At 41.1% G+C, this 72089-nt stretch overlaps 4 protein-coding genes across 4 annotated transcripts in view; 2 read left to right on the top strand and 2 right to left on the bottom strand.

The window, feature by feature from the left end:
* sema5ba (sema domain, seven thrombospondin repeats (type 1 and type 1-like), transmembrane domain (TM) and short cytoplasmic domain, (semaphorin) 5Ba) overlaps window positions 1-2011 on the top strand; it is a 52003-nt gene extending 49992 nt beyond the window's left edge. The window contains exons 20-21 of the mRNA XM_030786285.1: window positions 1-114; window positions 1805-2011. The exon at window positions 1-114 is cut by the window's left edge and continues 92 nt beyond it. Of these exons, the coding sequence (XP_030642145.1) occupies window positions 1-114; window positions 1805-1972 (282 nt within the window). The 3' untranslated portion in view covers window positions 1973-2011. The remainder of the gene's footprint in view (window positions 115-1804) is intronic.
* Window positions 2012-16234: 14223 nt separating this feature from the next.
* On the bottom strand, window positions 16235-45243 carry slc49a4 (solute carrier family 49 member 4). Its single transcript, XM_030786914.1, has 9 exons — window positions 44853-45243; window positions 39491-39584; window positions 33613-33881; window positions 32576-32705; window positions 29380-29488; window positions 25612-25679; window positions 22387-22514; window positions 21485-21667; window positions 16235-16350 (listed from the first exon to the last, which is right to left on the bottom strand). The coding sequence occupies exons 1-9, from the start codon at window positions 45145-45147 to the stop codon at window positions 16235-16237; spliced, it is 1392 nt and encodes a 463-aa protein (XP_030642774.1). The 5' UTR covers window positions 45148-45243.
* Window positions 45244-46260: 1017 nt separating this feature from the next.
* hspbap1 (hspb associated protein 1) lies at window positions 46261-54855 on the top strand. Its single transcript, XM_030787574.1, has 7 exons — window positions 46261-46444; window positions 47219-47403; window positions 49673-49809; window positions 50829-51000; window positions 52979-53062; window positions 53569-53679; window positions 54273-54855. The coding sequence occupies exons 1-7, from the start codon at window positions 46261-46263 to the stop codon at window positions 54822-54824; spliced, it is 1425 nt and encodes a 474-aa protein (XP_030643434.1). The 3' UTR covers window positions 54825-54855.
* Window positions 54856-55696: 841 nt separating this feature from the next.
* slc15a2 (solute carrier family 15 member 2) lies at window positions 55697-69875 on the bottom strand. The gene is made up of 23 exons (XM_030787571.1): window positions 69863-69875; window positions 68806-68852; window positions 68060-68147; window positions 67445-67586; window positions 67217-67309; window positions 66932-67031; window positions 66708-66798; window positions 66434-66511; window positions 65175-65257; window positions 64932-65015; window positions 64420-64509; window positions 63901-63945; window positions 62716-62751; window positions 62304-62392; window positions 60420-60501; window positions 59872-59991; window positions 59325-59493; window positions 59086-59128; window positions 58786-58893; window positions 58178-58274; window positions 56675-56818; window positions 56473-56577; window positions 55697-55906 (listed from the first exon to the last, which is right to left on the bottom strand). Exons 1-23 carry the CDS (start codon window positions 69873-69875, stop codon window positions 55697-55699), a joined length of 2157 nt encoding a protein of 718 aa, XP_030643431.1.
* Between the last annotated feature and the right edge of the window lie 2214 nt (window positions 69876-72089).

Here is a 72089-nt window from a genome sequence, read left to right as displayed (position 1 = left end):
TACCGCAAGCCTTCACCAGAATCAGCAGTTATCCACCCCACCACTCCCAACCACCTCAACTATAAAGGCAACACCACACCAAAGAATGAAAAGTACACGCCCATGGAGTTCAAGGTGAGCGTCTATCTACCAGTGCTTATAAAAAAAAAAAAAAAAACACAACACATCAGCATCAGGGCAAGCTATGACAAAGACATTTTGATTCATCAGCATAGGTGTAATTTGAATTCATTGATAAAAAAAAAAAAAGGAATGTGAAAATGTGGTAGATCGCTTCCATGTGGGAACCAAACACCTAGAGATTGAGTGGAATTACATACAGTGAAGAAAAGCGAAGACTGTGGCAAACTTCATTTAAAAAGAAGGGGTGAGAGAACTCATTATCGGTGATATGGAAAATGAGCAGCTATAGGTAACTGATTGTTTGGAAATGGCTGCTGGTTTCATTTTCCCTCAGGCTTTTTTGTTTAGCTGCTTCTCCTCACTCCATGCGAGTCTTGTCACACATTCTCTCCTTATTAATGGGCTCCATTAGGCTGTTTAAGCAACAGACGGCCTGTGGACTCCCACAGCTGGTTGTGACTGATTGCTAAGCCCATCCAATTAGCTTTGCAGCGCTCGCTTTCTCCCAACTCATGTCCTTGCCTTGACACCTGTGCGAGCCTTTTTCCATGCTCTCCATTGATCTGATCGTGCCCACTGTTCCCTCTAAAACTATTAAGATGCTCAGCCCTTAGATACAGGTAACTAAGGCAATCTGTGTTGGTGTTACAATCGAGTTTTCTGAGCAAGGTGCGTCTTCTGGTATCAGTCAACAGATGGCTGAGTGAATGACATCAGATGAGGTGTCAGACGGAGAGACTCTTAATGACAGACATGATTAGAGGCATCCGGCGAGAACAGAGCTTTAATTAAGATGAAGATTGTGATTTCACAGAGGGCTGAGAGGAGAACCATGCAGAACCTCGGCTTGTCTGGCGGCGGCCTTGCGTTGTTATTGAGGTCAAGGTGGTTAAATGCACCATCTTGACAGTAATCTAACATCCTACCTTCAGTCATGCATGGCATTTCATTTGTTTGTGCTCCTCTTCTCATATTTGGGAGTGTAGCATGCGGAAGGTGAGAGTACGTGTGTTAGGATGCCTCTTTTTTCGTCCTTTAATGCACTAACAGTCCAGCTGAAAAATATCATACACTCATGAAAAGCTACTCTATCTATACACATATGAATATTATATTACGCAGTTGTTTTGCCAAAGCCCTCATACAGAGCAATTCATTATAAGGACTGCTGGGCATTTTGCATGTACTGTAACCCAATTTCAGAGCCGCTGCTGGTACAGAACTGTTCAGATAAATTACATTTCTCAAGAGCTCCAAAAAGTGTTTACACATTACTTTCATCCATGACCTGCAAGTTCATAGCATTTGAATTATTCATTTGCTCTGCTGTTGCTGTTGTTCTGTGGGACTTCAGATATTTATGGAACGTGCTGGATGTCTCACGTGTTTGATTTGGACTCACGACTCTAAAGTGTCTTTCACTCTAAAACGCAGGTGGTCCTTTCAAATCCCAAATGGAGATTATCTCTCCCTCGTTGTTGTAATCCCCATTTGCTTTTCCAAACAATAAGGTTTAGGATTCCTATGTTCATGAAAATTCTGAAAAAAAAAAAACCCACTGTGTTTTTCAGGTCTGGAGAAGGTTTGAAATTTTTATCAGTCCAAATATGAAAATCAATAATCACAGCTGTCGTCCTAGGTGTTGCCCTAACTTTCTCTTCTCTTTCATCATGAACCGCAGACTTTGAACAAGAACAACCTACTCCCCGATGAGAGAACCAACTTTTTCCCCTCGCCGCTCCAACAGACAAATGTCTACACCACCACATATTATCCCACAGCTCTGGGCAAATATGACTACAAGCCTGATTCCTCCCCTTCTCCCTGCAGGACCTATAACCACAGCTGAGACATGATCCCATCCTCTCAGCTCTATCGCCATGGTGACGGGATTGAATCTCAGCTCTTCACCTCTTTTCGCTAGCCCCTTCTACAATATCCTGCTTCATCCCCTCTCATCCCTTTTCCGAGGATAAGAGCGTGTCATCTGAATCGCGGCTGTCGGAAAAACTGGGGAAAAGTCAGACCGTTCCAGACGGCACTTTTTTTTTTGCTGAAGAGCAAATAGCATTGTGTAGCAACACTGGTATCGATGGAGCAGGAGTGCTGTTTATTCCTGTGGAACTCTTGTTACTAAAGCAAGCCTTTTTTTTTTTTTTTTTTTTTTTGGTGATGCTTTCGCTGGGAAACCAAAACTGTAAGCTTCTCCATAAGCTGCACCTCTCTTTGAGACCTCCAACCTATTACAAACTGAAAAATGTAACAGAAGCAGTTGCTGGAGCTTATCGTGGTGTTCTACTGCTGTGTCTGTCTCACTGCATCAAGGGAGGAAAGAAGTGAGTTAAATGAAATCGAGGGATCAATACAAATTCTATTATGTTTACTTTGATTGTGCAGCCTTGGGTTACCATTCAATAGGAATGTAAACAGACATGAATTACGGACTTTAACCCCGCTGCTTTGGGGTGATGCATTCACGCTGCTCACTAAACGGAAGGTACAACCATCACCTGAGTATAGGAGCGTCTTACATTGAAAAAGGCACTTGTTTTTTTTTTTGTTTTTTGTTTTCCAGGATAGAGTCCAACACAAAAAATGAGCATGTGTTGTGCGGTCCCGTGAGTGGTTTCACTTGGCAGTCTAAATGCCCAAAGGACAGACTACACCATCTGAGTTAGCTCAGTTGGTGAAAAACAGACCAATCAGCGGGTTGCACCTATCCCAGTTTGGTGGTTGATGCAGTAGAAACGTGACCACGCAGAGTGCAAGTTTAAAGCAGGAGCAATAGGAATGCTAGAGACGCCTGTGCACAACGCGGAAATCACTGGGACCTTCCAGTTTCCTCTGTAGTCACGTACACAATGGAATTTGCCTGGATCTCATGTGAATGCATTCTACTGAGTACTGTATACCTTGGTGGTCATATCAAATATGGCTTGTATGGACCAAGGAGGACTATATTTTAATTCAAGACATGGTAGATGATAGCTTGGCACTTGTTTTTTTTTTATGTTATTTTATTTTTATCTCAAAGAGGGAATTATCAGTCAGTTATTTTACAGAACTGTAGAATAGATTAATAATAGTTTTTATTTAAAGATATGGACATTTTTTTATTTTAAAATGTGTGTGTTATTTTCCACTATGTAGAGGCAGTATATTACTAACGACCACTTTCTGAAAGTAACAGGAAAGACATACATTAGCATATCATTTAATAATACATCATTTAGTGGTAAATATTCATGATTGTCTTACTGATCTCTCACGTCTAAATGTAGTGAAAATCAATGAATCCCTGTTTAAACTCATGTTTCAAACATTTTTTACAATTTTAAAACTTTTAATTTTGTGTGTATGTCTGTGTGTGTGTGTGTGTGTGTATGCGTGCGTGCGTGCGTGCGTGTGTGTGTGTGTGTGACTGTGTCTGTGTGTGAGTGTGAATGTGAAATGTGTGCACACATGGGAGTTAGTGTGCTAAAATAAAAAGGGACTTGTCAGAATTATAAACAATGTAAAATACTCTCTGGTGTGTAGGGCGTGATTGGATCTTAAAAGGGGAATGTGCATTTTTTTAAAAAATCTCTGATTACCACCTGGCATTGTATCCAAATTGCTGATGGATTGCATCTTTTTTCCATATTCCATGTATAGATATCATTAAAACTGAATACGGTATGGTAATGTTCATTTGGAATATGCTATTTATGTTAAGCTTGGTTTTGAAAAGGGCATTTAAGGACTAAGATATTTTTATTATGCTTGTGAAATGAATGCTAAGCCAACAATGTTTTCAGTTAAGCTAAGCACGAGTGCTTGACATGTACATAGGAGATGACCTACCAAGACCAATTAATGACAGTTAGCGTAATGTAAATGTATATTGTATAGCTAACACTGTTTTTATTAAAATAAGAGCCTTCTAGTTGTAAAAAAAAAAAAAAAGTGCGCGGCTATGTATATACCAACCATAGGGATAATGAGGGGATGAAGCTAATCAATGAGTCTAGTTTGTTTTGAAGTGCAGCATCTAACTGCAAATGAGGGAGCCATTTTATTGACCAACCTTGCTTGTTACACTGTATTTAAAAACTTCAGTCACACAGCCTACCACAAATCCGGCAGAGCTGTCACTGCAGTTTTTCTCAGAAGTAAGACAACACGTCTCACCGATTGGAGAGGTCAGCAAGGAATATTTTTAGCAGAAGTCAGGGTGCCAACAAATTAATGTCACACAATTTAAATTTATTCCTTTGTTCGTAAACTTGATTTCACGAACTGTTATACCACTGTATAACTCCCAGTATTCCACATACTATGTGCTATGGAGTTATGAAGGCCTCTGAAATGGTCTTATTTTGATAAATATTTGGATTGCCAGGAAGCTGTGTAAATTTATTTTGTCATAGTATTCTTAAGAAATAATCGGAACTGTGACTTTGAGGATGACATTCGCAAGGATACGCTATCATTCTTAACAGCCTGGTGCGCAGCTGGCTATAGAACAATCAAAAATCCAGTAGCTTCATGCATATACTCAGCATAAAATGTATGGCTGCAAGAATATCCGTTGGAACCTGAGAATGAAATCATGCATTTGAATTCAAAACAGCTTCCAAATGCCCCTTCGATACACCTCGATACATTTGAAAGAAAACTTCTGATGTATTCATTCTTCATCCAGAGGACCTTAACCGCCGGACAAGTGAAAGACCAGATGACACAGTGAGGTGCTTCATCCCTGCAAGGCTTGGTGTTCTTCTATGCAACTGACCTGGTGGAACTGTTAGATATGTGATGTAGACTGTAATCACTGCCTTTTAGACACTGTGAATTTTTTGGTACTCTATATTTTTGTATATTGTACATTGTAAAAGATAATAAAAAAAAAACAGCCTTGATGCCAACCCATCCTAGCTTTAGCTGACTTGTCTTTTCATATCCACTCCTACGCTGAATCAATCTAGGTCATCCTGTTTTGTCTGGGCTGGTGGAAAATAAGTAAGCACTTTCATTTTGGCAACAGAATCAATGTCATGTCTCTAAATCCAGTGTCAGGTTTGCTATCACACATTCCCATTTTGTTTGTGCTGTGATTTGCCTGGCTAGCTCCACTGCTTTGAAGGATGTCAGGCTCTCACACTAACAAGACCTTAAAGAGCTCCCAAAGATGATCAGTCAGCCAACAGGTTTTAACCACTGAATATTGATACCGCACGGTATGTTGGAAATAATCATTAAAGATTTGTCATACAAGAGGCCTCACCAAGGCATGAAAGCTACACAGAAAGCTGCTGGGATTTACTTCACTGCTTTTATGGCATTCTTTTTCATCTCCTAAAAGAAGAGAGAGAATAAGTGTTTCAACCTAATGTATCCTGAGAACTAGAGTAGATTGATCAAGATGCAGTCATGGTATATTGAATTAATCATTTTAGGGATGGTTGTTGTGCTGTGAAGTCTCCGGACCAACGTGTGAAAAATGTAACTTTTTCTTCTGTCTCGTCGCAATCCTTTTCCGACAAGTTATCTTCCACCTGCTCTGAAAGGTGAGGAGATCTCATATGGTGCTGAATGCCTCATTACCTGAGTTCCCATAAATCTCCCCCTTACATAATGAGCCTTAGTCGACGCGAGTTAGGTTAAGCAAGTGCTTTCCCCAAAACATGAAGCTAATCACCTGTTCTCCCAGAATGTGAGTTAAATGGTTTTGTTGAGTCTCCTAACACACTTGGAAGAAAGCGTAAAGTGTAACTCTACCCACAGGCTCCTGGACGCCGTTAAAGATCACTTTAGTGACTTCATCTGAGCGAGAAGAGGACTTTGCACAAGCTGCAGTCTATTGGCTCCTGAGAAATGCCACACAAAGTTGGGATTAAATCCACAAACCCTGTCCAAGAGTGCCAAGGTGCACCAAACATAAGGTCCCAACATTTGTAAAAAAGTGATTTTACTGTTTTTATTTCAATAATTATTCTTGCTGCGATGACCTGTACGTAGCACTCCAAACACGCTATTCAAAATAACTTTTAACATTGCTCTCTCTCTCTCTCTCTCTCTCTCTCATCAAATCCCCTTGATAAAACTTTACCAACACAGAATGAGGAGTTGGAAAATGCAAGCGATTCCCTGCTGGTTCACCGTACAGCAGTTTTGAGGTGGGGGCGGGGCAAGGGTTTACAGAGCTGGGGTGCTGTGCCAACCACTTTGGCTCAGGTGTTGCGCAGCCTGCCTGCTGCAATCACTCTGAAAAGCTCAAAGTGGGTTTTATTGATGAGCACAGGGCTCCATCCATCACCCGCTATCTGCTGACGGACTGGCACTGAACGATCACTACCCCTGTCCTCCCCCCCTCCGAGCAGCCAGCTGGCATTCAGCCGGTGAATTGGGCTTCAGAGGTGCAGAGAGAGAGAGTGAGAGAGAGAGAGAGAGAGAGAGGGTCAAAGTAGAGGAGTGTGAGGGAAAGGACACTGATAGAGTCTCTCAGAAGAGAGTTAGAATCAATCAGTGCTGCTGTCAGTGTGTACAAGGTTTCATAAATGCAGCAGTGCATCCACATGTCTGGTTCTTCTGGCTCACTGACCTGCTCCTTGGCGTTCAGTTCGTATGTGAGAGTTTATCTTTCAAGCACCAGTGCTGATCAGTGTCAGTGATTCTTGCTAGCAGACATCACTGTAAGTTCCTGAAGTACATTTATCATGTGTGTATATATATATATATATATATATATATATATATATACACACACACACACACACACACACACACACACATATATATACATACACACACACACACACATATATATATATATATATATATATTTGGCTGACTTCAGCCAATGTTTGCCCCTTCCATTGTTGGGTCTGATAGATATTATGTTCACAGGAACACAACTTGCCTGCATCTCTCACATAAACAAAAAGAAGTTTGTTCACATACTTTGAGTTCTGTCACATTCCAACAGTGCTGGAAGTTCAACACAGGCATCACGTAAATGCAGATTTGTGGAGAAATTTCCATAATCCAAGTGTCACCCTGTATGTAACATATATGGATTATTATGTGCCATGTAATCAAAGGTCGGGGCAAGGTGGTTATAATCGTGAATGAGCACGTAGAGGCAGCCTCCCTAAAGTGACCCTAAAGTAATACTATCAAGATATTCAGCCCTGACCTCTGAGCATCTGAATCCCTGATGTCATTGCTGTAATTTATTGTCTTATTTCCTCAAGGCACTCTTCTTTATTGTGAAAACCAGAGAATAAATTATAATAACGAGGATCATTTATTATAATAGAAGCAGGTTATCTCCAATGTGGGTAATCTAAAACATCTGATCAGTGTTATTTTCCTGCTCTTTGGCGATGTTTTCTGAGCAAGCCTCATATTGTTTTGATGGTAAACTTCCAGAGGGAGATGAAGAAAGATGTGCTTGCGTGTTTACAAGACAAGAAGATTAAAGAGCTTTAGATCTCGCAACCATAAATGAGTTCTATTTACAGTGGACTCCCCCTCCTGTCTTTTTCTCTCTAAGAATCACCACAAAGTTCCGTCCCGAGTTCAGACTCTGCTTTGGTCAATCTCGAATGCATATAAAAATCAATGAATGATACTATTTGAAGAGAGACACTTTCTTGGGAGTTTAAACACTCTTAAAACCAGCTCATGTTTTTTCAAGCCGTATCAAAATCTATGTACTGGGTTGGACAAGTATTTATAAGTTTTATATTTTTATCCACTTCTGTCATTTAATATTCCTAAACACAGTTCTCCTTTCAAGGGCAATGGAGTGGGTTTGTTCTGACTGAGGTACGCTGCGACCACCCATCCGTACTCATTAGCATATTCAGTGGCAGGTCAACCACCTTATTGGTTAACATTGCGTGACAGTAAAGAATGGATGGGAGGCAAGTATTGGGCAGTGATGTAGGGTCTTTTCTGAGCAAGCGTTCCCATTAATGAAATCTGGTGGAAGCCTGATGATGCTAAATCACCACGGTGAGCCCATGCACTTTAAACTATTTATGGTCCCTGTGTATGGAACATTAAGAGAAAGAAAAAAAAATAGACGCTCATTTAGCTTCAGCTGATGTTTGTTAGGTGAAGTATTCATTTAAATGGCCTTTACTATTTTATTTAATCCACTTATCATCTTGATGGCAATGGCCAATGCTTGAAGCACACTCAGACCGGCAAAAAATATTGATGATTATAGGCCTGCTCTAAATTAAAATTGCTGATAGCACAGAAAGTCTGCAAACATGTGCATGCCTGCATTTCAGAGATCTTAATGGACTTTACTTGGCATAAACCGAGATGTCACTGCAATATAAAGGATCAACTGAGGAGATGAGGGATTCTGAGACTCCAGATGCTGTTGTCTGGATTCTTTCTTTTTCATTTGCGCTATAAACTAGAGTAGTATTGGCAGTGCCTCAAGTGGAAGCATTAAATTTAAGTTTAAAGGGGAGCACAAGGACAGGAAACTTTTATGTCCTTTTTCTTTGGTAATATAGGATAATACCTAAGTTTTCCAAAGACATGCTGTGTTTCTGTGTAGATGATGATAATTTACTCACCAGACAGGCATTGCAAACACAACTCATGTATTTAAAGGGGATTTCTGAACATCATTTAAGTCTGTTAAGCTCATCCTTGTTGAAAAGTATGACGGCAAATAATGACTTACATTAGGGTGACAATCTCTGTGTCTTTAAGTGTCTGTCTCCGATATCCACGCTATGTAAGGTTTCACGATTTCATCTTCTTCGGAGAAATTTAATGTATCTTAATATTATATGAATAAGTCATATAAAGTCTTATTACCCTTTGCAGTTCTCAGATGGAACAGGTGGTCAAGCTAAATCATACATAAAGGGGTTTAAATCTAAGTTCAGAAATGCACTGCAAGCTTTTTTTCAGTTGGTGTGTAAACCAAATCGCTCAGAACTTTGATGGAGGTAGGTGCTTGGACAACAAAAAAAAGAGGCACTCGACGCATTAAACTTTCAGAGTGCGCAAGGAAAAACAGCTTTCAAAAAGCACAGTACATAAAAGTCAGTCATTTCTCTGCCGTGAGGCTTTTTAAGCATTTTCCCCATTCTCATGCCTCATAAACACAAAGTTGAAAGAAAATTGAACTTGCTATATCCACAAAGAAAAAAAAAATGACATGCTGACACAAATCCAGAGGCAAAAAAATGTTTACGCCATCACAATATTCTACAATAAAAGCCCAGATGTAAGGGCAATTTCGAAAAATCGTAGTGGTCAGCTCTGGATAATGTAAGACCATACACATATTTTACAGACCTGTTCTTATTGTATTACACATGGAAATACCACAAAATCTGAGGACAGCATATGGCACAAATTCCTACTTGTCTTAGCTTGTATTTTAACAAGATCGAAATCCTGCCTCCTGTTTCCATTAATAATGTGTAGCATCTGTCCCTTTGAAGTCTATTGTGTGTGGAAAAGACACTTTAATACAGTAACTTTCAACACCAGAGCAGTACAACGCTATATACATTATTTCAATCTGGGCTTCATTTCCTGTATTTAATTCAAAGCATCTACGGTAATGCAAGCATGACTAGGTTATTGACTAGTTTTTCGACTTTACCAGATTTTAGGAAACAATCCATACACACAGCTGTTGTTTGTTAAATATGAAACAATTTGGCCCCAACCTGCTCCTAGAGAATTCCTTCCACAGATGTATTCAATATTCAAATCTCAAGACTTTTCAGCTTTGTTTTCTCCACTGCAATCTCCTTCTCTTTGTTGCACCAGTCAGCCCTCAAAAACTTGAGTAACCCTTCCCCAAGCTACTCTTGACGGTTGTATGGTTATTGAGCAATTTAAAGCAACTTGTCTGCGTCTTAGTCCTATAAGTCTCTGTTCAGTGCATCGAGGCCCAGGGTGATGAGCATCTAAACTAAATTTCTGAATATAACACTTTCAATTCAATATTCACGTTTTACTGTTGGAAATTTTAGCAGTTTAGCCCCTGAGAGAGGGAAGTCAGAGAAGGAAAGAGGGAGTTGTTGAGTAAGAGGGGCGTCTTTTGGGTTTCACATGTTTCTGTGTTTTAGGTGCTTGAGCAGCATGCCTTCTCTGCTTTACCTTGCTATGGATAAAACTGTTCCATTTGCATAAGACAGCTGACAGATTCTTTGTGAATACCTCCTGTTAAACCGATTTCCTCTCTCCTGTCGTGCTGTGGACCCAGCCGTGTCCTACCAAGCTGATCAAAAACCACTAACAACGTCATGGCTTGCCCAGACAGGGAGTATTATTTTATTCGGTGAAGAAATTGGCGGGATGGGGCAAAGCGCCGGTGTTAGAATGATCATATGTCTTTTGCATTAGCAGAAGTGGTCTCTGAGGAGTCTCGATGCCGTGCAGGGAGCCAATGAGAAAGAATTTAAGAGGCCCCCCCCTGAAAATTTATCTCGATCTTGAAGGGGAGTGGCAAACGGTGGCTGCCTCGCAAGTGACAAATGACCACCCGCTTGGCGAAATTGCTCATCAGACTGGCATTGACCCCCTTGGCCTTACCACGCCCACTGGTGGAGACGTCTGTTCCAGACGCTGAGAAAAGAGAGGGAGAAAAAGAGAGAGAGGGAGACTGGACACTGTGTTTTTCATTCACTTCTTTGTGTACTGTGCCTTCCATTTGATCAAGCTTAGGCCCATATGTCTGATGATGCAGGTGAAACCGAGAGCATTGACTTCTGCCGGCTTGTGGTCCATCTCTATGTCAAATCTACAGCTCTTCATTCGCTAACTCTCTTTCGCACACTGTCATAGAAGATTCTTGGCGATGGACACAGAGTCCTTGACGTCACCGTTGCTCAGGTAATGGCCCACAACAGCTGTTGTGACAGCAGTCCATCACAGCTTGGCTCCTGGTTGCCATAGGGACGGGTTAATGGAGCCGGTGATCCATGACGACCGCCCAGTAACTCTGACTATTTTCTATTGTCGCTAGCGAAATTTTTATGATTGAATACAGAGAGGAATAGAACATCTTGATATATTTACTCTTCCCCTTTTTCTATGTACACAATTCTGTTTTTGTTTTAAAGAACAAATACCATATGAGTAAATTGTGTAGAAAATACAGTTTGTCTTTCATGTTTGCCTTCCTCACTGCATATACACACACACACAGTTAAACTCTGACAAACAAACACGAAAACAGAAGAGTTTGAGCCAAAATTTTGATCAAAGGGAGCATCCTGCTTTGGTCTCACCATCAAAAATACAATCTGATTTTTGACGAGATCGAAAAGGTGGAGGTCGGGAGAGTGTGGAGGTGGAGGGGTGGGCCTGAGATGGTCCCAAATCGTATTCCGAATCTGCCATAGACGTGTAACACTCGCAAAAAAACTTCATAAATGCTAACTGAGGCTGGAACTGTGCTTGTGAGGCTGATTTTAACAAGTTGCTCACATTAATGAAGGAAGAGTGGCGGAGCGGAGGTGTGCTGTGATTTAAAGGAGACGCCTCCTTGATCAAAGCCTCTGTTGTCCTCCGTTTGCCGCAGTGTTTCCGCTTGCCTGGCTTTCATAATTGCTTCAAGTCTTGGGACATGCTGCTTTGGTTAGCCCACGTCTCTTTGCATTAGGGCTGCACATTTGAACTGAAAAGCCTCAGTCTGCTTTCTCTCAGTCCCTCATTGTCTTATCCTGAGTCAAGAGCCACCAGGAGACTCACCTTGACAGGAGGCAGCTGAGTGAGGTCATCAGTACGACACTTACTGAGAATCATCTAGCCTGTTTATACTATGTTACGGAACTTCTGTCTAGTTCTCTAGAAAATTCTTTAAAAAAAAAAAAAAAAAGAGCATTGTACCTATCCAAGGTAATGAACTTCAACAGAGGTGCCTGGGAATGTTTTTGTGTCAATTAGCTTGATGTCTGTCACAAATATATCCCTCTGTCTTGCACCTTGAGCTGTCTCGTAAAAAGTTTCATTAAAAGAGCACACGAGATCCAAGGGGCAACATGCTTGACTCAGTTTACAGCATCAGTGTTTCTCCCGTGAATCTCTCTGCTTTGAGTAATTTGACTAATTTGCAAGACATCAAGGATATCAGGAATATATAATGATCTGTATACATGATTTAAACCAAGATAGGGTAATTAAAAAGACATCTTCACACATCGTAAATGGGGCAGACATGCCCAACTTAACACCTAAGGAGATTTAAGAGTAATGACCAACACAGCACAGCAATGAAATACTTTATTTTACATTCAAACTCACATCCTATTCGAATTACCTTATTTGAAAAAATAAACCCCGTTCACAAGGCATAATACAGACATACCCAACAACTCCTCAAAGTCACTCTTCTGACAGCCTTAAATCAAGGGGCTGTCGTATTCGTATATTGGTCTCCTCAACCTGCTTCCAATCCTTGATACACGGTAGATTAACAGCAGGTGATATGATGCAATTTCTGTTAAATGAGGCATTTCAAATGGAGGCAATTTTTCATTGTACAAGTCTTTATTGCTCAGTTCACTTCTATGCATGCAACAGAATGTGTCCTTAAGGACACATGCTCTCAAGAAAAACTAGTTGTAGTTGTAAATGGCAAAAAGGACCAAAAAAAATAGGACTATAAAACAAGAGTACTGATGACTGGTACGAAAAAATAAAGACCCCAAAAAAGTCACCTAGATTGACATTGAGCTCTGTTAACAGAAGTTACTGTGCATTGTATCGAGTGACAGACTCCATGTCAGAAGAGAGAACAGGTAAATAGAGAACAAAAGCAAAACATTTTACAAAGTTACTAGTCAGTAAATGAATTCTCCAGTATAAAACACACTCATCTCCCAGAAGGCCTGCTGCTGCCGCTGCTGTTGTTGTTTGTTGTTGTCATTCACACAAAAGCTCCGCCGTTAACAGGTTTGAGTGTTTCGTATGGACGTGAGGAGGGTTTTGTTTTTTTTTTTTGGATATTTATAAACAAGTAGAAATGCCCGTTTGTTCTTTCATTCTGAGAAAGGATCAAAGAGGTTTCGTTTCTCCATCAAGAAAATGTCAGTGTTGGTGATGCAGTGACATGGTTAAATGCCCTGAAAACACATTCACTGCTTCACTGAACGAGCGCTCAACTGCCTTACCCATCAAGCTCTGTTCTCTGCGCTGGGTTTCAGAGAATCAGTAATGCCATGACCCGACCCAACCCAACGTAAGACACGGTTCTCATTGACTGCCACAGTAAATCCACCCCGTGTCCTGGTTTTACAGGTCGGCACAGTCTACTCCTGTCTGGGCTCTACCTGGTCGACACACACACTCACAAAAAAGCCTCTAAATCTCATACCGCGTGAGTTTCGAGACATCCTGAACGTATGCTCGTCCGCTGAAATCGTTTTGGGAAAGTGTCCACATCTGCTCTTGGCTTTGTAAAATGTTGTGGCAGAAGATGTGATGAGCATTTCCGTACTGAAGGAGACAAGAATTGCTCATATGCTTGACTAGAGATATGCACAGACAGTGTATTATACAAAGAGCTGACCTAGAGCTTCATCGCATGCATGGTGTCTCAAGAGCCCCTCCACGCTTAAGCTTGATGTCATTTCTGACCTCATCCATGAGCAGCGGGAGGTGGACTGTGCACTGTTTTTGGACCCAAACACGCTGAGTTCATCCTGGATCACCGAGAAGGATACGAGAAGACTCATTTCCTGGCAGCTGGTGAGCATTCTTCCAGTATTATTATGATATTTATGTTTGAGAATGTTATCACGTCGGCCAGACTGCACCGAGCAACTGCTTCTCGTTGGCCTGAAGCAAACAGCTCTGAAACCCTTGTGTTATTAACGGGGGTTACAGCTGAGTGCTGCTTTTGTGAATTATTTTATTAGAAAAGGAAAACAAAAGTTTGCTTTCATATTTTTTTTTTTCAAACCATGTTTTTAATAAGGTGCTGAAAATCTTTGACATACATTTTTCACAAAGACAAAGACATAGATACATTAACCAACCCCCAAGAACCCCCACCCCCCCTGATTAGCAGAGTAAAAGAAGAGAACAGAAGAATCAGGCTTATTTCCTGACTTGAGCACTGCACAGAATGCACAACTTTATCACAGTGAGGAAAGAGAGACAGGGTGAAGAGTACACTGTACACTGTTAATTAAGGCAACAGCTCACAATGGGTTATAATGTAGAGATTCCTTTTGTACAAAGACAAGGAGAGGAAATGTTCATAAAGCAAGTACATCTTCAATTGGAAACTGAGCTGCAGAACGGTTCCTCCACGCAGCCTCCTCGGCAGCTCAGAAAAAAAAAAAAAAAACGAAATCAATTGCGTGGACAATCAAAATGGTCTCTGTAGCATTAGGCCATCATGACATCCTGCACAGCTTTTAACCGTAAGTACGTCCGTGAGGCTAAACCACAGACTGAAATGGATCCATTAGCTCAACGCCAACCCAGAGATCTGCTGAGTACGAGGCTGTTTGACTGGGGGTTTTTTTTTTTTTTACTCTTTGCCAGAGTTTCAGCTCCTTCACGGAGATTCCGTTTAATCTAAAGCCCTGAGAGTGGGTCCAGAGACATTGCCAAATTACATATTCTGTTAAAAGCTTTCCTGCGACAGACTCTGGATTCTTATCTACCTGTGTAATCCTCCGAGGTCACATCCTAAGGATCTACGGTCGAGGGCAAGTACCATTAAAGGGTTAGCCGCAGAATTCATTGAAATCGATACGTCAGCACTGGTCTCCTAATTCAGCTACTGAACCATAAAAGCAGTTGAGATGACAGGTTCGAGAGGAAAACATAACAGTAAACAGAAGAAGCTACACAATGCAGCAACCCCTGTTGCTATCCAGCATGTGTTACGGAGTGACAGCTGTAAACAGTGTTGAGTTTAATAGGGGTGGCTACCCTGTTGTCCTACAGTATTCAGATAATCACATCATTTCTTAATGCTCTTTTAGTTTCTCCGTTAGTGTTTTGACCCCTAAAATAAATAACTGGTAGAACCAATACAATTGGTGTAAAAACTGACTGGCACTTAAAAACTAGTAAAACATGCAAGTGGAGTACGGTTTAAAAAAAAAAAAATGATGCTTTGCAGTAGTTTATCTGAACATCTGTACAACTAACAGCCGATATTTGCATGCTTAACTTACAAAATATCAAGTTAATGGCACAACCTCTAAACTGTAACCTTCATATGAATGCATATGGTCCAGAACAAAGCTACAGCACCCAGACAAGCACATCTTGAGACAAACTGTTATAACATTTTGGCTGTTGACAACAGTGCCCTGAACTGGGGGCCTTACCATATCCCGTCGTTTTTTTTGGACTACCAGTTCAATCCAACTGGGAGGATACCATGTTAGGATGAGTTTTCATGTGTATTTGCATAATTAGCCTAGAATGGGTGAATAAGAGGATATGAGGACAGCCCAATGTCATTTAGTGACAGGCACTATCACAGCCCATTTGAAGCAGGACTTCCCCCGCTGCAATTCATGAAACGTGGTTATGAGTGACATTAAAACGCTAAGAGGTCCCTTGTTAGCATGGCGTCGTCAATCCTGCTGGGCGCCTGATTGAGCGGTTCTGTAATTTACACTTGACGTAGCCATTAGAATGAGGACATGGCTCAAGGACCCGCCACAGGGGGCGCTATTGAGTTTTCCATTAAACAAACATCTGTAAACAACATGAGTCCCTCATGGTATGACTATGAAAACATAATCACAGGCAATCAATTAAAAAAAAAACCAAAAAAAAACCAAGACAACGAAAGATGCATCTGTAGAAGGCAGTATGCCGAGTACAAACGGTAAGTATCCTTAAAGACGACGTCCTAATCAAGGTCCTGCTTTCCCTCGTTGGTTAGGATGATGCTGTAATGCACCGTAATTAGTGATGTCATACATGTTCACTATTACAACATCTTACAAAACAATAAAAAAAAAAAAAAAAAGAAATGAAAAAAAAAGAGCATTACATCATCAGACTCCCTATTTCCAAGTTTCTTCTTTGTGCAAGTTTGTGCCACCAAGGTTAAAAAAAGGGTTTTGAGTCTTCCTTGTTAAAAGGCGGGGAAGTGGCACGTTCAGACTGAGACGAACACGTCCAGGTAGAGGCGGTCGTAGGATTCCCTGAAGAGGAGAACCAGGATGAGGCTAAAGATGCAGGAACCTGTCAGACACCAGTTCAACCAGGACAACTCTGAGAGAACCAGAGAGAGAGAACGAACAATTAATAATGTAGGTTTTTTTTAAATAATGAATTAACAACCTGCAAACACCAAATCTTGGACTACTGGCCTACATGATGTGAAAGACAACCTTAAGTGTCCAGGTGAGACTAGATATCAAAGGATATAGATCTAACTTGAATTTTAAAAGGACTTCTCATATTTTAAGCGTATGTTATTAGAGCATTTGCATCGTCGTGTCTTTACTAGTATTTTGTTTTAAAAGACATATAAAGGCACGTGTGACTGTGGCAAAACATTTGTTTGACCTTGACACGGGAAGGTGAGGGAACAGCCAACTTGGATTTTTGCCATGATATTTTCATTTTACTTTGTCTGATCCATTGTCTTCAGTGACACACCTGCCATATTAGTGTGAGGACAGGCCAATCCATTTTTATTTGTGACCAGAATGCAAACCTATATGAGCCCCATTTTTAATCATATTTATACTGCAATATCTGCACCTAAATGAGCAACAGAAACATCTGAAGGTTAAAACCTTGTGGTGAACCTTTTCTTCATATACACATACAAACACACTCGTGTCTGCCTTCAGCCACCCTGTTCATCCAAGACCCGGCACCTGTGTTCTGACACGGCAGAGGGCTGAGGAAGAATGAATAATACACGCTGAGCCTGGAGACAGGGCCACTCTCTGGACCTTTGGTGTGTGTGTGTGTGTTTGCGCGTGTATGTGTGTATGAGAACTCTTTTCAAAAGAGGGGCACAACACGCGCTTACAATGCATGTAAAGAGGGAGAGAGAGAGAGAGAGAGAGAGAGAGAGAGAGAGAGGGAGAGAGAGAGAGAGAGAGAGAGAGAGAGAGAGAGAGAAATAATAGTCAACACCGCAGAGCATACGTCAGCTTGTTTCATGAGAGGTCACCTAGAGCACTAATACAAAAAGATGACATTGTTGCAGCAGCTGTTCCGCACCTGATAGAACACGAGGCTGAATATAGCCTTAAACAGGTCAAATGTGTTCGTTCCAGGGACACAAGACAAAAAAAAAACATCTTCAATCCAATAAGCAGGAGAGCTTCTCAATTTCAGGGTGTCCTGATCTCTGATAAGAGCGCTGATCAATTGCTCTTAAAGCAAGCTCTTCAATCGATGACAGGAAGGTGAGAAAAACGCTCTGGGTCAGTGGCTGCTTGCGTTTATGCCAAATGACACCACGTGCACCCATCGCACTCGCAAAAACCATCTTGGCTCTACGGGCGAAAAGGGAGGCACACAGACGCACGGACTATAGTATTTGCACAAAGTGGAGAATGAGCGAGGGGTACAAAAGGAGAGAGAGAGAGAAAGCGAGAGAGAGAGAGAGAGAAAGCGAGAGAGAGAGAGAGAGAGAGAGAGAGATCTGAGGAGAGTAAGAAGGGATCCTCTTCAATAGCAGTGTCATTAATCAGGCCTGGGTAGGCACTGGGCAGGATGGTGTAGAGTTCCAGCAGGTTAATGGAGTTGTGTTTATCTGGCCGTTATGTGTGTGCCGCATGCGCGCCCCTTCTTCATCCATTTAAAATGTGAGTGAAAGAATGTGAGCGGGCACAGGGTAATTGCCGTGAACCGAATGCTAATGAGGAACCAGCTCGCCATTTTCACACTCAGGTAATCCAATCAGATGCTTGCTCAAAAGAGAGAAGAAAAAAAAAAAAAAAGTTGAACTTTGAAGGAATTGCCCCAAGCCTGTATTCAAGAGTTGTCTGTTACCAGAAACACATTAAAAAGAGAGAAATGAAAGAAATCTCTCTCCCTCTCTTTCTTTCTTTTCACTTCAAGCAAAAACTGCATATCAATTATGATGTCAGTTTTCAGCGAAGCCAAACTATATTTATGTGTGTTCTTCCTCCTCCTCTTGCCTTTATCCCAGATGTCACAAAACAGAGATGTTTTTTTTTTTATTATTATTATTATTAAGGGCCCGATTTCAACTACAGCTTTACCCGCTGCCTTCGTCTGAAGGATTTTACAGTTTTTTGAGAGCCGGGAGGCTCTGAGTGACAATGTAAAAAGGCCCTCACCGCGTCACTCACTGGCTTCTTCAGTCACTGAAGGTTGCGGGGGGGAGGGGGGGTCGGGAGGGACCGCGGTTGAGACAGGCAGCCACATTAGTGTTGCCGCTTCACGCAGTAGTCAGCCGGTTCACTGTCGCACATCCTGCTCACAGGGTACAGGCTGTCACCGGTGCAGGGACTAAGGCAACCAAAATATGCCTTTGATTGCTGTAATTATTCATAATTGTGGCCCTTTCGGTTTTCCAGCTGACATCTTACTTCAGGCCGGCTAAATGCCCTCGTGGCCTTTCTTTTAGGCAGCGTTCAGGAAAGCTGCCACAGAGTTAACAACCATTTTCTCCACATCAAAAGGTATTGTCATCCAAACAAAAAACCTGAGACCGCTTTTTTTTTTTTTTCTTCCCCTCAGCTTATGCTATCACTTCATTTCAAAGTCATTTCTGGTTTTGAAAATACACAGCCTACATAATCTCATGATATATAAATATAAAAATCTCTTTTCAAACATTTGATGGAGCTAGGAGCTCCATGTTCCAAGGCTTCTAGATCTACATTTCATTTCAGTGTTGTAATTAAGACAGAATTGCCTGCAATCGAAATGAAAGAAAAACAATTCAAGTGAGATCCTGGCTGAATGAACCATTTCACCGTGAGCACACGGGCAGAAATATCGGTCCGACACGTCGGCAAAGTGACCTCCACGCAGGCTGATACACTGAGCTGTGTGAGGTGAAGGTCTGATTTGTATTCAATTCACTCCATCCTGCTAAAACAGGCGCACGCTGACAACAGATGAAATAAAAAGTATGAATGACTTTATATATTCACTTGAGTCTTTTGTTCCCGCTCTCAGACACGGAGTACACGAGTGCCATTCACAGTCAGCCGACAGCGTCTCATACAGAGAAGAACCGCTCTTCCTGCTTCCCGACGTGACCACGCGGTCATGTTCTAAATTCATAAATATGTTTTTTCTTGAAGACCGATTTGATACTTCAGATCACATATTTTAGCTGTGGGCAACTGTAAAATGTATAAGAGATGTTCGTGCAAGCGGAAAATAAATGAAAGCCTCGCTGAACGACATTCAAATCAGCGTGTTGAGCAGTGAAGGATTTTCAAAAAGCCAGACTGACAGTGACTCTTAAGCGTTTAATTCTGGGTCGCATTAGTGACGAGATGGAAATAACTGATTAATTGTAAGTGGGTAAACAGTGGAACTCAGTGTGACTCTTAATCAGGTTTGATGGCCCTTCTGTTTCCCTGTGGAGGCAAACAAAGCTCCAACACATGAAACTACATTCAAACACTTGTAATTGAAAGAGTTCCTGTTTTATCAGTCTCAGAGCACAAACCGAGCCCTCGCTACCAAGCCACACTGCCGTTAAAGGAAATACAATTTGGCACATTTCAAGCACATTTTTTCAGCTCCATATAAGCCTGCAGAGATGATAGTCAGACATGCCTGGTGTGATTCTGATAAAAACCAGCAGAAATCCCTCAGAACCCCCCCCAAAAAAAATTCACCAGCCATCAGCTAGACGCTCCCTCCAGCACAGGTGATGTGTGAGAGAGAAAGGGGCGTCTACCGAGACAATAACACGAAAGGCAATAATTTGGCAGCTTGTGTGGAACCTTATTAGGTCTCGGTTCCATGTGTAGAGAGAACATCAGGCTAGTCTCAATCCCAAACGGAGGGAGGTAGATAAAGAAAGGGAGCCACACGGCTTTATTTGAGACTGATATCAGGATCAGTACTGAAACGCTGAGCCTGCTAAGCTCACTCATCTCCTGTTTAATCTTCTCCCGCTGATCGTCAGTAAAAGCGAGAGTGTTGCCAGAGTTACTGTAGATACCTGGGAAGTGTCCAGCGCCCACTCAAATCCACAGGCTGCCAGTCGGACCCATAGAAACCAACAGGGGATATACAAAGCATTCCTCTCTGGCTTTGTAGTTTATGCTGTCTCTGTTTGATGTAGACCAGGTATACAATATTATTATTCTGTTTAATGTATCATTTATGACTAGTAAGCAAACTCATGTATTAGTAGTAACGCTGCACATATTAAAAAACAGATAAGGGTCCCTTAATACATATATATATATATATACACACACACACACACACACACACACACACACACACACACACATATATATATATATACATATATATATATATCTCAGAGTACACTGTAGATATATTATATACACAGTGCATCATCCAAAGCAGCTTTTTATTGGACAATGGGTCTACGACCATTATATATTTGTCCGTTCTATATTTGGCAACGCATCATCCTCAAGCATCAGTGTGTGACTGCACTGGACCTGAGATAAAGCTATCATATAGAGACCGTCTGTCCACCCACTAACCAGGAGTAACTTGTCATGAAGGTGATGGTGAATATTTAATAGGAATCGTCTATTTCCTGAAGAGGAGAGAGGGAAATCCTGTCAGTTCCACCTTGAAAATTACCCCTCATTCCACTTGACTGGCTTTGTGATATGCCACAGCAGGTTAATCACCATTCAGGGGAGGGACACCTCTGTAAACACAGTGGACCTGTTCTAACAGAAACGCAGAGATGGTGGTTCAGCTCCAGTGTGTCTGCATCTTTGACTTGTGTTCAGGCCGTCCCGGTCTGAGCGCTGACTGAATATAAAAACGCCAGCCTGCAAATATGCCAGGCAAAACGTTCAGCTAACATCTATGCACGGGTAACACACCTTTTCCATGCGAGGAATTTCTCTGAATACATGAAAATGCAAAACTACTTCATAAACATTGCCTTTACCCATGGTAGCGATATTCAAACTTATCATGAAGATAAGGTCAGAACAGTTTAGTTCAGAACAAAGCGGTATTCTGAACAAAGAAAGTCCATTTAACATGCAATTAAGGGTCTAGTCAAGGGCTAGACAAATTGGCAAAATCATCCCTGTCGGTAGGCAAAGATGACACATTTATTACCATAAATCAGCACAACAAATTGACACAGGAAAATACCACTTTAGTTTGACCGGAGAAAAAAAAACAAAACATCTGGGCTGTTCAAGACAGTTCAAAAGGAAGATGACAGTACCTGTAAAGTAGAAGGTGAGGAAGAAGAGTAAGAGTCCCGTGAAGAGGTTGCCGAGAAAGGTGACCACTCCGCAGGTGATGCCCTCCGGCACAGGGTACACCGTTTCGATAAACAACTCGAAGAATATGGGCACACTGCTGTTGATGAAGATGCCAACCAGGATGCAGGAGGTATACAATGTAGCTGGAGGAGAAAAGAAACCATTTCAAACGCACACGTAGTCTACATAACCAAACTGGATTCTGTTTGCTCATGACCACTGCAAATCAGCAACACCAAAGTCAGAAATAGCCCCAAAAAAAAATTATTTATGAAAATGAATGAAAAGCATACTATCCAAATCTGAAATATTGTACCAAAAATAGCGCTGGTGGAGTAATTGCTCATTAGCTCATAGTATGAATCATAACTGGGGTGTATGAGCCATGACCAACCACCGGGCCCATGCTGGCATTCCAGGTAAAGGCACAGACAGCTTTGGAGTCTGCATGGCCCCGGGCGTGTGCCAAAATCTCTGGCTGAGAGCAGATAAAGAAACGAGGCGCCAACCGTGAGAAGGTAATGGATAGAAAATGGTTCAGCTGGCAGATTAGAAGGGCATATGTTTGCTTCAGGCCCTGCTTCTCTGGAGCTTCTCACACCCACCACAGTCCAGACCCTATTTCCCTTCACTGATGTGCAGCTAATTGGTTCCTTTAGATCTGGAACTCTCAGCATGATGCCACTTAAACTTACCTGTGCTACTGTATTGTACAACTGCTGCTCGGTCAAGGTACCAGTCTGGAGACTGTAAACTGGTACTTGTTTCGTACTGCTGTGGATTAGCATACCCTTAGTCGAGGGCAGGTGAGTTTGGAGACTGTAAACTGGTACTCGTTATGTACTGCCGTGGATAAGCATACCTTTAGTGGAGGGCAGGTGAGTCAGTCTGGTCAGACAGGTAAGGGTAAACCAAGTAGCAGCCAGAGACGCTCCAGCCAGCATCAACACCAGTATAAGCTTCAGCATGCCACGAATGGAGTCAGCAAACCTACAGAATAGGATGAGAAAGGGAGAGCGTGGGAGGAAGACAGACAGACAGACAGACAGGCAGAGAGAGAGAGAGAGAGAGAGAGAGAGAGAGACCAACAGACAGAAAATATCTGTCACTGTTCAAGGGGGTGCCAGCGATTAATCATAAACACTGGTGCTATTTCTGCATGTCCTCTTTGCAGCACATGTCAGTCAACATGGCACACGACTGACGAGACGTCTTCCTGACGAACACTCAAGATGTGTGACGGCTGTCACACTGTAACAGTCCAGACATTTTCTTCCTCTACTCTGTTTAGACTCAATCCGTTACAAGTCATGACCCTTATACTACTCTGATATACTGATGTCACTGAGGCGTAATTTTTTAAAATTCTGCAGTGACTGAGATACTTTAACAAGAAAAGGCAATGAATGGAGACACTAATTGGCTGTGTTGTGGTCAGGTCAGTCAGGGAACGAAATAATGATTTGAATTCCCCAGTTTTAATTCGTAAAAAACACCCTGTAGAAATTTAAGAGCAATCTGGCGCAAAGATGCACAGAGCTCACACGCACCAGAGTGTAACAACCGATGGGAATCACTGAGACTGCCTTGAAAACAAGCACAACTGTGAAAAAAATCCCCACAATTTCTAAAGTTTTCAAATCATTTATGTAAAGCAATCGTTTTAACTATTCTATGTCACGTACAGAAGGCTATAGTAAATTTACAAAAAAAAAAAAAAAATGTTTTTTTTCCCCACTAAATATCTATTTATATCACTCTATTTCTGTCCCAAATTTTTTGAACGCCCTTGTAAGTGCCCCCCTCATGTGGCTGTACCTTAGTCAAGGTGACTAAAGCCAGCACACTCCTCTTACAAAATATGTGACTCAGCCACTAAATCCTTAGACACTTCAAATTTTGCAGCATCATAAAGCAATACAAGACACTTGAAGGAGAGAACTATTTTTTCGACGACAGTGGCAGCAATACAGTCCTCTGACTATCTGACTGATGGGCAGTGAGGGGGAATGTGACCACGGCTGACACGACCACCCAAGGGAACTACATTCTTTGGTAAAGCTGGTATTTGAACCGTGAATCTTAGATGAAGTGTGAACCTCTGCCGTGTGAAACGACGCCTTAACCAGGTACGTCGCGACAGTACCAAGAGTTTTCTGCTCTTTCTCATCCCTGGCAACCGACTCAAGGTCATTGAAAATAAATCCATCACTCTTTGTTGTTCTGTACTTACTATACCCTTGGTAAGTTTGACTTTAAACCCAGTGATAGCAGAAGTAATAAGAATCATATTTGAACGAGACAAGGGAAACACTGCCAAAAAAAAAAAAAAACAGCCAGGCGACTGGCCATCTCTCAGGTGAACTCCAGACACGCTTGAGTCTTCATTCTGGTTAATGGAGATTTAAGAGGGTAAATTTTAGCCTGCTGTTCAGTTCCCTCATCACAGCTAGGTAATGGAGCTGGACTGTTTGATGAAGGATAATAGCAAGCAATGAGCACTTCTCTTGTAGTCCAAAAACAGTGCCGCTGCCCCTGTCGCAAGCTGCCGCACAACAATTTAAAAGCCACAGGACCCTTTTTCACACCTCTGAGCACCATGTGCTAATTGACCTGCGGTGACAGCATCTTGTGATTCATCTGTGCGGGCAAAGCCCATTTGGGTGAGGGGTGAAAGTGTGTGTGTGTGTGTGTGTGTGTGTGTGTGTGGTGGGGGGGGGGGGCCCTGTAGAGCCTTTGAGGCCGGCAGCTATTAAATATGTCGCCAGGTATACAATCAATTACAGTGTTCGGCTATTGTCCTTGCAGCTCATTTTTATATAGCCATTTTTTCTGCGGCGGTGACATACCCTACCGCTCGGCGCCCGGTGGCTGGGGACAGTTGCATCCTATAACTCACACTCATGAATTTGCATTATGATTGCTGCCGCAGGGAGAGCACCGGAGCCCCCCCCGGCCCCCCGCACCGTAACTCACACGGGCCCATTAATGCATGATCACTCGGCAAACGATCGTTAATGGTGCCGCAATAGACCGGTTGGCTGCAGAGAGGCAGCGGGGCATCTGTTGCAGGTCTCCGTGCACTCTCTGCTGAAGGCCCTGACTAACCCCCCCCCCCACAGATAAACAATTTACATGGAGGAAGAGAGAGGAACGAGTCAGCGTATTTACATTCTTCCCACGCCCTTACTCAGATTGTTACACAGGATTATTCAAATAACATTCAAAACTGAAATTATTTGAATTTCAATAGGTAGGCTGAGGTCTCCTGGCTCCAGAGCAGCCATAGGTCGATGTGGACCCTGGCCACACGCTACTACAACACACCGCAACTAACACTGCTGGCTGGCCTCTAACCTCCAATACACTGACCATCGATTAAGCAGGAAGAATTACGACCTCATTTTCCTAATTACAATGTTTTGAAAATGTTTCCCCTGGTCCAGAAGTGCTGATTTAGGCCAAACGACAAATGTTTATCCATCAACTGTTGACAAATCTCTTCCTTTTGCCGACTGTACAGTTTAGGCTTTCTGCACCACCTCCTATTCATCAGCCGGCGAGACATAGCCACTCCATTAGTATTTTCCACTGCCGTTTATCACAGATCTGATTTTAATAAATTAGTAGAGAGAGAGAGAGACCTACGCCCAGTCCACCCACACACATACACAAAATGCCCTGTCTTTAGAAAACACTGTCACTGATCCATGATGGAAAGCAAACTATTATATCCCCCAGAGCTGCATGCACTCTTATTATACAACGTGAGCCACACTCAGTGGGGTGATCTTTTATTTCTTTTGTTTACAGAACACAGTAGCTTCATCTGCTCTCAAAAATATTGACTAAATAGATGAATGATAAGTTCTGCTTTTTTTTATCCACTGTCAGTGAGCAATTTATTTAATTTGAATTTGATTTCGTAACTACAAATCACTTAGACAAAAGTGAAAGAATTCATTGTAGCAAGTCTGCTAGGCTCAGACAGCCAACAAAAAGAGAGAGGGGGGGGAGAGAGAGAGAGAGAGAGAGAGAGAGAGAGAGAGAGAGAGAGAGAGAGAGAGAGAGAGAGCATATTACTCACCTGGCCATAGCCACTCCAAAGACGCAGCCTCCAACAATTGACCAGAACCCGATCCATCCAGCATCCACCTGTGAACCAGAGCAGAGATATTATCTGGCGCTAGGCACTACGAGATGTCACTCATTTTACTGTTCAACAACAGTCTGCAGTCTGGGGGAAGAACATCATTCAGGGAGTGAGTTAATTGCCAGGCAGAATTCCAAAGAAAAAGGAAAAAGGCAAGAAACAACAGTGTGGTTCATCACGAGCAGACAATATCAGACAGATGGTCCAGAGACAAGAGTGGCTTGGCTCAGTCATGGATCACTGGGACAGAATGCTCTTCTGGGGGACCTCACACTTCATCGTGTTTCCTGCTATCTCGTTGATAAAGGGTTACAAAACAAAAGGCTCAATTCAATACATAACATCAGAAAACATGCTTTTGAAAGTATAAAGCTAACTCACAGAGCTAACTAACAGAGCATATATACATTTTAACGGCCATTTGGGAATTTAATGGACCATAATATGACTGTCATGTGATAATGATTTTTCCATATGATCAAATTGCTTGATCAGGGGCTATCTTCATTACTTGCTAATGAACAATGTCATTTAATATCATATTAATGTATGTACTCAACATTACTCAAGTCCAAACAAATCACTACTTTGGTCTGGGTCTAATTTTCAAAAAAAACAAAATGAAAGAGTTAATTACAACAATATACTAACATCAGGACAGAATTTGTGCCTAGGCTTTACCAAGCCTTTTAATTGTGTCAGTTAGCAGGAGATGATGATAAATATGAGAAGCAACACCAAAACTCCTTTAGGCCCTTGGCATGTCATCTTGTTTATCTCTCTAAATGCGTACTCATTTGTAGCCTGTGGCAAACAAACATAAGTTTACTCCCTCAGATGAGTGTCACTTCTGGGTCCTGCACCAATCCCCAGCAGATTAACCAGAGAAAATGACTTTCATATGCAATAATGTTCTGAACACAAGGAAGGTCCCTTTCTGTGAAGGTCATAGCTGCTCATCTAAAAGAACTGATGAAATTTTCCACGCATTTCAGATTCTGCAGAGCGTCCTGGATTCTGGACTGACTTTGAAAGGGCAAAAGGTGGTTCCCTAATCCGAGTGAGCCACCATTTTGCACAAGCCTAATACCCCATTTTCCATTAACAGAACAATTAGATGTGACTGATTAACGCTGAGAGGGATCCTGCTCTTAAATGATGCTAATTGCAGCTGTGAAAAGCTGTGTGCTCTACGCCAGTGCTGTGGGTCTTGTCAGCTTCCTTTCCTTTGACGCCGCTAACAGACTCAGGCTGAGACAAGAGACACACAGGGTCCAACTCAATCCCCTGCCTCAGTGGAGTCCACTCTCTGTTGACTGATTACAGTCCAGTTTCTCTGTTTTCTTACTCCCACTCGTTGTGGGATCAATGCTTATCCTCTTTCTGTCTGTGTGGCGCTGACTTGGGACTGTCCAGTGCCATACCCTCTCAGCACAGAGAGGGAACACAGACAGTCAGCATAAGACAATATTTATCACCCACACTGTTTCCCATTAAAAGTGAATTCTAAGCCCGAGGACAAAGCACTCAAAATAGATGACTTGCTCTTGGATAGCCACAGGGCAAAGCAAAGCAAAGGATGCTGGGGGAAAGAAAAACAAACAAACAAAACAACAACAACAACCAAAAAAAAAAGAAAAAAAAAGAAAAGAAAAGACAACAGCATATGGTATAGCAAAAATAAGTTTCCACGTTCAAGGAGATCTGAGATCTCTCTTTTCCCCCACAAGACAGCAATGTGAAGGCAAACTTGATCAGAATCTGGCATTTGTATTACATAGCCTACTAATGAACAACAACAACAACAACAAAAAAACACCATGTTTGCTGTAGCTTATGTCATATGACAGGAAAAACACTAGTAACTGACATTTCCTATGAGCGCACCAGCAAAGATATTGCAGTTTGGTGAAAGTAAGGCCAGAGACCAACACAATCTCTCGGTATTGATCCCCAATAAAAGCGCTTTATCTGTAAAAACAGCAGGGATGAGCACAGAGAGAGAACACCGAGTTCCCCACCTACACAAAAGAATGTTTTCACTGGAAAAAGCAAATGAGGCTCGCAGTTGTTTACACTCAAAGACTCGCAATGTGTAATAACTCAAATAATGATCTGACTCTGAGTGTAATTAAATACCCCAACAAATAATAGGCAATTGTGAATTCTATGTCAGGCATATAATTACCATCAGAGCCAGACTATTACCTCTGTGACCTCTCACGGTCAGTTTACATGTCATGTGGTATACGAACATGTGTCATGCGGTTTCTGATGACTAAGGACACATGAAATTAGGATTTATTGTACTTTTCTTTGCAGAATTTGGTCAGACTGTCTGGAAATAATAATCACACAGATACTCAGAATTAAAATCCAACATTATGAGGTCTTCTGGGTGTCTGGTGAATATGACAACTTAAAAAAGTTTTGATTCATCTCTTCATCTTCATGCAGCATATCCTACGCAATTCTGAAGAGAACTTCATTAAAGCATCAAACATCTATGCCATTTGAAGTTTTCTAATGGATGTAAATTCTGAATGCATTTGAGAGGAACCTCTCTGAGTGCGAGATCTTTCAACTTTCAGCAAAAGGATTTGATGGCTGCATGAGTGAACCACAACATGAATGTGAATTCAGAGAATTCATAATGCTTTGGTAATATTTCTGACAGCAACAAGGAGTAAGAATCTGTAGGAACATGATGAGGGTATGACGTCTCCTGGTTGAACAGTTTGTTCTGGGGTAGCACCTGTCTGATCATAATCTTGACAAGAACTTTGTGCCGCAAGACACCGGGTTTATCATCTTTTAATTCAGATTGGTCTTATTTTGCTACATACGCACTTCAGTCAATGCTTATCTGAGATGGATGACTAATCGCATTAAACTTCAGGAAGATTGTGTAGGACATGTGTGTGTGTGTCTGTCTGTGTGTGTGCGTGCGTGTGTGTGTGTCCAACAAATAAAGTCTCTGCACTGTGGGGACAGTGATAAGTCACGTTTAGAGATGAGATGGCTCAAGAGAGAAAGAGCAAGCCCATCTGCTTGGCTTTGGAATTTCAAGATCATAATTAGGTCTTTCGACAAGTGTTTTTGAAGTTCAAAGCATATTTACTCTGCTCTTGTTGATTTTTAATGAGAAAGTCCAGAAGAAGGAAAGGGTTTTTAAAGATTTCAATGTGGGCTATCGGACAATTTCTGGTTTGTGCGTGTTTGCGTGCGTGCGTGTGTGTGAGCACCCTGGGGTTAATTATGAATCAACATCCATTTTAGCCAGGGAAATTACATTTTGTGTACTAGCCTTGATCCTAATTAAACTGATTGTGGGCACACTGAAATAAAAGAGAGGCTTTCAATAGTGACTGATTCTCAGGTAACTGCAGCTTGCAGCAGCACTGTCCATCAGAAACATGAAATATCGACATATGAGTCAATAACATAAATGAAGGCATTTGAGTCTTGTACAGCCCAAACGTTCAGCTGAATATGAGCAGCTATACCTCTGTAATGAAAGATCAATTAATGTTTTGTTATATTTAAGCCCAGTTTTCTTGTTTCTGGCATAGGACTCATTGCAATCAACGGTGCTTGAAATTATGCTCGATTAAGTTCGCTTCATTGAATGCACACAGTGGGTACGGACATTGTTGAAAATGCCTGTAGGCTTCCAATGGAAAGAATGGTGTAATTTCTTACCTGGCTAACTCTAGCAGGGGTGAGAATCATATCCAACACACCGGACCAGCCAGCCACCACCCCCGTGGGCACCGAGTAGGCCAGAGCTATCATCAAGAACCGCATGTTGCTAGAAGACAAAAAAAAAAAAAGACAGACTCCTAAGGATCTACTTGTCATAGAGTTTCATCCGAGGCTACGGTATATGGAGCCTTTGAGTGGCCACGGTACCCATTTACTTTCTCCAGATGTGTCAGTGGCCGCAGGTCTGTCATTAAGCTGCACACGCTGTCACATAAGACTTAACCAGTCTCTCATCACAGTCAAAATAAGACAAACGCCTCTGAGTACAAAAGACAGGCTGAGTGGACAGAAGACAAGTCAGGTAAGCGTAATTTTAAAATGGAGCACTGAGTTGGCAGCAAAGTTTCGAACAGACACGGAATGTTAATTACAGTTTGCTTTGCTTTCTCTTCTTTTGCAGCACAGCAAGAGGTACACTATAAAAATAAATGCCACCTGTGGAATACCTGATTATATTCATAACCCCTTGTGAGATGAACATTTAAATTTTGGAATAGAAACTATTCAGATTCAGTGCACAGCTGAAAAGATTATGAAACTGAATAAACAAGGATTAACACTTGGCAGACATCATTAGCCACTATTAATCCGTTCACTACACATAAACAAAAAAACACTGGAATAACTGAATCAGCTTGTATAGTCTATAAATGAGCACCGGCCTAAGATAATTCATTTAAGCTCTTTCATTTCCAATATCAGGGAAACAGCCATTTGACACGAACAAATGTCACACTCACAAATACACAGAAAATAAGAGATGAGAGAGAAAACAGGGTAAAGAACATGGTAAAGTACAAAGAGATATGTCTGAAAATCAGACTGTTATTGTAGCCTGAGAGAGTAACATCATGCTCTGTGGTCACTTTAATTTTCAGAATGAACACTCTGGCCTATTAAAATAATTGTTTGGTTTGTCTTTGGGGGATTCAATCCAAGCTGATTCCAAAATCCAAGTGCAATATAGGATGCTATTTTCTTACTATATTAGCATTTATATGAGCATCCCTAAAATCATTGCGTTACTACAGCTGTGTGATATGTCAAGAGACTCCCCTCACAGGATTGGCCTCATTCACCTTTCCCTAGGCCCCTGGCAGCGCTCCAATCACTCCCAGCCCAATTAGGATTGTCTGCCAGCCTCCCTCGTTCTTCTCCGAACATCCCAAAGCAACAGCCACTGATCTCTCTAGTGCGTGAGATTCTCCCTTGAAGCTCCATAAACCAACAAAAGCTCTGACAGCCATCACTGACACCCTCAAAAGACACTCCTTTGTTTATCATTTTGAGCCTTGGAAAGCTCAGAGAAATGTGTTTATTTCCTTTTTTTTCTCTCTCTTGTTCTGCATATCCAAACATGGCTTTCTGAGGTAAGGGGACATCTGGGTCACTAAAGGCTATTGTGTTTAAATCACAATAAGATGAAGGGGAGAAAAAAAAAAATAACATTTGCAAATTCGATTTGCAAAGTCCAGTTTTTCAAGCTTACACGTTAGTGCGGCTGCACATCTTCGTTTTGCATTGAGAGTAGTGGCCAAGAGCACAATGTTTGCAGAGAACTGAGCAGTGTCCTGCAGAAGTCTCAGAGGAGTCATGAAAGAGGATTCGTAAAAGTGTGCTGATGGTCTGCCCTTTCTTTCAACTGTGCCTGTTTCATTAACCTTGCAGCAGTGGGAAATCAATGGCCATACACCTTTTCCCCCCTTCCAGATGAGAGCTTATTTAGATTACAGTACAAGAGCAAATATTTTGAGGGGAGCCTCCAGGCCAGCGGGATCATCAGCTAAGTGCCACTTGTCCTTGGGAGGGAGCTGAAGCCTCATGATGAGAACCCTTCCAAGACAACACCATTTTTTATCAAGGAGCACCATCAATAACGGTGCCAAGTCATCATCGTTGTTAGTAAAGTAATCAAGGCTTGGATAATCAGTCTGAGAAAGTCACTGAGAAATAATGATGTTCTCAGGATCGGAAATAAACATCGGAGCAAACTTAATCAAACTCAAAGCAATTAAAATGGTAACATCTCCAACCCTTGAGATGTTTAAGTCTGGAACAAAGAGAAGCATAAACAGACAACTAGGAGGCTCAGACAACTTCAGAATTTAGGAGACTAGAACCAAGACACTGCAATGGTTAGGTCAGTCATTCAGCTGGTCTTCTACAAATGTGTGCTGGAGACAGCCAACTTTCAGAGAGGTCTAGCTATGGTACTGCTACTGAACTCTAACACAATATGGAATCAAAACTGGAAGACCGCCTATCAGTGGGTTTCAATAAAACAATATTATCTCAACGGGGGTGATCTAAAACAGCTTGTGTTTGTTTGTTTTTTTCCTGTGTTTATACCCTCAGTCGTTCCTCCTACTTTGCTTTGAGCCCTCCGCCTTCTTGCGGCCAGTTTTTTTTTTTGTATCTGTAAGTCCGTGAAATTTGTTTCGAGCATTCTGGTCCACCTCAGGGGATGGGCATTTCAAAGAAGTCCCCTCACACTGATGGATGTTCCAAACTTCATTTCTGTCCATAGACTTCAGCACATCATTCTGCTGGCTGCCTGAGGAGAACTTGAGGCATGGATGGCTGCCTCTGATCTGTAAATTGCACCAGTGGCCCTCACTTGGAGAGAGAGATCACACAAGGAGGGGGGGGGGGGGGGGGGGGCTAGTTTGTGAAACAGCACAAACTATGGTCTGAATGAACGCGATAGGCTCCTGTGGCCACTGAAGGCACAGACCAAGATGATCTATTTATCATGCAGGGACAGAGTGTGGCATCTTAAGACTTAGTAATTAATCTTAGGAGAGTAGGCGACATCTTTGATGTACATTAAATGACAGACCAGAGCAGATGGTGTGTGGCAAAACTGAAAAGATCCTTTCATTAAAATACTCAGTCCCCCAGGACAAAGCTTTCATTTTCAAAATTTTATTGCAATAAACATATTGAATAATACGGAAAGTATTTGTCTGCAGGGACACTTGACGGCACGTAAACAAAGACTTTACAGGTGATTCTCGGGTTTGGCTGGATTACGCTTGAATCAATTTTGCAAATGTTTGGGCTACGTCTGCCTCAGCCAAAAGGAGGTGTTTAGGAAGCATGTAACGTATGGAGCGGGTTGATAACGGCATACCTTAGGAGTCTGCAGATACTGCTCCTGTAGCTGAGCCGCTGACTGGCTGCTGCCACACTCGGAGGCACGGGCGGTCGGGAGGGGAAGTAAAGCAGAACTGCTACAAAGAGCGCCGCAATCAGTCCAAACTCTGGAGGGCAGAATAAAGCACAAGACTGTCATCTTAATTAAGGCAACAGACATCACATTAATCAATCACTGTTTTAATGACTTAATCATCCTGCTCTCAAAACCGCTTCCAAGGCTAAAGGTTAATTTGTCTTTCTTTGTGGGGAAAAAAAAAATGCTTCCTCGTAACTTTGTTTCACAGGTTTTTTTTTTGGTTTTTTTTCCATTGTGAACAGATTTCTAAATGACCTAATCCGCAGACACCACTACCTACATTAATCATAGGTTAACTGTGAGACATACAAATGCATTAAACCCAAGGGCAGTGGGGAAAAACAAATGACCGTAAAGGCTCATTAACCCTGGCTTTCACAAACTAAATTAACCATATCAATATATATTACACTATAATCGTCTGTAATATAATATTACATATCAAATTTGGCTCATTTGACGGTTTGGGTCCGCACACTTGTTGAGTTGTCGCAACGGGAAAAACGTCACTGTAGCCTCTACTTAGGTGTCATCATTTCTCTCAGTCTTACTGTACATTGTGTGTCGATTAGGACTCATCATTTTGATTTCATCCATCTGACCCACCTGTTCTACGCAACTATTTATTACAACAGTCAACAGAACTGAATACCAAGATGCAGAGGATTAAAGAAAAAAGTCAGAACTTCAATCTATTATTGTATTTAAGTTTTTTTTTTTTTTTGCTCTCAAATGCTTTAATTTTCCGAATCAGTTAAGCAGAACATGGTCTGCCATTTTGAAAGGCATTATCAAACGGTGTTAAGACAAGAAATTTTCTGAAGACAGTTTTGTATTTTTTGTTGGCGGAGGGCGGGAGCATGAACTGGGTTTGGATATACACTAAACATAATTGTCTGGTATTGATTTGTGCAATGAGGTAGCTTGGGAGTTACCTGCATAGAGAACAAAGTCTATCCTTTCCCTTATGTGGCTTGGGTTCCAGTTCACAACACTGGTCACAATCTGGGTGTCATTGGGTGCTGGCACAGCCAGGGGACCAACCAGAAAGGAGCATGCTGACCCAAGGTAGCAGACCAATGAGGCGATAGCTGTGGCAGTGGCCCTTTGGTCCGGAGCAAACCATGTGGTGGAGAGGAATGGCCCAGCACCCATGATGGTTGGACCTGCTAAACCATTAAGCAGCTGTCCACCGTGGATCAACCTGCAAAAAATATATACATATGTGTTGGCAAAACACATTAGAAATACATATATTTAACAATGAATGAGAGTACAAATACATGGCTGGATACAGGTATGCCGGGCATGTATGGTAGACATTTAACAATAAATTCTGAAATTCATGCCCTTAGAAAGGAAACAAAACACTTCATACAGCCACACCAACTATACATTGTATAAAACTGCAGAATAGCCAGGCCAGGGTTGAATGAGAAACAGAAAAAAATGCAACTGTATACAGTCTGAGTGAATCGGTCTTAGGAAATCCAGGAGGCTTGAGCACTACCGAGGATAAAATACAGGTACAGTTCTCATGTACTGCTGTACCTGTTTAGAAGAGCTTCAAAAGTTGAAGGATCAGGATGGTAAACTTCCTTAAAAATGAGTTTTAATAGCCAAGAGAGATTAACTCCTACGTATTCTGAGGAGAAAAAAAAAAAAAGAAAAAAAAAAAGCTTTGCCATGAGATTTGAAACCTGAACATTATTGCGAACCAAAAGTACCAATATTTTATGAGTACTCTCCTCTACACCTCTAAAGCTACTCAGCCCTCCTGTCTCCTTCAGTGTGGAAGACAGAATCCTTAGTTGTAGACAAAGACATGCCCTCCCCAGCAAGACAGATCGATAAAACCACTGCTCTTCCCTGATCTCCTCCCAAATCTTGTGAAAAACGCTTATCTCCCCCTCTCTCTCTCTCTCCTTTCCTCCCTCCCTCTCTCCCTCCCTCCCTCCCTCTCTTTGTTCTTGAGTGTTTTCAGCTGACTTTGATTCCTCGGGGAGCATTTCAGCCTTTGCTATAGTTTACAATTCCTTCAGAGACCTGTCACTGTGACGGTAAAGACCTGCACCGTCCATCCCATAATGAGGCTGGTTGTCATGCATACAGCTGGCCAGGACAGAATAGGAGCCCCTCCTTATTTTCACTGACGTCAGATTTCATTGTGACACCGTCTCACGTACCTCATAATTGGATTCCAGCTGATTTAAAATCCCAGACCTAAATCCGACCATTACAACTTTAAGACTCTCACCAATTACTTTTCTTGCTTTTTTTTTTTGAATGAATAAGAAAATTATGCTAAACCTGGCACAGAGCAGAGTAATGATGGCTTTAGATTTCACCCAGTGGATTAAAGGCCAGTTATTTTCATTTTGAGTTAATTTGGTTAATTCACTTCCGCTTTGATTAAGGGAGTATGACAAAAAAATTCGTAAATGGATGTGACCTCAGGTGTTCATGTGTTATCTGTCTTGAAGATCAGCCAAAGTGCTAATACTGATATTAAGGTCTAAGGTATTTGACAGAAAGAAAGAAATGGAGGGCTTAAAGGAAGGAAGACTAATTGAGTCATACTTTAGCAGGCGCATGGGGAAAGGAGCATGGTGGCAATTCAGACAGAGATGATTAGCTTAACTGGTACAGAAGAGCTCTGTCAAAGGGGTTTGAATGCCCTCTGATTAAACTCATTTCTGAGGACTGCAGTATTTGCGGATGAATTGCATTAGCATAGATAGTGGCCGTTTGTGATGCCCGCTCATCCGTCCTGCTGTGAATTTTCCGAGCGAACGCAACATCTGATGGACAGAATGTTTACAATAGGCTCACACTGCAAGCGACATACGAGGCTTCCTCTTGGTGGCGTGCAGACCATGAACGTTGATGCCATTCGTTCGACTCCGGAGTAATGCTCCACAAACTGTGGCGCGACTGACTGGAGGCCAGCATCAGATAAACACAAATAGTGGATGATCACTGGTTGTTGGCCAGGGCTGCACAATACTGAGAAAATATGCGACGTGTGTGATAAACTCGTTGGGCGCTGCGATGGCGATGTGAGATGCGATAAAAACAAAGTGTGCCATTTCAGTGTGTCTCTGATTAAACGTGCTGCAAGTGTAGACCCTGAAAATGAACAGACGGGTTGTAATTTTAAGTGATTATACAGGTTTGATGTTCTCCCCCTTTCAGTGGCCACCATTACTCCACGTGTTCTGCCCAAACTTGCGTTTGCGTGGAGTCATCCTAATGTTGTCACATGATAGATGTACTTCCTCTTTTCGGTACTAAATCTTTTGCTGCTGCTGCTGCTGCCGGTGCTCCACTTACAAGCTGGGTCTCTGTTCCCTCTTCAGGACTACTTGTTGTAGCAGTTTGCAGTTGCGTGGTTTCGCGTGGCTTGTGTTTCTCTTTGTAGCGCTCTTCTCGGCCCACTCTGATTATGTCACCACGTAATCTAGACGCTTCATGTTAGAGTAAGGCTATGTCTCTGCTCTACCTCTCTTCATCAACTTTCTAGCTTTACAAATCTCAGCCGTTCTGAAATCACAGGCCTTTAAGATGCCTTTATCGTGGAAGTTCACATCACGATGAAGATTACAAGGGAAAAAAAACAAAAAAAAACATCACGTAGCCCTATTTGTGGCTTTGATTAATGCTGACCATGTGTGGATGAACAAAAGCACATTGATAGATGATGGCCTCCAGCATGCTTTGGGATACACAGTTGGCCAGGTGTACAGTAATTGATGACTGGTGACGCGCTAACAAAATCTTACAAGCCTCGATGCCATGGTGATTCAGTTCAGCCTGATGGCACGTCACTGCACAGACAACAATTAATGAGAAATAAGACCACCGTCCCCGCTCCCAGCAACAGCCTTTAATCAGGGGGCCCGGCATGGTATTTGCATATATTTGTACTGGCGATCACAATCTGCTTTGATTCGAGAGCAATCATTGGCATTTCTAATCAGAAACCATTGTTATACTGGGTTTTCTGCTGCCGCCCCTGAACAGGCTCCGAATCAAATGTTTCGGCAACAAGGAAAAGGGCACAGTGGAAGTGATAAAGACTCCAGACAACATCAAGATGTTTTCGGTCCAAAGCCTCCGTTTCATTAAAATTTATCTGTATGACAGAAAGTGAATTCTTTAATTATTCAGGGTACAAAATGAAACGAAGACCCATCAGTCATTAAAAATGTCGGCCGTGTATATTTCTCTTTGCTTCTCGTTTTCTTTTTTTTTTTTGTGATGAAAAACCTGCTCACCCATTTGTTGTCAAGTGAATTTTCCTATTCTGAAATTTAGCTAACAGCAGTGAATCTCTTCTTAGTGCTATGTTTTTTTGATATCAGAAGCGCTGTTTGATCACTGCAGTGATGCCCTTGAACTGTACGGCTGAGCCTCGCAGCAGAGTGAGGGCTGTCAGATCAGCCGGCCGTCATCCAGATTGGCATGTCTAAAATCACCATCAAATCCCCATAACGGAAAGTCTTCATGTTTCACTACAGATGTTCATCATACTCTTAGGCGAGAATACGGGTCAGAGAAAATATGTTCCCAACTTCATCCACTTTTCAATTCAAGTGCTGACACCTACTGGTGAGATGTGGAAGTTATTCTTGCTAATGTATTCAGGTTTCAGACTGTAGTGAAGTAGTGGGTTTTTTTTAAATATATAAATTCCAGTAATGGGGTGATGATGCATGTTGACCTATTTTAACCAATGCTGATTTCACGAGTGGGGGGGGGGGGACGAACGCGCTACAAAAATCCAAACAGTTTGTGACTTGAGTACAGCTGAAGACTCGGCCACAGTACCACACAATCCTCAATCTCTGCTTGTGTGTCATGCAGTCTGTATTACATGACATAAACTTTTTCTAGCGAATGGTGCAGCATGTTACAGCTGTCATTCACTGTTTGTAATAATAAAAAAAAATATATATCAAACCATAAGCACTTACTCCTACCAAGATGGATAAGAAAAGCACGGTATATCACAAAGCCAACACAAGGCCTACGTCTTTGTCCAAGTGCTAATTCATTATGTTACAGGTAAGAAAGCTCAAGGTATTCTTGAGTCGTTAAAAATAGTGCAAAACCATTAACTGATTGTTAAACCAGTTGTTAATGACAGTTAAAAAAAAAAAAGATGTATGGCTGTATATGGAAATCAGTTATGATGGTCCTTGTGGGTATTATTTCCCTGTGTAAAATTATGTTTGCTGGAACCAAATTCCTACACTTTATTCTCATCTTAGAAAAAACTGTCTTCAGAAAATGGGATCCGGCATTCAGTGCTATAAGTATGTGTGAATTAAGGATGAATTTGTCAAAAGATGGCATACAACAGCATTTAAGGCCTAGGTAACACTCAAATTAATCCATTAAGGATATAAGACAATGAGGTGAAGAAAGGTCTAAATCACACTCATTTCACGATTAATAAAGGGTTGCTAAAACTATACTGGCTGAGCACATAATTCCATAAGCTTTAAAATTCAGGAACATTTCAGGAACAGTACATGAAAGTTAGAAAGTTAAAGTTAAAATCTGTGGAAAATGCCTGGAGAACACTTGGATACTTCATGTAGCAGAGGAGAGTATCTAACTTATTACGTGATTTGCTACTTGGAGGGAAAAAAAGCCCATTTTGTATAATGCCATCAGGACAAGTGGCAATTTCAAGTTTTGGCAGACAGAAAGAATCCATTTTCAATTTGAAATAACCTCTTTTCATGTTCATACTTTTGTCTAATATTAATATACTGTCACAAGCTAAAAAAAAAAATGCATGCAAAATTTCTTCATTTTCACCCACAGGGCTCTACATCATCTGAATAGAGTTCATTAACAAGCTTAACTAGAAACATAACAATTGGGAGTTAGATAAAATTATCTTTTGAACCTAGAGTCATTCAGATGGTCCAGTCTGAACCTCCATAAAATGCACTGGTACATCCTAACAAAGAAAAACAGACTGAGCCACTATAAAGGAAAAAAAATGCAATGGAAGGTTTCTGTGGAAGAAAAAGATATGTTTTTTTTTCCCCGCAATGTAAACGGTGCTAATAAAAAGCTTAATGCGATAAGGCAGAATACAGATGACACAAAGAACACACAACAGAGAGCAGACAGCCAAGCATCTCAAAGACTTCAATGGAATTCTAATCTCAGGAAGCAAACACTGCACCTCAGCCCAACTTGGATTTCTGGGCCCTGCAAATTAAAATGAAAAGAGACTGTTTGAATACATGGATTCAATGCAGTCACATAACAATAAGCCATGGGAAATTGACAGTTTGTTAATGTTGACATTCATTTCAATCCATTCAGCCACATTCAGCAGGGCTCCGCCAACACCATAAAATGTTGCAGTTTAGGGCCAGTCAATTAGTACGATGACTTAGTTTCTATCTCTCATAGGAATGGTTAAGCAAACGCCATTTGTTTGACAATCTTCAGCAGCCTTCAGGCTAAGCAAGATAACAGAAAGTGTGGAACACTGACTTCTTTCAGATGACAGAATATCCCAGAGTTGAATGATGTAAAATCATCTCAGCATTCCCCTAGAGAAGCTGACTGTCCATCAAACGTCTGGACCTGCCAGATTTTCCACAGACACCGTCACTCAGTGCAAAACCACATGAGAACCGTCAATACCTTGCACCGTTACACTGGGCTGTGGCGCTAACCACAAAAGAACTCACACGAACGTTGGTTTGATATCTCCAAGTTAAAGCATGATGCTTTTGTTTACGTATTTACTGACTTATTTACAGCGGTCGAGGGGAGACTCACCAGCGGCGGTACTGTAGCTCGCTGATGGGGACGCAGCGTAGGCCAGAACCGAGCACCATGAAGACAGTTGAGAGCAGAAGCGACGCCCGTAACCCTGAAATTACAGGACACAACAAATGGAGAAACTGAGAGTCAGTGCATCAGTTCGTTACACATCTAAACCCCATTTATGTCACAAGAACCGCCTCTAGTTCTGCTTATAGATCTTATCAAGCTTCCTACTGTGTCCAAAGCCTTAAAGCGGGAGAAATAAGAAAACAGTACAGCATGTAATGAGTGTGACAGGGGTGATACCAATGAAAAACCATGTAAAACATACTTTGCGTGAATTATGCAATGTGTATTTAATATTACGGATTTATCAAAAGACCGGCGCCGTTGACTTTCTGTTTCAAAGAATTGGAGGAATTTGCATTTGCCTCTTTAAACGGTTTAACCATATCCAGAGGGCCTCCTGAGAACCTTCACTCCTAGTCTCCGTCTTTTGAATTAGCACAGCACAGCAGGCCAGAACCCAGAACTCTCAGTACTGTTTGATATGGAAACAGGCATACTGTTTTCAGAAGGGCATACAGCAACCCTGGGGCAATGTCTGGGCCATAAGAAACAGGCATACTGGTGAGGTGCTGTATCTGTAGACAGGGACTGAAAGTTAAGTCACAAAGTTTGCTGCGAGTGGCTACGGACAGGCAGTGTCCACAAACAGTAATCTCCCACAGTTTCAGGTTTAACATAATCATTGAGGTGTTCAAGGGTATCTAGACATCTCACATGCTTTTTCCGTGTCTCGTTGCTGGGTGAAAGAAAAAAAAAAAAAAACCTGAGCAGTTGTTTTTGTATGTTTCAGCTTTCTGCTTTCCATTTGTTTTAGACACAAAGCATGTGTATGATTTAAGAGAGGCTTCAACTCAGCTTTTCCTGCTCTTGTAGTTTCTACTTTTAGTCATGTGGGGAAGCACTCTGCTGAAGCTAGTTCACATAAGGGCATTACAGAAACAAGTCACTGCCTTCATTCAGCGGCTCGGAAGCCTTCTTTAACTGATTCTGAAAGCCATGCAGTGAAAAAATGGCTTTGTCCCTATATGTTGTGTTTACCCGTTTTTTTGTTGTTGTTTGTTTCTTTCTTTGTTTTTGACTTGACAAATAAGGGAAATGACTTCTTCTCTTATTTTGTTAGCCTTTTGATTGATACAGTAAGCTGCTTCACAAGAAATTTGACACAAAAACACAGATATTGTCCCATTTATTAGTATTAATAATGAGTTTAACCAAAATTGAAATACGATTTTTCTCAACAAGCACGTACTGTACCTTTTTTTTTTGTAATTTTAATTTGTCAACATCAGCATTAAGCGTACTGAGAGAAACTTCCAGAAAAGACATTGTAAATCAGAGATAAAGACAGAGCTACTGTTTGGTTTTGCTCTAGAAAACATTTACAATGAGAACACCTCGCTTTCGACCGTTCTTTGATGTGCCACCTGTCAACTACCAAATGACAAAAATGAGCACACACACACACACTAGTGTGTTCTTAAAAAATAGCCTAACGGTGAGCTGACCAGCTGTTTCACAGTCTGCACAATTTTCTTTCTCTTTTCCTCAGGAGTTTCCAGTGTATGAGAGGCACGATGGCTCACACTACTCACACTTCAGTTCATACCTCGGTGTCTGGGCCACCGTTTGATTTGTAACACGGTACGGCCTGACAGAAAAGTGAACCGACCGACAGCTGAAATCTTACTTTGGATTTCATTTAAACACATCAAAATGTGAATGAGGCAAGAGGGTCTTCAGTTTCAGGTCTGTCACTCCAGCATGCTGTTTCAGCAAGAGAGAGAGAAACACATGACGACTGCAAAATAATGATCGACTACTCTGACCTTTCTCAGATCAATGCGTGGCTACTTTGCTATGAATATAGGCATACATCAGAGACGCCTGTAGATCAGATCTACTCTTTTTGCTCCTATGGACTCAAATATTCCAAAATAACTTATAACATTATTTATGGTCTAAGTAATGACACCAGGTGTTCTGTTGTTATTTAACATGGTTACTCGGTCTGCTCGGCGGCAGAGAAAATCAGATAAAGGATACATGCACCACAGGATGAGCATGGCGCATGCAAAAAAAAAAAAAAAGAAGAAAAGAAAAGAAAAGGCATATCAGTTTCAAAATATTGCTCGTGTTATTATTCATGATCAAAACCACACACAGTGTAGAATGTTTTCGTAGACAAAGAGTACGAATGTGATTTCGTATCACATTCAAACTGGGGGACAAAAAAACAACAACAACAAAAAAGCAATACATGGGCTGGGGTGAAAAAAAAAAAATCCACGGGTCACTGCACATGCACCGTGGACCGCATCAGTAACTACAGAACCAAAACACGGTTTTCTGTCTCAACACAAAACTGCTAGGCCTACATGTCTCAAATATGTATAGGCTGTTTATATACATATTTGAGACATGTAGGCAGACATAGATAGGTATATAAATAGATAGAGAAATAGAGAAATACAGTGGATATTTTTGAAATTCCAGTTCAGAAACGTCGACAACATAATATGATGGCTTTTGAAATATTTTCAATTTTAGTCAATGTGTTTTCCAATTTCCAATTCTGGAAAAATCAACACTACTTTTTCTTTAACATTGTTCTGAGGACTGGACATCACATCATCCAAAATGGCAGCTCTTTTCTGTAGACAGAGGTCAGAAGGAGACACTGAGCAGCAGAAACATGTTATTAGTGAAAGTGTTTGCACTAGCAGGACAGAAAATAGCAAGATAATGAACCGTTTGTAATTGGTCAAGGACTGGCAGTTTAGGAGTTATCACTAAGTGTGCTGATTTGCCTTGCAATATGAGTCAGAGTCACACACTGCTACCAGGTGTCACCTCTGAACTTTGAGTCTATTGTCTGATTATGAAATTATGCTCCGTCTCAGGCCAGCTCCTGTTTGATTTGTGTTTAAGAGCAATCTCAGTCATGTTCTGGGAATTTTAATATTTGAAATCACAATATGGCGTTTATTGCTGTGCCTCTCCGACTCCGATGTAATATTATCTCCTGCAAGATGCTTCTCTGCAGAACTTAAGGACAACAGGTGTACACTTTATGGCACGACTTACACAATGCAGCCTTCAAGAGTAAAAACACATCTGACCTAGATGTTAGGTAAATGTAGGACAAGAGAAATTTGGGAAAACACATATCTAACAAACAGAAGAATTTGAAACAAATGCTCTAGCAAGAGCTTCACACCAGACATTAGGAAATGAATATAAAGGACCTAGTGGGTTACACTTTCATTCTGAAGTGAAAAGTTCCCACAAGGAAGTAAGGCCTTAAAGATTTCAACATGATTTCCCACACTACGTGCTCTGCTGAACATTTAAGACAGTCTACAATGTTGAGCAGCTCCGGTTCCTGTCAGCTTTTGAGTGGTTCATCCAAAACTTCGGTTTTGCAGGAGGCCATCCTGTCTGAACAGGACACAGCTCACATCCCACATCCACCCACCCTGCTTTCTGTTCCCCAACTACCCAAATGAGAACAGGATCATCCACAAACATGACTGCTATGTTATAACTGCCTTGGGCAGATCATCTGTGTTGCCTTCATGAGAGGGATCCAAACAGCTAGCACTTTCCCCATTTCGGATGGGACTTAACGTGAGCTGAGCCTGAAGCGTGTCTCTGGCCCGAGAGATGTGGCGACATGGCCTTAGAGAATTTAAGAATCCACGCTCAGCATAAGCCAAATTTAAAGAAATTAAGGGAGCTGTTTAATACTAAATTCAGGGTCGTTCAAGGAAATATGTTTGGTTGAATCATTTGGACCGGAAATATACGACTGTAAAGGGAAACAGCCTGTACAAATAAAATACATGATGCAAAGTATGTTATTATTCACAGACATATACAGTTCACTCACAAGTCATCCAAAACTGAAAAGAAAAATAATACTGACATTATGAAAAAGACGAATAATGCTTTTTGATTCCTTTATGACTTGTAAGTAATACTTCAAATATGTAAAATCATCAGATTTCATGAGTTGCCTCTGCAATGAGCAGGCAGTTGACCTTTTGTCCACAGGTTTAAAACAGGCATTAAAACTGTTGCTCACAAAGGGACACAAATTTAAATTATGTAAAGATCATCTGATGCGTTTGGGCGTCAGCGGTCAGGCGGATGGCACAGAGGAACTGGTTTTGTGGCTTTTCCGCATCCTTCAACATTGTATAAAACCTTGGAGTCATTTGATGTCAGCCCTCGAGAAATTACATGAGCAGGACAATGTTGTTTTAGGACAAACACTTCAAGTTCCCTCTCTAAAACATGAAGTGTTTTCACTAGATCTAATTTGTGGTGACCTACATTGTGATAACTCTTACACTATCCTCGTGCTCTGATTCAGATTTGCACAAACAACAAGATAATACATTTAGGAGATGCTGCTCAAGATTATAGGCCAACTGTTTGCCATACAGACTACACATGTCAAAAAAAGCCCCAAAAAACATTATACAACAACAGCCAAAAACTGATACAATAACTATGTTTGAAAAAGATCAATTAAAAAGATCAATCACATCAAAGTCAGATGTTTCAGCTCCACTTTTACTTTAAGACGTCAAGTCCAACCACTTTTCTCAAGTAAAATCCATGAGTTAGTCCTTATCTTATCAACAAAATACCCCAATTACGTAAAATCAGGACTATTACTGAAGGCTGTTGTACCACTTTGTGTAAATCTGAAACTAAGTAAAATATTACAACTAACATTATTAGAAATGAATTTGAGGAAATATAGCCTGTATTTTAACACAAAAGGAAAAGAAGTAGCCTATTATCTGTGGAGGTGTTTTGTGACATGGTCGTACGTTGAAAATCAGACACAAAATAAGAATTATTCTGTGAATATTGTTTGTAACAGGTGTTTGGGACAGTAGCCTAGTCTGCGATACTGAGAGACTGAAATGTCACCTTAGCTTGAAGATCTTGTTTCTTGAATACAGTTTTAATTAGGAAGTTTCATACATTGCAAAGTGCTGTTAAAGAAAGCTCATGAAAACGAAATTATAGAGGACGCACGCCACATGAAAAGCAGGCCTGCCACTAACGTTTCAAGGGCTCAGACCAGTACAAGCGCTACATTTCCACCAGGCCAACGAAAAGAACATTGGTCGAATCATGATTTTGATTATAGGAATAGATTGACATCAAATCGTCAACTTGAACAGCTAGTACAATGCGAAAATGATCAATTTTAAAAATCAAATTCAATTAATCCGAACGACATTTGCACGGCAGTGGTCAATGTTGAAGACAATATTTGACAACTCACCTTTCTTATCCATTAGCCACATGAACAACAGCCATGGTAAGAATCCCACTGGACCCCACAGGACCAAAACAGCAATGTCAGTGGACGAGAAGCCGAACGCTTGTTTGGCGGAGTTCTGAATGGGGCCCCAAGTGTTCCACACAATCCCTTGCATAAAGGCCAGGGAAGAAAATAGGGTCAAAACCAGCCATCTTCTTCCATAGACTCTACTATACACTGGCTGTGTGTTCGTTTGAGGCTGGGCTGGAGCGAGCAGTGGCTCCCTTTCCCCCTCGGTGCTCTCCGCGGCACCCATTTGTCAGTCTACCGTTTTAGAAGCCTGAGAGTTATCTGTAATAACCGTCTAATAATATGTAACGTTCTGAAGCAAATGCGGGTGCTCCTTCAGTTGCCGACAAAAACAACAACAATCAACGTCTACCAATACACTCTGAACTTCACTGCGCATGCCTGTCTATGGGACGGAAATGACAAAACGACTGTGAAACTAAAACTGTGCGTGCTCCATGTTGGATTCATTTTTACCCTGACGACACCTTGATGATTCTTAACGTTGCGCCAAAATGGCCTTCATTTCACATCCTGCGCAGTTTTGAAAAAACAAAAACTGAAAAATATATTTCTCACGTGAGTTTTGTTTACCAGGTGAGGTTGAGAACATGAAGTTCCTATTCGTCTCTGTGGAACTGTACACATGAGCTACAGTGTGAGCTTTATGGAAAGGAAGTGATGGAATCTCTCATTTTTACCTTCATTTACAGAAATGTTAATACATTGTCAATGTAAGGAAGCCAAGCAGTGAAATCAAATATCAGTTTGAGATATAAATTCTCGCTTCCTGTACCGTCGTAGCAAACCTAAAATCTATGTTTCTCAGGACACTTAGAGGTGAATGGATGTTCTGGTGCTACTGACCGATTCTTAAGTTTCCCTGAGTTCTGTTTTACTGCGGTTTGCTGCAGCAGTGTTTAATTTTGCAACTGCTGACAGACAACACATGTACATAAGTATGTCTGTGGAGTTGTCACGAATACTATCACGTTTTACTCATGCCCAGTTTGCAGTGTAGCGCATGTATGAAAGTAATACATTAACTTGAAGCGTCATAGCAGAGTTAATGAAGTACAGTTGGGATTCATCTCCGCTCCAAGCCATCCGCGTGGTTGCTACGAGTAACCTACATGTCATGTCAAACTCTTGTAGACATACCTTCACCTTCACCAAGCTGCTTCGTGCCTGGTGGCACACAAGGCCTTCTTGTAGACATAGCTTGCAGCATTTTAGTGATCGAGTAACAACAAATATAGACTTATCTCTGAATAAATGTTTTTGAATCACCCTTGTGGAAATTAAGTATTGGGGAGAATTAAACTATGTACACTCTCAATTTTCTGTCTTCCTTTAAGCCATGAACACGAAGCCATTCACCCCCGAAGAAGCCCGGAAGATTGTTGAATGTCTGGAAAAACCAGCTGTATTCCTCAATATGACCACAGGCTGGCCAGCAGTGGCCTGGACTGTGGAGCACCTCTCAGCTGCTTTGAAAGACAAGACCATAAAGTTTCGTATAGGAAAAAGATGCACAGAAAAAGGTAGTTGTGACACATGTTTACAAATAACCATTCAGTACAAGAACCTTCAGACTAATTACACTGATGCTACATGAATTGCCAAACATAAAGCTGAATTAGGTCTTACATATTTGCATATTTTGATTCTCATTGTGTTCCCAAGCATTTTTTTCTCTTGTTTTTTTCACTCTTTTTCTTTTCTTTTCTTCTCTTTTCTTTTCTTTTCTTTCCTAAAGATCTATTTAGTACCTAGCAAAATTCTGGTCGGTGACTTTAAAGGTTGCTTTATGGTACATACTTTTCCTGGTAGTCCTTTGGAACAGCAGTGTCTCTTGAAGATAATTCACTGTCTGTATAACAAAGGTGGATGTTTCTTCCAATAAGGAGCAGGATGATTTGACTGCTAAATCAATATTTTACAGCAATAATTTCTGACAACATACACCGTCTCTGACAGAAGATATAATTTAATGCACTTAATTATATGTTTCATCACTGGTTATAGGAGCTGACACATTGTTCAGGAAAATGGCAGAACGAATTTAAGCCCGCACAAATATTAATTGAAGCGGCTGCAGACAATAGGCATTTAAATAGGTGTATAAATAAAACCTCATATCGTTATGATGGGCATGTGATTTTCCACATCTGTGAAATTGCAGCAATTTATCCAAGTGTCAGATTTATTGATTGATAAATATAACATTTTGAATGCTCCTTTGCTTGTGTGAAATTTACCTCTCTTTCTCTCTCTCTCTCTCTCTCTCTCTCTCTCTCTCTCTCTCTGCATTCTAGCCCCTCAGTTTGAAACTCATTGTTCATATATTGAGGCCACACTTGGTGAGTTTCTGTGCTGGACTGCTGGTCTCACTGGTTCCTGTATTGGATCTTTCACCGACTACCCCTTGTCAGAATATTGGGTTTATGCAGATTACAAATACATTGCTCTGCTATTTCAGGACAAGGACACTATGTTCCAGGTGATTCTTCCTTGTGACCTCTTGCTTTTATTTAAAAATCAAGAGTCTGTTACTGGCAGAGATGTAGGTGTATCACACTGAAAGTGGTAACAGTAAGCTTTTCTTATCTCATTGAGTTATCTGACAAGGACAAAGCAATTCTGATTTTTTTTGGCCTCCTGTGGTATCAGGTTGAGCTGAGTTATTGATTAAATTTCAGCAGAATAATTAGTGTGCCAAGACTCCTAAGAGACATGTCTTTAACTGTTATTTCTTAATCGGGCTTGCATCATTCAGGGCACTAGAAACCAGAAACTGCCCAAAATATCCTCGACGAGCTGAAAATATTTTACTCTCCCTCCATTAATGACTGGACAGCTGTATGGAGCTGTAGACCTACTATGGCAAGCACAGTGTAGATGCATCACTCTAAAGTTTTGTATTGATCTCTGAGATGCAAATACGATCAGGATTTCACATTTACATTATTATAATCTCATATGAGTGAGGGAAAAGTTGCCATCAAGGGTCATCTTTACATGTACTGTTTAAGGAAAGAGAGAGCGAGAGGTGTGTGTATGTGAGTTTCTTAGAAGCAATACATGGCCTCTGGACTGCTTTACCAATGAACGTGGCTGTGCCAGTCACTAATGCATTTGTTTTACTTCTGTCAGTCTGTTCAGAGCACATATTTAAAGGTCCACTTTAAAATGCTGAAGTGACTGCCATTTGGAACAAAAATCAAGGAGCTCTGACAGCAGTTGAGAACTAAATGTGTCCATAACTGACTTTTATATGCTTGTATAAAGACCCTTTTAAAAGTTTAGTCAGGGGTTATTTATAAGTCCGTTGTTAATATTCATGCTAGTTTCTTCACAAGCCGTTTCACTGATTCGAAATATAAACAGTATTGCTTCACCTGGTTGTAAAAAAGTGATGTTAGGAGTCAGACATATTTTAAGAGGCTTTTGGGGATGAGACATTATGTGCAGGACCAGATTTGTCAAAGTTAGCAAAGTGACAAGTGCTTTTCTCTACCAGTGGGTGGGAATGGCTGTCTCAGTGGGGAGAGTGATTGCTTAATGGCACACACCATTGGGAGATGGAACAACCTTTCTCTCCACTCCCCTACCCCTGTTCATTAATCTCACCAGCTTCATTTGGTCACCCACTGTTCCATGTGCCATTTTCCCCCCATTACTTCTTTGCTCAAAGGAAGACATTTTTTTTTTCAATGTCAACAGAGCAGTAACAACAAGCACAGAATAGCACAAACAAATACGTCAGATCTAACAAACACAATTTATTATTAATCTTTATTATCAGGATATGTATGGAAAAGATTTTAGTCCATTAGAGAAACCTTTGAGACGTTAAGGGAAATTGACTGAAATATAGTACTGTGTTACCAAACGAGATATTCTGAACTCTTCTTTTGAAAGTTTCATGGTTACATTCCAGAATTTGGTTCTAAACGGTGACAATGCTGTCGTTGTGTTTTAGAGGTAATTAGGTTCGAAAAAGATGTAGATCTTCCCTTGTTTTCTTTGGAATATGGCCATAAATGCATATGAGGGAAGAGCAGTCTTTTTTTTTCCGACTGTCCTGCTAAAGCAAAGGCCTTTGGGACAAGGAGACAGAAAAAGGCCTTTCTTAAATGATGAATAGTGCCATTTGAAGATTGCTGAAAGCCTAGATGGCCCAGTCTGTCATTTACACTTGCCTGAATGTGTTAATGGTTTCATTATCTAGGTTGGTGAGTGGCATCCCTGAGCATTTTGAAACTTTTCCTCTTTGTTATTTATCAAGCGAGCACTGACAGCCACAAATGATTCCGACATGTTGAGAACAGAGAATAAATAGGCTCATTTCTCATTTCATTTCATTTCATTTTTTTTTTTTGCAGCAGTCAGTCAGATGTCAGTAACAGAGCCATTCAAATGGTAATAAAATACTGTATTTTTAAGTTGCAAACTATGGGTGCCACAGTATTGCAGTCAGTTACCGGTAAAAATAGACTCACAGGAAAGCTAGCATGAAATTCTGTTTGTCTGTTTAATGGATCTTTACTTGTTCAAATATTCAAATATTCTGGCAATTTAGATGTTACGATGTATCTTTTCTTTTCTTTTTTTCTTTCAGAATTTTACTAAAAAACACCTGCAATATTTGTACTCTTGTGTATCACGCTATATGCTTACTCAAATGAAAACCACAAAATCCATGTCTTAGACCCACAGACCTATGCAGACTGTAGATAATGCTGATCTTTTGAACAAATTTGTTACAGGATGTTGTATGGTCAGACTTTGGCTACCCAGGCAGAAATGGTCGAGAGAGCACCCTTTGGATTGGCACAGAAGGTGCCAACACCCCATGCCACCTGGACTGCTATGGCTGCAATCTCGTTTTTCAGGTTCAAGGCAGGTAATGACACAGGGGCACACTTTACCACACTATTCTTCAGCTCCTCTCGTTACAATCCCAAATAACACCCTCTTACAGTGCCACAAATCGAAATGAAACATGTTATCAGCATCAGAGCAGGGAAGAATGAGTCTTTGAATGTGCAGGACAAAACAGCGTGTAAGGTGAACAGCTTTCTAGCACCGAGCATCTGTCTCCTTGGAAAATGGATTTGCTCAACCTTTGCAAATGACTGAGCCCCAGTTTCACCTCTTTTTGAGGAGGGGTGGGCAGTGGGTTGGGGTTTTGAGGGGTGGAGGGGGGTCAAGAAGTGGTTTTAGATGAGCAGTTCAGGTCCATCTCTAAGCCATTCACAGAGAATGTCATTTCCCCGGCACATCACCATCCAGGCGCGGGAAGGCGGAGATATGAGGTGGACCGTGCGGCCGGGCCCTCATTTAACAGGACCGGAGTCTAGGACAAAAAGCAAAGCTCCTTTCCTGCCTTATCTCTGGCTGCCTCTCTCGAAGAACATTGCTATCGTTCTGTTTCGGTAATTGGGAAATGAGACTTCGGCTCTTGCAATGACCCAAGCGCAGTAAGAGAGATATGCATATTACATTGAACAACGTGTCTGGATATTGTCCCAAACCGAAACAGAATAACGAGAGACGGCCAGTCATGTCCTACGCGTTAGGACAATTGCATTATTATTTAGCCGTGATGTTCTTCTGAAAGAACAGATACAGAACGGCCAAGTGGTTATAATGGTAAGGTATGTTCAGTGATGCCTCTCTTGAGATGCTCAGTAATCATAGCGTTCATAAGAACTTAACACCCCCACAGTTTGCAGTGTAGCAGTATGTTTTGCATGTAAAATGTTGAATCGCTATATATGCTGATGTTATGTACAATTGATTTTTTCCACAGAGTTAACATTAAAAACAGACGCAATGCAAATTCTGTACCACAGGAAACATGGCCGACGTGAATATGACTGATTTGACTGGATGCTTATAGTGACAGGTTTGTCTTTGCAGGAAAAGATGGCACCTTTTTCCTCCCGAGGACACAGACTGTCTCTATCCCACACGAATACCATACGAAGAGTCTAGCGTGTTCAGCCAAGTCAATGTCCTACAACCTGACTTGACAAAGTTTCCTGCTTTCAGCAAAGCCAGAGCCCATGTGGTCACTCTACAACCTGGACAGGTACTACTGTGTTAACCAGTTAAGCAAATAAAATGTCAATCAGATTTTTTCTTAGCCATTTCCATCAAGCAGTAATCCATCATGTCCGAATATAAATTAATTTCAGTCCACATAATTACTGCTTAGTAGATGCTTGATCATTAATAATTTTGATATTGATGTTTTGTCCTATATCAGATGTATAGTGTAGAATCAGATATATCCTGCTTATTTAACGAACATGTCTGTTGTCCTCTTTAGAAATAGCCTAGATGATTTTTGGGAAGAACAAAAAAAAAGAGCAAAATATTATGGAAGATGTTGACTTTTTAATGTTTTAGAATTTTTTTTTTCCTCTTGACTTTGGAAATTTAGCATGTCTCAACCATTATGTATATTTATCAAATTGTCCGTAAGTATCTCCAGTATGCTTATCTGTATGCTCAATGACTTTCAGAGTGCCAACTGCCGCGTCTGTCTTCTGTGTAACATGAATGGTGTTTAAATGAGATCGCCGGTACTATCTGAAAGTGTTGCTGTTGCAGCACTCAGAGTGTTTGTGTGTGTGTGTGTGTGTGTGTGTGTGTGTATGTGTGTATGTGTCTTGTCCTTCAGATGTTAGTAGTTTTTGTGCGTCCTCCCCTGCTAATGGCCTTATAGGGACAAGATGATGGCAGGACAATTAGCAACAGTCGTGCATTGCCAGCTCACATTCCAGGGGCCCTCATTACTTGCCTAGCATACTAACAACAACAAGACAAACACACACACTCCCTCACTGTTACCACTTCCTCACCACTGGTCCTTGTGTAGTTCTAAGTCATATGTATTTAAAAAAAAAAATTTCAGTGTGTTTCTTAGTGGTTTTGAGTTTTAGATAAAGTTTGTAGTTCCTCTGGTATTTGTCCGCTGTCAGAAAATGTTCTTTTGCAACTTCTTACCTCTGAACTCAGGAGTTCACAAATATAGTGATTGTTGGTTCTTTTTTCTTTTTTTTTTTTCTTTTAACAAGAGCAAGTCTATTATACAGTCTGACAGACTTGCTTTGTGATGGAGCAATGGATTTGCTTTGACGCAGAGCCAGTTCATCAGACTGCCTGAATAAAGTGTGGAGTAGGGCTGCTCGCCGTGAAATTCAGTGTTACCACTGCTTTATCCATTACATTTACATTTACATGTATTCATTTAGCAGATGCTTTTATCCAAAGCAACTTCCAAGACAAGCAGAATACAAACCTAACTTTATCCTTCAAAGAAGGTAAACCACTTCCTCAGCCACCCACATATATATATTCCCGAATGACCTCCTCGTCTTGTCCCAGTTCTTTTGTGAACAGTAATTTGAAATGACCAGATATGGGATGGCGTTTGCACTAGTATTACCTCCTTGCCAGGAGCCCACTTAAGAGGATTCAGATGAGGGCAAAGATACTTGAATCTGCACATTTCGTATTGATGGATCTGTCTCAATCAATTCATTCGAGGGCATGGTATGCATCAACCTCTTTGTTATCAGAATGGAGTGTTTGCATGAATGAAGACCGCAATTCAATCACAGAATCGATACGCTCTGTTCAGTTCAGTGAAGATTAATGCCAGATTTGGATTCGGTGCTATGCAACCAAATCAAGAGGATCTGTGAGAGGTGCACACCTGCCACCAAGTGGTTGAATGTAGAATTTGTATCTGCTTTATTTGGTTGTGCTCTGAACTAGCAAAGCTCAGTGGAACTGAAAATGTGATTTTCTATAAAGTAAGATAGTTCTGAACTCCTGGCACCAGAACTGTAAATGTACCCTTGGAGGCCTGATGCATTCTCCTTTGGATTTGCTTCATATTTTTTGCAGTAATAATTCAGTCTCTCTTTCTTTCTTTTGATACCTGGGCCCCATTTGACCCATTTTCAAATGACTGACTGTTGTCTTATTCTCCTATATTTTTTCTCAGAGCTTTTTATGATTCAAAATCCCCCCCCCCCCCCCCCCCCCCCCCATTTCAGGTGCTGTTTGTCCCTAGACATTGGTGGCACTACGTGGAGTCAGTTGATCCCGTCACAGTCAGTGTGAACTCGTGGATTGAGCTGGTAGGCCACCCTTCTGTTAATATTCATCTGTACACACTGTGGCAGTCAGCCTCTCTGAAGAGCGTTTCCTTCATGTCTGACAGTTGACTGAACGTTGGCAGTTTCACAGCGGTGATGGATGTGAAGCTCTGACGACACTCCCGTGATGATGGGTTTTGAGCAATGAGCAGGAGTTGCAGTAAAGATACCCCTGTCACTATGATTTGTTAGGACTCTCGCAGAGGACTGTGAGCCGCGTGAACCGCCTCTGTCTGCAGCCAAATGTGTATTCGGTTGGCGTTTTGCCTCCGACGCTCCTCAATAGCCGCTTTTCCGACAAGGTCAAGCGAGCAATCTGTTACATCCCAGTCTTAGACCTCGGTGTTATCACTTAGTTCCACTTTTCATCACTCCATACGTTCAGCGCCCGAACAACTTAATGTGGAAATGCACAACACAGATGACAAGAAAAACCTTCTCCAGACTGGTTTTTATAAGTAATTAAGCAATTCTTGTTTCTTCAACAGGAAGTTGACCATAAGGCCAGAGTTGGAGAGGCTCTCACGAAAACCATCGTCTGTGCCCTGAAAACCACACCCAGTCATGACAACAATGATGACTGGCTAAATCCTACTGAGGTACTTAACCCAAGTGTTTCGTCATACGGTCCACTTATAAAGGCAGTGCCATGCCATAACAAGGCTTCTCATAGCAATAAAGATGTATTTTATATTGACCACAAAAAAAACAGAAAAATGTGCCAGAAACAATTACTTTCAATTTTTTTTGAGTCTTGGTCGAAAATTAAAAAAAAAAAAAAGGAGTTTTCCTCAATGGCAGAATTGGCAGCGATGTCCAAATCCTCTTTGGCGTAAAAGGGAGGCCTCTGTCAGCCTCAGTTTAGTTTGTTTTCATTGGGGCTGGCTGTGTTCTCAGACTGCCCAAGCTGCTGAGAAAGAGGAACCAGCTGGCTGGCACAGCTCCAGAAAAGGACAATGGCCAGAGGAATTTAGGCTAGAACAACACTATCGAGATTGCTACCCTTCACTTTCAAATCGTAGAAACATTAACTAGTCAACAGTGTCCTACTCGCAAATGATTTTGTCACGGGCACGACTTGGCGACTTGTCCTTTTGTCATAATTGATATAATAAATACTGGACAGTGCTTATTTTTTTTTTTTAGGTCTTTAAACCTGTGCTGACGATTGTTTCTCTCTTTCTTTTTACAGGAGAGTGTTGCTTCGCACGATGAAAACATGCAATACTTGAACCTTGCTATGCAGGCTTACATAGGGAGGGGAGCCCACACCGGAGAAAGGTCAGCGACAGAAAACCGGGCCAGCACTCGCCCTCCAAAACGTGACTCCAGTGGATGTTTAAAAAAGCAGTCCATTGACAAGATTCCGGTTTTCACCGTCCCCTTTGGACCTCACCTCATTCCTGTCACTTATGATCGTTCTCTCCCTCGTAACCTCAGTGGTACCTCCCACAAAGAGAGACTCAAGTCACAAGACAGTGACCGTGGTTTGCCTCAGCAAAGTCCAAAAGCTCGACCTGACGATGATTGGGAACGTGACCAAGCTCTGACAGAGGAGCGGCGCCTAGTCGCGCACCGGAGAGAAGAAACTTCTCGGTCATCCGGTGACCCAGGAAAGGCAGATAATGAGAAGTGCGGCACTATATCCACCAATGATGTGCTGGAGTGTCTGGTGCATCCAGACGTCATTGCTCTGGTTGTGAAGATGATGATGGACAGACAAAATGAGATTGACTGTGGATAATTTAAAACGAAAAGCCGTAACTTCACTGTTTGAAGGGTTAGACTGATTAAGGATATGATTGGTATGCTCACTAAGCCCTGGGCTGTTTGAAGTCTATACACATGGTTGAGTGAACTGGATACATTTCATAAAAGGCTTGTTGGAAGATAATGTTAGTGAGGGATTCAGTCTCAAGTGGGCAGCTCTTTTCAAATATCAAAAGCACTTCTTTTAATACATATTACAAGGCTTTTGCTTTCAGGACAGTTTTTGTACAACACATTTAAACACACTATCTCAAAAAATCAATAACACGATAAAAGGGATTGCTACCTTTTTTATTGTACAAAATTTCCACACATTTCCACACAAACAGAATATTATTTAAAGGTTTTAAGCAGCGTAAGTTAACACCATCTAACAACTCCTGGTCTGGAGAGGTTAAAACATCTGTCAGTAAGGATCATTTTTCACAGGAAACTCTTTTTTTTACAAATATCATGTCCAAATTCTTCACTGCATAATGTTTTTGTCGTTGATTAAAAACATCAGTATTTCCACATTATTATTGCTGTAGTGGCATAACGTAATAAAACCAAGACCGAAGCACGCCATTGTCAAATACATCATTTCTGCTGATATTCGTGTTAAAACTGTCACTCATAGAGGATTTGTCTGTCAAAGTGCCACGTATTATTATACAAGATGAGATCATGATCGGCTGTTCCCAACTGCAGTGTATTCCCTGAGCAGCGGAGAATATTAAATCTCAACATAAAAGAGCCATGTCTGCTCGCCAGACCCATAAAAAAAAAAATAAAAAATTAACTTCATTTTGATCAAGTACGCAAACGTTTTTAAGGAATAAAATACGCCGCCGAGGCGTGATTTTGCTACATTTTGGTGGTTTTCGGTAGCTCATGGATCTTGTACACAATGTCGCTTGGGTCCTTCTTGAAACCCGTTTCATTGTTGTCACCGTTGTCCTGGCTGAACATCTTGTCCAGCTCTTCTGGGTACACGTAGGTGTAGAAGTAGGCCATGATGGAGAAGATTATGCTGACGCCCACCAGCAGAGCGGCAAAAAGCAGGAATTCCACCCACTACACACCACAGAAGCGCAGTCAGACATTTTCACAAGATGATTACATATGCAATTTTTCCTGTTTAAATCTGATGGTAAAACATTTGAAGTAGTTTATTTATAGTGCTGTTTGCTGATTTGGGTTGGGAATAACGTCCCAACAGTGCCCCAACACTCGTGTCTCAATAATTCTGAAACTCTTCAAAAAAAGCTGCTAACTTGATCCAGGCTTCCCTCAGTCAAGAAGTCCTTCAGTCATTGCCACAGTCTGTTGTGCATTTATCGTCCAGTGGACAACTATCTGTCTGCAGTATTCAGTGAACTTGATCTTGTAAGTCACATGCATTTTGGAATACTACACTAAGTCCTTATTCACAGATATTGGGACATTTTCATCAAATTCCTGGGAATACAGCTTCTGTCATTTTGAAAATATTATTTTAAGTTAAGATAAATATTTATTGGAATTCGAGAGATGTGTCCAAAATCATAATCAGACAGTCCCTCTGTTCCCAAAACGGCATGAACAATCTAACTGTATCTATTTATGAAAAAAAAAAAAAAAACCACTTCAAAATGGCTTACCTGCTCCATGCCAGCTCCTTCAGCCACAATCAGCACGATGACATTTCCAAAAGCCACAGTCATCAGCCAGCCTGCCTGGAGAACGGACTTCATACTGGCCGGAGCCTGTTGGGCGAGAGCATTAGCTACACCATACGTTTAAGATGTTTCACACATTTTTACAGACACACACACACACACACACACACACACATACACGCACCTGAGAGTAGGAGAACTCCAAACCAGTGACGGAAAACATGACCTCTCCTGCAGTAAGGAGGACATACTGAGGAATCTGCCAGGCGATGTGAACATTATTGGCTTCCACATCCACCACCTTCTTCACTGTAACAGCATTATTTTCCTGAGAGGAGAAACCAAGCAGGTGCTGAGTACTGATCCAGAGACAGTAATATGATCTAATACGGTCCACTCAGACCCTGTTTAAGCACCAACCTGTTAAGGTGTTGGTGCAACGCTCAAAGTCAACGATTTTCAATAATTTTTCTGTTATTGGGAATGCGGTATAATAATTCACAGGACGTGAGGATGCACATCTGTGAGGACGTATATTTTATTTCTATTTTGTAGGATTTTGTACAACTTTCAGACTGACAAAATGATGCTCAAAAAGTGTTGATCAAGAATTAGGCGAACATGAAGTTCAATTTGAAAAAATTAAAATCATGATCACAGTTGGGCCCACATGTGATGTAATCATTTGTATATTGTCATATGAGTGTGACAGAGTCATATCAGCAGGAGTGTCAAGTGCACCTGCAGTGATCCATTAACAAATGATGGCTAAAATAGAAAGATTGAACGAATGAACTTGAAAAACAGACTTGAACTAAATTCTTGAATTGTTCTTGTTCTTAGTCAAGAAGTTTGACGTATGAGAGAATTACACATAACAAACAGACTTTGCTTGTGCGTATGAATATGACATGGGTATTGTCTAAAGAACATCTGACCACTCTAAAGCCATTGAGAGATGCTGCAGCACCTGTCAGTGGCAAATTTTCTCTGAAATATGTCTGATGATATTTTAATGGCCTGTTCCCAATTCTAAGTATGACATGTTAGCATGGGCCAAATAAAAATGTTTTGTGGGCCACATCTGGCCCATGGGCTGACTGTTGGACACACTACCGCTGATAATGGCAAATAAATAACTGTTCTATCCAGTTGGGCATGAGAAGGTTTCCAGCACTAATTGCCCTGATCCAGAGTGACTTAGACTGCCAAATCTAGCGACATTCAATTACTTGAACATTGTTAACGTTAATTACTGAAAATGTTAATCACTTTATGATTGTTAATCACAATTGCTAACACTGTCAATCACTCTAGGATTGTTAATGATGATCACTCTAACATTGTTAATAATAAATACCCTAACACTCTTAATGTTAATCACTATAATACTATATTCGAGATTGCTGGTCTGTTATATTAAAATGCACTGAACTAACGGCATTCTGAGTTACAGTTGTATGGAATCGTAAAAGCAACCTCACAGAGAGACTTGTACATCACTTAATGATACTGTCAGGGTAATCAAGTCTATTACACAATTTTGGCAGCTCTTGTAATTGTGTTTCACTGGAGACAATTTTCTCTTCAAAATCTCACATATCTGAAACTTGTGGCAGAGGCCACAATATGTTTTGATCTAGACAGAATAACCAAAATACCAACGACTTCATATGAGGTCACTCACCTCCGTAACAATGAATGTGTACGAAGCACCGAAGTCAAGCAGACCAAGATCAACGGCCCATTCCTTTGAAGGTGTTGCGCATATAATGCCGTTATATCTGTGTACAAACAAGGCAAAAGAGTGAATTCTCTGAGCTGTGTATGGTACACTCTGAGATCACTGGGGTGAACTGTGAGTCAGAGTCGACATTGTTCCTTAAGGAAACAAAACAGGAACTGAATAGGAATTACAGTATGTTGAACTGAATCTCTTGTAATTCAAATCAATTCCACCTTGTGTGGAGTGAAGACGGACCCCACGTTTGAACACAGTTTGGCTATATTTAATGTTTCGGACATACTGTTAAAATGTACTCGAATAGAGCTTCGAGAGAGCAACTGTTTTGAGCAATTCCAATTCAATTCTTCTTCTACTGTTGTCTTGACTCCAGTTCAAATTCCAAATTCAGAATTGGCCCAAGCCTTGATAAGTGTTAGTTTTGCTTTTAAACATATGTTGCACTGTTTTTACAATATGTGTTTGACACCAGAAGGATGCAAAGCTGCTGGTGTGTGCTGAGGGCATTTAGGCAAGAGGTTGGAAACAGATATGTGGAGATGTGCACTTACTCTCCTCTTTCCACCGTTTTGTTGTGATCTATGCCATAGCCTCCAGCTGCATAAAAATTTGTTTCACCAACGGTTATGTTGACGCTATTTGAGAGAGTATTTATAAACCTACAAGAGAAAAGCTTACAGTCAAAACAGAGTCACATAATCATTTCTTCATAAAGGTCCTATACAAGTCTAAGACTAACTTGTGTATTGATTTGTAAACTGAACTTTAACAGAACTGTTAAATTGTAACTGTGAGGGTGGTAATACACTGCTCTGGCATGGAAACCATGAGGGTTAAAACCATATATTCACCTCAGGTAAGCATCTCCGGATTCGGATTTTGTAATCTGATCCTCTTCCTAGATTGTGACAAGAAGAGGCACACTATTAAACCAACAAAAACAGCTGTGGGTAAAAATGCTACAATATTATCACCATTTTCCCCTAGGTTCGTAATTAATACCAATTTTGTATTAAAAAATAATAATAATGAGTCAGATGTAATCTGCAGATATTATGCCTCTTGCTGGACTGAATCACAAATACAATACTCACAAGTTCGCATGTAACTCCAGACTGTGTATTGCGTAGAATGAGACTGTAGGCTTTTTCATCACCGAAGTTCTCTGAACATGTATAAACATTTGTACCGGACGTGATTTTGACTGTGAGTGACTCTTTATCTCCAGGGAGCGAAAGAGTCGTGTATCCCGTGGGATCCTGGTACAGAAGCAAAGTGAACATAGACATTTAAAACACTGAAATCAAAACACTGCTTTCTCCTTTGTCTTTGAAAGCGTCATCTTAATATGATGAGTAAAAGCAAAAAGTTAGATACTTCATCTCCTAAAACAATGCATTTTTACTCATCTATAGCACGTTCTTTGATGAACATTCATGGAGTGGGGGCATGGGGGGGCGGGGGGGGGGGGGGGTGGTTGCGAGAGAAAAAGCTGTCTTACAATACTGAAATGGGTTATAATTCATTCATACCCAAAATGCTACTCAGTCAGCCTCTGAACTTTAAATTTGATGAGGCAGTTGACTGTGGCTTAAACAGTAATCCATTTATATCTAAACAGCTTTCGCAGAACACACCTCATATGGCTTAACTGTTACTTCACTGACTCCTGGAATGTGCACAGTGAGATCTCTGTCGGCAAGATTGAGGACCTGGACGAGGCACTGTTTAGCTGGTGGTGGCTCCACAACAGTTTTCTAATGTAAAAAAAGAAACAAAAAAACATAGCGATCAGTGTCAACAACCTCTGAGTTTGGAGTTTTACCCTTTGAAGATCCACACATCGTCAAATAGCTTTTTGTAAGAAAAGTTCACTCCAAAGCCCCAACTTCAGACTTGCATGAAAATGTATTTTAAATAGTGCATGCCTCCTTTTTTATTACCTACTTTTGGTAAAATTACTATAACTAATAGGTTTGCACAGGTTAAGCAGTATTAAACAAGCATAATATGAATACCATATAGAGACCTATCTAGTCAGCTCATGTGAGGGGCTAGGGCAGCAAGGTCACCAGGAAGGGGGGCACTGAAGAGTAGTGAGACAGGGCAAATCGTCTACAATTAACACATGTGCCCCAGGTCTCTATGCGATTATGAGTAAAGCATGGATCTGAGATACACTTACAATGACATTCACTTCTACAATGGTTGCAGCACAGAAAGCTAGTGCTGCAAATAGCATTCCCATGGTCATTTTCCTCAAAGGCCTGAGAATGAAAGAGAAAAGAGAAAGTTTGTTACACTTAAACCCACAAATCATTTCCCTTTCTTTTTTTCTCTAAGACAGGATAGTGGGGCTTTTTTTTTTTGGTGGTGAGGGGACGGGGGGCAGGGGACCACCTCTCCTCATCAGCCATGGGTAACCAGTCGCTAATGCCCAGACAGCTTTGATGGTCATCGAACGCCTCACTTTTCACTGAGATGGTACACAACAATTCACTTTTGCATGTTGCAGACTTTACACACTATCAGATGCGGTAACATGTTCGGCTCAGTAACAACTTTGCCCAAAGTGGACCTCACAGTCTCTCTCACCCAACTGCCTGACCTCTGACCGCTGATCTCTGACATCAGCTAATGAAGTTTGTTTCGACACCACAAAGAGAACTCTTCTGGCCTCAGTCTTCATGATGCTCAGATCCAGAATTCTACGCTCATCTCCGATCTGCAACATCTTGATTCTAGAGCTGGAGACAATTAACTTCTTCTCCTAGCCAAAGACGCTCGAGACCCGATCGCCATAACCTGCCTTTTCTCTATTGTGCTGGCACAGGTATCAGTTTAGCTCTTCTGATAACTGCACCCACTTAGCAAGGGTTAAATCAAACCCACCGAGAATCCTGGACTTAATTAAACTGTGCTGAAACTTCCTCCAGAGTCTGCTCCTCCCCGTTATTTGTTTTGACTATTGTTCGGATCACCTTGTACTGTACAGACTCACTCTGTCCAAGTGTATACAATGTCTTGTACTTTACCTTCATTCATTTCGTGTCGCGTTTCCTTGGGTTTATCTGAACTGTCTTGGTTGGATGACTCTGCCTTATTTTAGTAGATCTGTTATTCTTTCAGTTCATCACTCTCATTTGTTATTGTTTTTTTTGGACATCACATTTAGCAGTTTTTAGAAACCATTGTTTCTCTCAGATCATATCAGCTCTACAAACTTTAAAAATTTACGACTTTAGTAACAGTCTAATTTCAGTTGTCTGTCCAGAGCGGTGCCCGGAAATTACAAACGATATTACTAATCAACTTCTCCTATCTCACCAATACCGCATACGGTAGATGACCCCTGACTCCCTGAATGCAGCACTTCCCCTTTTGTCTCTGCAACTCTGTCCCTGGCAAGTTGCACTCATTCGTTTTCCGCACAGAAATCACTCTTCAAATAAAGAACAAGGGCAGCCTGACATTTAAATTTGAGGGTCAAAATAGCTCCAGGCAGTTAAAGAGAACGGTGCACTGCAGTAGACACAGTTTGGCAAAATCAAACCCTGTTCTCACACTCCTAATTAGGCTTGTCATAGCCTTACATAGAAATGGCAGAAGCAAGTATTTCAGATGAGGGCTGGAACAAACTCCTGCAAGAGGTTAAATATGCGACACGGAAAAATGTTCTATTCTCAGCGCCAGATACAAGGTAGAGGATCTGCTGAGCCATGTGTAAAACTATATAGCTTTCAGTTATTGCAATAGAGTGCAATTATCCTACCCAAACAGCCAAATAAAACATACTGGACGCAAACGTTTTGCATTAAACCCCCCCCACATATTCATTTTATGACACATCCTACATGGAACATTGTTTTACTGTCCTGAGTTGGTTCAGCGCAGTGTATCATATTGCAGTGGACTATATGTGGACTAATGTTACAGATTTTTATGGTGAGAGGAAAGAACATGTGACACTGTTGTTAATGAGAGGTCATGTAAATTTCCTTTCCTCTTAAGTTTGTGACTCTTGAAACTTTGCTTTGTACTGCTTAGGTAGCCTGACTGGTATACTTACGTGACCTTGATCCTACACAGGCCAACGAGTGGGTACACACCCAAGTCAAAGATAGGAATAAACACCAGAATCAGCAAAGCGTTCAGCATCTTATCAACAGCAAGGAAGAAGAGAAAAAAGAACACCCATTCAATAAAGGTCTAAATAACCATAACATGCTGTTCAGCCAAAGAAAAAAAAAATCATAAAATATATTGCTCTAAAAAAGATGCTGGGAAAATTACTGCTGAAATTTCACGACAGAAGTTGCTCAGTAACATTTGTCATAAAATGGATAAACAACTGTGTCCCCATCGTCTCAGCAGAATGTGTGTGTGTGTGTATGTGCGTGTGTGTGTGCCTGCACATTTGTGTGTGAGTGAGTGTGTGCCAGTGTTAGCGTCTGTGTCTGTGTCTGTGTTGGGAGGCATACCTGCATTTGGTCAGGTTTCAAAACGAAGGCTCCACCCTGTAATGCATTACATGTTATATGAACTTACATATTGTAGATATTCTCATAAGGCATGAAAATGGGAGTGGTCACACAAAATATTAATCATTTTCATTGTTTTCACATGTATGTAGTCAGTTTAAGCTATTGTGAAACTGTGAAAACAGTTGGTCAGTGTCATGCTGTATTACGTCAGCCTTTTCAAGTATAACATTTAATTTCCTGAGAACAAAATGCGTCTGACTCAAAACCGCAAAGTAAAGTTACGTAACCAGAACAGGGCATGGGCATTCCTCTCCAAGTTCTCTTAGTCTTTGAAACCAAAGTGTCCAAGCAAATACAAAGTACAATTAAGGCTAGGTTCACACTGTCAGTCCAAATCCGATTTTTTGCATATCCGATCAGAATCTGATGTTCCTGATTGACTGTTCGCATTATATATTGCAAGTGATCCGATCCGATCTGTGTGCCCGGGCGGCTATCCTCATTTTCGGTCTTATCCACATTGGTTGCTATAGTAATGATGTTGCGCCTAAAAGTAGAAGTAGTTGATATAAACAAACTAAAGTGGAGAGTAATGAAATGGGCTTGCTTATTCACAACATGGCAATGTGGAGCCGCAGCACAAGTTTTAGAAAAATAATGAGACAGCGCTAGAGAGGGAGGAGGCTTGCCGCTTTATTTCCTGCAGCCGTCATCACCGGTATCACTCTCCAACGACCAACAACTGCTCATCAATGGCTCCCTCCGCCACCAAACTAACATGTTTCCTTTACGTGTGATGAACTTCACGTGGCATCAAAATTCACAAACGTAAAAAAAAAAACACCTGAAATCTGATCAGTCCGAGCAGTCGGACCTAAACGGAATTACAAAAATGCAATTTGAATCGGTTTTCAAACCACATACAAATGTGGTTTGAGATGGATTTGTGAAAATTGGATCTCATGTGATCTTTGGCTGTTCAGACTTGCTACATATGATCGGATTCCAATCGGATATGCACATAAATTGGATTTGGACTGACAGTGTGAACATAGCCTGAGACAACATGCCATGACAGAGTGTTAATACGATCCCTTTCTTAGTTTACCATCACAGTTGTCTAACTATTTGCCCCTATTATTGTTTAATAATATGATTCCAATGGGAAAGGACAGTACTTACAAAGTCCATGTTCATCCGTGTGGCTTGGAGAGTCCAGCGGGAACCCTGAAGCAGATCAAAGAGAATTCTTACTTCTTTCAAGCAATCAGTGCTAAGGCTAAGCACCGTCAACGGACAGTTAGCTGCAATGAGTCCCAAGCGAACAGTACAGCAAACCATGGTTGTTTCAGCGGCTCATAATTCAACCAGGCTAACTCATCCAAATTAACTGTGATTCAGTGCAATCAATAGCAGTGTTTACAAGGAATGGCGAACAAATTTTTCTAGGCTGAACTGCACTGAGGACATTTCATGCCTCACAGTCAAGTTTCTCAACAAAAGCAATTTGCATTAAGAAAAAAAAAAAAACCTAAATGCTTGTCATTTCATTTAGCAGTGGCACTTAACCCTCCCTATTGAATATACTCAAGAGGTGAAATGTAAATATAAAGCCATCAGCCGCTATAGTAACACTGAACTTGTGGGTAATTGAAGCAGAGGACAAAAAAGTACAGATTAGAGGCATGGGTACATGTCTACCTGTTGGTCAAACAGTGCCCAGAACATGGGGAGTGGAATGAAAAGAACCAACACCCTGAGCACCATCTTGATCTCTTGGATGAGACGTTTCTGTCCAAATAAAGAAAAAGATGAAAAAGGTGAATTTTCAAAAAAAAAAGAGAATAAAGTCCACGTTGACGCTTTGCTTTCAAGCCTACTGTTTTTTGTTTTCTTCTAATTCTGTATGTTGTCTCCAATTAAACATTTGTAGGTAAGCTCAACTTTGAGAAAAAAAAAAAACCCTTTATGTTACTCAATAGACAAGACCGTATTCAAAAAGTAGATTGTTCACTTAAACTGTAGTTTAGTCCAGGGCCCATCTTAACGTTCATATGATAAGACAGTACTTTATTGATCCCTGAGGGGAAATCCTGCTAAAGGAATTCTAATAAATCTCATTTCAGTACACTTTATTTACCAACTGAACTATCCAGCTTGTAATGATTGACAATCTAATGAAACACTCTCGTGTAAAAAGCATTCACTCATACCGAGTACTTATCTTCAGCCCAGTCCAGCCAATGCTCCCGCGATGGACTTTTTCTGGAGCTATTCCATCTGTTACTGATCGCAAACTGCTCGACATAGACGAGAAGAAGAATGTTTAGATCATACTGACCATCCAGGAAATCAAGAGTCACGTTGTTCTAGATTGTGAGAGCAACTCTTTCTCTCTCTGTCAGAGGACATCGGGGAAACGTTGACGAGGACAGTGTTTTTGGAAAGATGCTTACCCCGATGCATTTGCAAACTTGCACCAGCACATTCCCTTCTGGAGGACTCTTTTTATAAAGTCCACTGCCAGCAATGAAAACAACTGTGGGTGAAAGAAAAGGATGAGATGCTGAACCCAAAATGATGATTGGACAACTACAGTGCTAAAATTGTTCTATTTTCTTTGTGTCCAGAAAAAAAAAAAGGTTTTGTAGTTCTCCCTATTCTGGATTACAGGCATTGTGAAAAGACAGTTAAAGCCCAACATAAAATTTTTGAGGAAACCCACAACAGAGTGTGTAGGGGTACGCTTAACTTGTAGGCAGAGAGGTTCTAGAAAAGATATCTTGCTCATAATATGAACAAACTCAAAAACACGACGTGGTGGACTGCCTTTCAGATTCAAGTCGCTTATAGTTTTGTTCTGCATTGTGCTTTTGACAGTATTCCTCCGTAAAAGTCTTTAGTTCGTCTACTGATTAACCCTGTCTTAACTTTCTCCTGACTCCTTCTTTTTCTCTGTGATAGACTGACCACATGTGACCCCAAGTGAAGTGGTCTGGAAAATCCAAAACACCCAGCGTAGGTAACAAAGCACCCTAACAGTGGAGACGGATGAGCAATAATTCAAATATGCAACGCTCTGATGGGAATTAAAAAAAAAAAAAAATCCCTGGCATGAAAATGCAATATACGAGCAGGATTGTTTGTTTCCAAATATAAGTAGGCCATAGTTGGGACTGCTTTGCTGCATACATTCTCTCCTCATGCCTAAAACAAAATTAAGAAAAAAAAAACCTGGCAGTCATGCAGAGGCTTATTGCTTTCCACTGATGTTTGGATAGGCAGAGTAACAAGTATGAGGCCCCATCCATGGCAGTCTATGTCTAGTATCGACTTGATTCATACAGGAACTGACTCACTAACTGACTGACCGACTCACTCACTGAGCTCACTGACTGTCCTCTGGCTGATATCTGCATAATCAAAATGTTCTAAGTTTTTCTGACTCAAAATGAATTTGGATTTTGAGGTGGAACTGATCTTAAATGTTGGGCTCTAGATCCACTTTTATAGTAATCTAATCCTTCCATGAACAATTAAAGTTTTTTCTGGGGTGCGGTTACGTTTCAAACCCAGTTACGCTGTGTCATGAAAAGCACAGCAGAGTAGTGGAAGAGAATGTTTATTTTCATATATAAATAAATCATTGTCCACAAGTCCTTGAAAAACATAATGTCTGATGTTAACATGAGTTTCAGTGAGGCAGGTCACTTACTCAAAGCAATGACCATCAAAACTGCTGGGACACCAAAAGCCAGAGCATAACAGTCACCTCCAAAACACTGGACATCACCTGCCATTCAAAAAAGCAAAAGGAACAGTGACATTTTTGTGTAAACGGCTCAAAAATATTAAGAATTGTGTGGCTATCAGCCTTCAAATGTTTGAGATGCTAGAGGGGAAATACAAGCAACAGAAGGTGCTGTTCCATTGTAAAATTTGTCAATTCAATGAGCTTCCCGAAAAGTTAATACAGATAATACACTGACCTCGCAATATTGGGGTGATGACTGTTGATAGAACACTCCCAGCATTGATTGACATGTAAAAGATAGAAAAGAATTTTCTTCTCTCCTCAGTCTGAGAGATAAAAAAGAAACAAATCAGTTCACAATTCAGAACTAAGCAGTCAGGTATTTAGTTGGCTACAGAGCAAGTCTGTTTAGAAGCAGGACAATCTATCAGTTATGTGAAGTAGACTGTGGTCTCTTACATGCTGCTGCTCAAATTGGTCCCCTCCAAAAGCAGCAACACATGGTTTGATACCTCCAGTTCCAAATGCAATGAGGATTAGACCAATCATGGACAAGGCACTACAACACAATGACATACAGTATGACATATTCATACACCTCACACATGGACTCATGAGGTATGCAACTATGGAAAAGCATCCTCTCTCTCTCTCTCACACACACACACACACACGCAAATTATTTATCGAACAGCTTTCTCCAAAAACATCTTTAACGATCATCTGTAGTGCTAGACCACTCACATGTGTACAGTGCTATCCCCCACATCTGGGATGGCTCCAACAGACTTAACCACATGGCCGATGACATACAATATGGACAGATATATGATGGTTCTGGGAAAGACACACAAACATACAAACACACACACACATATGCACAAGACTGCATTAACTCAGTGGAGGCTCAGTTTGACACCACTTAGCCAAATCTTCTGTGACCTGACCGGCAAAAACAGAAAATAGACTCACTTAAACTTCCCAAGCCATGAGTCTGCTATGAGGGCTCCCAGCACAGGCGTGAAGTAGCACAGACTGGAGAAGGCATGGTACACAGCTGTAGAGAGGTCCTTGTCCCAGTGTAGATAGTGAATGAAATAGAGGGTCAGCACCGCTTCACAAGGGAGGGGAGAGGCAAAAATTTAACGGGTCATTCTTTATCATTTAAGAAGCATTTTATGATACATCATACTTTAAGTGTCCTATCGTAAAGTTCTTGAATGTCAATCTGATAAGATATGATGTGATAAGATAAAACTATCATTTCTCGCTCTGTTTTCAGTTTGAGATTGAATACTCAGGTATAATAGGTATCGTTATTCCTAACAATTTTTACGAGCCTTGATACTGTTAAGCATTAATAGAGACCTAGTGGAGCATTATGTAAGGGAATCTCAAAGAGTATTGAGATTCTCATACATATTGAGATGCTCTAAAAGACACTGGCATGCAACGAGAGCTGAATGAGGTCATGAGAGGGGACATGCTCTCAGACAGAGGCTCTCACTGTCTGAATGACCTCGCTGGCCAGAGCACATTGTTTGTGTTCAGTGATGGCCCCTAATGCCCGTGTCTCCCTTGGATTACCTTTCATGCCATAGTAGGAGAAACGTTCGCAAAACTCATTCACCACGATGAAGGCGATGCTAACGGGGTAGTTAGTCCCACATAGTTTCTGTGAGGAAAGGAAGAGAGGCAGACATAAAATCCAAGCACACCGCAATTTCACAAGTGGTTCATGAACAAATCATAAAACTAATCTGAAGGATCATACACTAAAATCGTAACCAAGCATTGATTATCCTCCTTAACCACCACACGACTTTGCCGTTTAATGCAGATTAAAGCATTTGCCATGCTTTTGAGTGGCAAACAAGGCCACTCACATGCTTCTCAGACCTTAAATACCAGTTGCAATGACAAAATTAAATAAGGTTAATATACTGTTTCCAGCTGTTTACACCCTCAGTTGTAAGGATATCCAGAATGCAGGTTTGACCGAGCTGAGGCACTGGAGAGAGGCCAAACCTTTATTTGTGATAGCTGTGGCCTCTACACAAGTGCCAATGTCTCGAAAGAACCACACAGGAATCATTTGTTTAGGCAAAAAAAAAAAAAAAAAGCAACATTACACAGCTACAAGCTTTTAATGCTAGAAGTCAGATTCCTTTCATAAACTGGATCTCATAATCAAGTGGACACTGCCTAAAAGGAAACCAAGAGTTGTTGGGGGGGGGGGGGGGGGGGGGGGGCACCGTAATGTTTAATGTTGAGTGTTAAGTGTAAGCACGTTCTAATTATCTATGTGAAATTAGCTAAATGAGAGTTCTCACCGGTGATTTGTGTTTCTTGTCATGACCCTCAGTATCCAGTTTGAAGTCTAGGAGGCAATGAAAGCAGACATATTAGAGCTGTAAAATATGCATCAATTGATCCATCGAATTTAATATCTACTGTTTGTGTATGTGGAGAAAATCCTATGAACACATATTTGAAGAAAAAGAACGTATTGTTGGTGTGATCAGATGATTAGATCCAATCCACAACAGCTGAATAAACGGATCTCTCAGACTCCTGCTGTTCATAAGGCATAACACACTGTAATACTGGATTTCTGCCCATTTTATCAAGATAATAAGGAAAACCTTTCGAAAAAGTTTTGAGAAAATTACGTGATTTAACGGTGCATTTAACGGTGTGCTATGATTTTCTTGTGACATCTCAACTGTGTCCAAAAAACATAATTAAGCAATTTAGCGACTACAGCATGCCCTCAGATCAGCGGTTAAAAATCTCATTGGAATGCATTTCAGCCGTTTCAGTGCAGACACACGACAGTAATCACAATACTATTACATTTTTTGCAAAGCTTCCCTATTCTTTGCATTTCGTCCAGTTTTGTTTTCTGGGCTCTTATAATTTATTCGGGCTGTCACTTCCATTTCCTGAGTACTATGCCAAGATGCTGACCAGATGCGCCTACATGTTATGTACGTTCCAAAGCTTCTCATATCATCCATTTATTTTCCACCGGCCATAACATCTGCTAATGTCATCAATACATTTTATCTGTGTAATGTGCAAGAATAAGATGCGTTCACTACAAATACCTCGTTACCACAGTAGATAAGTTTATAACTCGTTACAAGTTTAGGTCAGGGCATTCCAGTTTACCCCTTAAACAAAATTCCTGAGTGAAAATAACTGCAATAACTGAAAATATATGCAACTGCAAGCACATCCGAGAGTATATGACTAGACTTAATTTTAAAGTTTGCGAACGGTTGCTAAAGACTAATTTCGCCAACGATTAAAACACGAATAGCTACGTTATCACAGCAACACTTATCTGTACTACATCAGAGAATATTTTGTAGTAAACGACTTTACCCGATTTCCCCATGTCTTCAGGACCGTAGATGTTTTTAACACAGAGGTCGCGTAGCTCAAAGAAAACTTTTTGACATGCGTGCAAGCCCGTCCCACCAGATGCAGGCTGTGTGAAACTTGAAGGAAACACGAGAGTCTTATAGCTTCTCTGATCTGCTGGTTAATATTCTACAAACAGATTCTTCTTGAAACATAGATTTTACAATTATGGGAACTGCGCCTATGCAGAGTCATCATGGAGCCATCAGATGTAGCAATGTAGCTCACGGACACATTACTATACCAAAACGCGCAAGCCAAAAGGCACGAAGTAAAAGTGAGCACAGAGGGTCGCTTGTTTGGTGCGAACCCCAAGAGTGGGAAAGGGTGAGGATAAATGGGTGAGAATCGTGAACGAGTTTGTCCTCGCCATCTGTTCGCATTGAAATGGCTTAAAAGAGAGCAAACACACACACACACACACACACACACACACACACACATATATATACATACATACATACATACATATTGTTGGATTTTCATTTGTTTGCAATTCATGACAATTTACTGATTTTATGCTGCCTTAGTCTCTCGTTCAACGTTCAGTGATTCCATACAGTTTATCACCAGCTTAAAATTAAAGTTGGACATCCAGTGTGTAGCAATTATTCTGACGTTGCCTGATGCTGTGTAAAGGTCTTTGAATGTCCAGTGCTACATGGAGAAAATAATAACCCAAATTGTTTTCAAAGCTGAAAATATCCCCAGCTATAGTGCTCCAATCACCTCATTCTTCGCCAGGCTCTGACTGTATTCTCTTCCACAGGCCAGTATGGGCATCAATCCAAGTCTGTAGACACATACCCATCTTCTGACTGTGTAAAGGGGAACTGTATGTTAGGGAGACAGGAGCTGAAAAGACATGCTGAGGTCATACAGTGTCTAAACCTACCATGCCAACCAAAAACGTATCAGCCAGTGCTAAGCATCTAGATAACAGAATTATTACTCCTACTTTACAGCAAAATCTCACTCTCACAGTTCATCACTTAAATGCGTCTGATAGAAGCATGTTAACATTATTTTTACCATGACTGGCCCGGATCATCTCTTTGTAAGAAAATGAATTAGCTGGATGCGAATAAAACACTGATCGTGAATTGATTGGGTATTTTGGACAGTTTTTCTTTTCTAGTAATTATTGCAGTTTTCTATATCAGTTATATAATACCCCTGGGTCACAAAGCCACATTTTACAGGTGATTATGCTCTTCTTTTTTGTTATTTCTTAATAAAAAGGAAATCATTCTTTGTTCAGTAAATAAAGAGTTTCCTCCTGTCATTCCCAATGTGCTGGAAAATTACAAAGACTGTTATAAACATACAACTGAAATTGGCAAACTCACTCTCTTATTGAAATTGGCCGCTTATCCTAATTAGGGTTGCAGGGGCTGCTGGAGCCTATCCCAGCGCTCATAGGGCAAAAGGCAGGGAAACACCCTGGATGGGTCGCCAGTCCATCGCAGGGCAGACATACAGACAAACACACATTCATACCTCCAATTCACCTAACCTGCACGTTTTTGGACTGGGGGAGGAAACCAGAGCTCCTGGAGGAAACCTACGCAGACACGGGGGGGGGGGGGGGGGGGGGGGGGGGGGGGTGCAAACACCACACACCCCACCCGCGAATCAAACCCAGGACCTTTGTGCTGTGAGGTGACAACGCTGCCCACTGCGCCACCCAATTGGCGAACTACAACTGAGAAATATTCAGCCACAGAATGAGTCTAGATTTCAGACAGGGTACTGTGGCTGGGAAAGCAGAATTTTGATCCTGAACGTAAAAGCTAATTCCAGTCAGATATGTTTTGCACTGAAAATGGTGTGTAAACTTTCTTATCACAGGCAAGTTTAATAGTTAATAGCTGCAATTTAACGAGTTACAAGTTGGTCATTAATCATTAAATACGGCTCTCAGCTCTCAGCTGTTGGAATGTTTCGTACACAAATAGACCACTGCTTCTCTAGGCTGAAGTGAACCCACATTAATCAGGAGCTCATCAGTGCATTGGAATTTGAAGTCCCAGGCCTGCACTATTCCCTTTACCACACAGAAGAGTGGTACAAAGGAATGGAACAGAATAAACTGGGAAAAACAAAAATTTAAATAAATCCCAAAAATTAATTAGCCATATGCAATTTAGAGAATGAGTTACTAATGGCAAGGCAGGTAAGTAATTAG

This window comes from Chanos chanos, chromosome 10 (genome assembly GCF_902362185.1).
Source record: "Chanos chanos chromosome 10, fChaCha1.1, whole genome shotgun sequence".
In the NCBI taxonomy this organism is placed as follows: domain Eukaryota; kingdom Metazoa; phylum Chordata; class Actinopteri; order Gonorynchiformes; family Chanidae; genus Chanos; species Chanos chanos.
The sequence above is the reverse complement of the archived record's forward strand: the minus strand, read 5'-3'. Positions and strand labels throughout refer to the sequence as shown.

Bases quoted from the DNA above. Each gene is read 5' to 3' on its own strand.
- slc15a2 (XM_030787571.1), bottom strand. The intron at 66,799-66,931 runs GTAAGAGACCAC...TTTATCTCTCAG, and splicing joins ACCAATTTGAGCAGCAGCAT to ACTGAGGAGAGAAGAAAATT. The intron at 65,258-66,433 runs GTAAGTGACCTG...TTTCACCCACAG, and splicing joins TTTGATGGTCATTGCTTTGA to TTGTTTTCATTGCTGGCAGT.
- slc49a4 (XM_030786914.1), bottom strand. From the start codon at position 45,147: ATGGGTGCCGCGGAGAGCACCGAGGGGGAAAGGGAGCCACTGCTCGCT. The intron at 39,585-44,852 runs GTGAGTTGTCAA...CTGTAATTTCAG, and splicing joins GTGGCTAATGGATAAGAAAG to GGTTACGGGCGTCGCTTCTG. The intron at 33,882-39,490 runs GTGAGTCTCCCC...TATTTTTTGCAG, and splicing joins GAGCTACAGTACCGCCGCTG to GTTGATCCACGGTGGACAGC.
- hspbap1 (XM_030787574.1), top strand. From the start codon at position 46,261: ATGAACACGAAGCCATTCACCCCCGAAGAAGCCCGGAAGATTGTTGAA. The intron at 46,445-47,218 runs GTAGTTGTGACA...TCTGCATTCTAG, and splicing joins AAAAAGATGCACAGAAAAAG to CCCCTCAGTTTGAAACTCAT. The intron at 53,063-53,568 runs GTAGGCCACCCT...TTTCTTCAACAG, and splicing joins TGAACTCGTGGATTGAGCTG to GAAGTTGACCATAAGGCCAG.